Source organism: Gorilla gorilla, chromosome 21 (assembly GCF_029281585.2).
Source record: "Gorilla gorilla gorilla isolate KB3781 chromosome 21, NHGRI_mGorGor1-v2.1_pri, whole genome shotgun sequence".
Lineage (NCBI taxonomy): Eukaryota > Metazoa > Chordata > Mammalia > Primates > Hominidae > Gorilla > Gorilla gorilla.
The window spans coordinates 32,539,279-32,610,875 of record NC_073245.2 but is presented as its reverse complement, the minus strand read 5'-3'; the positions used below and the strand labels follow the sequence as shown (position 1 = coordinate 32,610,875).

At 45.3% G+C, this 71,597-nt stretch overlaps 1 protein-coding gene and 2 long non-coding RNA genes across 5 annotated transcripts; all 3 read left to right on the top strand.

Annotated features, from left to right (window-relative positions):
- The first annotated feature begins 15,921 nt into the window (after positions 1 to 15,921).
- LOC109024349 (uncharacterized) lies at positions 15,922 to 35,898 on the top strand. Its single transcript, XR_002003834.3, has 3 exons — positions 15,922 to 16,091; positions 34,018 to 34,237; positions 35,631 to 35,898. It is a non-coding gene; the product is annotated as an uncharacterized lncRNA (long non-coding RNA).
- A 2,032-nt stretch (positions 35,899 to 37,930) lies between these two features.
- On the top strand, positions 37,931 to 42,264 carry FOXA2 (forkhead box A2). Of its 2 annotated transcripts, XM_004061892.5 has the most exons (3): positions 37,931 to 38,146; positions 39,174 to 39,243; positions 40,281 to 42,264. In XM_004061892.5, exons 2-3 carry the CDS (start codon positions 39,175 to 39,177, stop codon positions 41,583 to 41,585), a joined length of 1,374 nt encoding a protein of 457 aa, XP_004061940.3. In that variant the 5' UTR covers positions 37,931 to 38,146; position 39,174; the 3' UTR covers positions 41,586 to 42,264. The 2 variants fall into 2 exon arrangements, with proteins under 2 accessions (XP_004061940.3, XP_004061939.3); XM_004061891.5 differs by lacking the exon at positions 37,931 to 38,146 and having other exon boundaries at positions 39,039 to 39,243.
- A 13,297-nt stretch (positions 42,265 to 55,561) lies between these two features.
- Positions 55,562 to 62,893, top strand: LOC129529049 (uncharacterized). Of its 2 annotated transcripts, none has more exons than XR_010132272.1 (3): positions 55,562 to 55,686; positions 56,668 to 56,795; positions 62,382 to 62,893. It is a non-coding gene; the product is annotated as an uncharacterized lncRNA (long non-coding RNA). The 2 variants fall into 2 exon arrangements; XR_008674426.2 differs by lacking the exon at positions 62,382 to 62,893 and adding an exon at positions 57,813 to 58,983.
- Positions 62,894 to 71,597: the final 8,704 nt, after the last annotated feature.

Here is a 71,597-nt window from a genome sequence, read left to right as displayed (position 1 = left end):
TGTGGATAGCAGAGGAACAACATGGAAAGAACCCTGGACTCCTGCCACCTAGGCGAGTCACACAGGAACTGTGATGTGAAAGAGAAATGCACTGCAGGTTAGTGCTTATGGTTAGCTAAGCCACTATAACAAACACCGCCATGAAACCCTAAGGTGGACCTTTGAGGGGGATGCTCTGCCCCGATCCCTCTTCAGTAAAGGTTTTGTTGCCTAGCTGCTGGATGTGCTGGCCGCAGGCAGTCTACAGCTGCTGAGCCCTTCAGAGGTGGCTTGCCTCCAGAAAGCTGCCTCATCCAAGGTCAGGGCCATTCCCAGGGAGACTCACATCCCAGGACTGATGGTGGTAGGCATCCTTGATCTGAGCAATGGCCTGGCCTGGCCACCTTGATCTGAGCAATTTAAAAGGTTTTTCTGGTCCCAGCAGTTCCCATACTGGTTAGCTGGCAGCTGCTTCCTCTGCCTACTCCTGCTTCCTTCCTCCCCCCTCTCCACATGGCATTGGCCCTGAAGGTGCTCCTTAATAAACACCATTCTTCAAAAACTCTACCTCATGTCTCTTTCCTGAAGAAGCCAATCTGCAACCATAGAAAGTGCTCAATACAAATGCCTGTCAAATAAATAAACAAAGAAATAAATAAATGAAGTGAGCCCAGGATTTTCATCATGCCAAAGAGAGAGCTGAATATAAAAGAGTAAAATCACAACTCGGGGTTGCTGAGTACTTATTTCAAACAGTAGGAAATACTCTCAGATCTTTAGTGTTTTAGATCTTTTTAGAAGCTTGTGTAAGATGAATAAAAGTTGAAGTTATTAATACTCAACATTAAGTCCCAAATATCCCAAACTGGAGAAGCTAGGTTAATGTTAATGAACATTGAAAACTATTTGCATGTTGGCTTTATTTGGAGAAAACTATTTCCAGGAGCTACTTTTTTTCTTGCCATGTTCTGGTGCCAGATATAGAGGGGAATTCATATGTAGCCAAGCTCTCATGAGATCAGCTGAGGCTCTTATACTGGATGGCCCCAGCCTGGAGCTCACAGCTCCCTCTCCACCCTCCATGGAGTCTTCTACACTCCAAGCTTTCAAATCCAGAGGCACAGAGCTGGAGCACCACCATCTTGGATTAGCCTGTTAGTGAAGGACAGGAAAATAAATGCAGATTCATTAAAATGAGGTCTCGGTATTTTCTATGGATTTCAGTTAATAGTGATCTTTAAATCAAATTCCCTAGGGACCAATATTAAGTGATATTCTAACTTAAAATTTCTTAAACTTTCAGACACCCAGTGAGGCAGAGACTGTAGGTTATTCCTCTAATATTCATCTCTAATATTCATTTACTGGCCTTCATTAGTAACAGAATCTAATTCTTATCTGTACACATTGTCACTTAATCAAAAGTGACATGCTCTGTAGTCCTTAACAGCCAGCAGTGGCCATGGACTAGTTTAAGTTTGTAAAGTGTGAATGGAAATGCCACATGAGCAGTGAGCCCTCCTTCCCCTTCCTGCTGCCTAGAATGAACAAAGAGCATCATCTTGGATGATGAAGGCAAGACGACCCACTGGGGATGGTGGCGTGGAGAGCTAGAAGAACCTGGGTCCTGAAAGAGCTTTGTTTTGTTTCGTTTTGTTTTAAAGGCAGTCTCACTGTCACCCAGGCTGGAGTATGGTGGCTACTCACAGGCTCAATCATAGCTTACTGCAGCCTCAAACTCCTAGTCTCAAGTGATCTTCCCACTTCAGCCTCCTAAGTAGCTGGGACTACAGGTGCACACCACCACACTTGGCTCCAGCAAGATTTTTGACATTCCCATACCACCTAAAACATTGACATTTAGGCTACTTTTGAGGAGTCTTTGTACTTACAGATCATGGAAATTACTAACAGATTAAACTTAGAACACAAAAGTACAATATTCTTTATGTAAAAAACTGGATAGAAAATTGTTTATAAAAGTAACACATAATTTGTTGCTTTTAAAATACAATAAATTTACATTTTGGCATTTCATAATTTTTTGTAAAACTGGATTTTTTTTTCAGCTTGTTACTTGAGGGTCTCTTAAGTAAACACCAGTGTTTCTCAGGGAGCAGTTTTGGAAATCTAACAGGCGTGCTATGCATGGTGTATGTGGGAAAATACAGAAGTTCAAAGGGCACTCTAGAAGGGGACAATTTGCTTCATGTGATGACATGTATGTAAAATAGTCCTATTTTGAATGATGTAGTTTCAGTTACACAAAGAAAAACACAGGACAATGGCTTGAGTGGACATGCATCTCAACGAGAAGTGATGGCACCTGGGGGTGTGTCATTACCAGTGACATTTAATTATTTTTCCTTTTTGCCTAGCTCTATCTTCTAGTTTTTGGGCAATCGGCTTGTACTTCCTGTGTCATTTGAGCATATGTCCCCTCCCCAACCGGGCCCTTGCCTGTCGTCCTGTGTAAGATGCAGGGAATTGAGCAGCTGGGCCAGAGTCCAAGGTATACTCCAACCCGGACGGCAAACAGATTTGGGGAAAGAACCTGTGCTCACCACCGCTCAGAAAACCACCTTCCCTTTTTCTTCAGTTAAAAAAGTTCAGCTAATTTTGTTTGTCAGTCTGCTCTTTCCATTTCTGGGCAATGGTTTGCTTCCTGCTTTTAACTACGTGGGCAGCTTAAGCTGCCTGAACCCTGGCGAGGATGCTTGTGGCTTGTCAGGCACAGACAGAGTCTGCAGAGGAGAAATCTCCAAAAGTTTGTATGTAGAGAGGTTTGCTGCAACCCGAGCTAAATGTGAGTAAATACGAGCTGATGACCGAGGCTCTAGAAGGCTGGGGTGCAGGGCCTCTCGGGGCGAGATTCAGCCCGTGGCCTGCCAGTCTCAAAGGTGTGCTCCGTATGCGGTGAGGTCTGGGCTGGCTGGTGTTTGACGGTGATTTAATACACAGCTCTACACACTAAGAGACTTCAATCAATGTTGTTGACTGACTGCCTGACTGGCTTTGACCTCGCCTGAAAGGGGGTGAGGGTTGCTAAATAAACTGAAGGTATTATCATAATAATACCTGCTGACCAAGAACATTGTCAAGATGAATAAGTTCTTTTTGAAGGGCAAAATGTGCTTCTCTGAAGAATGACACTAGATGAATACTAAATGTAACATCATTTGAATAGAACTTTATATTGCTTCAACCCTGCGCTGATCACAATATCAGCTAGAGGTCTTCTGGAAATGCAAACATTCTTGTTGAGAAAGTTCAGACAAAATGTGACCTATCTTGACACCAGCAGTTTGTTTGGCCTTTATTATCCTGGAATCCTAAGATGGAATGGATCTTGGAAGATTGAACACGTTGTCACATCCCCAAGGCCAAGACTGCCCCGAAATCATCTAGATGTGAGTCCCTCCTTCCCCATTCCCCTCCCGCAACCCACCCCAGGAAGAGAAATTCCCCAACTCTCCTAGGTAACGATCCCCAGTGTCTGCCCCATCAACACTGTCAGGATGACCTCTTTGTGTTTAACCTCAATCCTTTGAGAAATGATTTGTCAATTCCTTATTGTTTTGTCTTTAGTGGAAATAAAGAAAAACCTAATACTTTGTGCTTGTATTGAAATTCAGCTAGACCGACAGACACACACACATACACACACACGTTAATTCACCAACTTGGTGCTTTAAAAATTGATTTTGTCCTTAATTCAAGATAAACTCTAGCTCTTCACTGTGCCCTTATCTTTTTCTTATCTCTCTTGTGCTCCTACTACCTAGATGCTATGTTTAACTCAAGCCAGAACTTGGCACTTGTTGCAAATAACTAACAGGTAAAAAATTACATATGTCAAAGAACTAATGCCTTAGATGCTTCACTCGGGTTTCTTTTCCCTTTTTGGCTTGGGAGGTGGGACAAGCCTGTTGTAGGTGCAGACGTGAAAGATAATTCTCCCGTGAGCCCAGTGATAGGATTATTTGCTGAGTGAGTAATGGCTCCAGGTCTCAGGCATGTGTCACCTTTGCTGACTGTAGCTCTCTACAGAATCCAGGAAAACCATTAAACAGTGAACTGAAGCTAGCCAATTATTTTATATGACTGAGGAACTTATCATTTTTGGCTGAATTTTTAAAAAATTGTTTTGTATCAGAATAGTTGAATTGAATAAAAATGCACCCAAACATCAATGATTTTCCACTAATTGATATGTAGCTATACTTATCCAATCTGTCTCATGCATTTGTGATGTATTATATGAGCACCAGAATTAACCAGCTGGCATTATCTCTTGAAGTGCCTTAAAAATGAAAACTGGAAAGAATAGTGGAACACTTGATCAACAGACGATTGTGATGATGTAATGAGACTTAGGCAAAACTGAATCTGCTCCTTCTTGATCTTCTAATTTTTATTCTTTGGGAATGGCATCTTGGAAGAAGCTTATCTTGAGGTATGTGAACAAGACAACTAAATTATAGGAAGCTAATTTCATTTGTATGTTGGATACGTTTGGGATTACATCAAGGAAAGAGCAATTTTTTTGGATGTACTGATTTATAGCTCTCAACCGTTGACATGTGTAGGTGACAGACAAGAAGACTGTTGTCTTCTCCCAATCCAAGATGCCACCGAGCAAAAGTTCCATGGGAGGTTTTAATGACTAGGTTACAGGACTAAAAACAAAAGCATCAAGGACAACTCCATGGCTTCCCTTACTGGCAAAAGACTTCCACAGACTGTTAAAAGTGGTCATTGATGTGTTGTTTTGCTGAGTTGTCCTGCTAAGCCTTTCTGGATTGTTTCTATTAGTATCCCGTTTTCTGTGTTTTTAATAGTCTTTTCAGAGAAAGGATTTAAAATGTTTCTTCTACAGCCCTTGAAACAATCTGGCTTATATATTCAGGTTATTTATTAAAATGTGTCTTTTCAAACAGTCTAGTTGGTACATTCAGGTTCTTTATCCAAAGGTATCATCTCGATTATCTTCTGAGGTTTCAGAGCTATAAATCTCAGATCTTGTAGTAGCTCCGTGGACATCAGGAATTCATCAGCACAGTGCTGGGACCAGGGAGTCAGCAATCAGGGGATTCACGGTCTCTACAAAAGTTAAAAGCAACAATAACTCGAAGTATCATCCTGCATTGAAAATTCCAGACGTTATTTGTGGTAAAATATGCCTACCTGGGGGAAAGAATTGCTGATCTAAAACAAATTCTAAACAATTACTGTGATTACTGTTGAGTTTTAATAGCATAATACTTAGGTAAATGTCAAATTAGCACATTTTTATTACCCATCCTTTAGTAAAGATTTTATTTACATGAGTCAGTCAATTATACAGTCAGCCATGGACATAACATACATGGACTTAGCTATGTGCACTGATGTCTAGAGTAAGATCATTAGGGTTCAGAATTTTTGAGCTACTTTGTGTGCAGTTGGAGTCTCTGACTTTTGCATTTGAACAGTGGTTTGGAGCCAGGAGAAATGATTACAAACTGATTATAAAGCTGAAAAACCAGAATTTAAATTACTTCAATCTTGTCATTTATGCATAAATCATTGTCTGAAACTTGCAGAATCCATTCTTCTGTATTTTTTCCAAAATATACATTAATTCTATTTAAAAGAATTAATCTATTTCTTGTTTGCTTTTTTGCTCTTTGTTATTATTATTTGTTGGCATGATTAAATATGCAAAGTTCATTAAAAGTGTTCCATGTTCATGTTTCTTTTCTAACCACTATTATTACTTGATTTATTTCATGATTGGTACTGAAAATAATTGTGTCATAAGGTGCGTGGTTAAAAAACAACCAACTTGAGGTGTCAAATCTGCCAAGCATTCCCCTACCTGGGACAGAGAAAGTCCCCAATTCAGTGGTAGCTATGATGATGATGATGAATATTGTTAGTGTGTGGTGCTGCATAACTACATCCAGGAAAGACTTTTGCTCATAGGCGCCCACAGTAGGTATCAGAAATATGTCGCCATCCTTCTCCATATCAATGCCTCACCTCTGGCTCACCCTCCCACAGCAAATATGATTCAGCACACCATGTTTGTCAAGTCCTTTATCACTGGCTAGGAGCTGTGCCAAGAAGCAGCCCTGCAGAGGAAGGCCAACTCAGGGCTGCCCAGTGCAGAGATAAGGAAACAGAACTCCATAGAGGAGGTCAGCATCCTGGTCAGGTATCAGCCAAGTGGCCTGGGAGCAGACTTTAGCTTCCTGGTACAGGTTATTTGTGCACACTTGACAAGTGATATCTACAGAAGACGTCATCATCTTAAGTTTACAACTGGAGAAACAAGGGAACAGAAGAATTAAGAACTCTAACCTGAAGGAAAAGAAACCATACAACAACTAAGAACCAGTCAGTGATATTAATTTTCGGGCTGAAAATTTCCCTTAAGATATTAATAATAGCTAGTGGTTATGTATTGCAGACTTCGAGTAATTGTCTCTTGGCATGTAAGGCACCTTCTGCCACAAGCATTCCGTAAACTCCAAGTGTTTATATTTATTGGTGTTTCTATTCCAACTCGTCTCTGCATCACCTTTCCCACTCAGTGATGTTCCCATGCCTTTTGATAACCCAGGGTTTATCATTTTTGAATCTTATAACATGCATGAAGCATTGTGATGGGTATGAAGATTGCAAAGAGACAAGCTGGCCCCTGCCCTGGATGAGTCATAGACAGATTCTGCCTCAACGACACAGACAGTTAATAGGATGAAATGTCACAGAAGAGAGAAAGAGTGATCTTTGCCTAAACTAGGTCTTGAAAGAAGGGAGGCTAAACAAAGAGGAGAGTGAGACAGGATGAGAAGAGAAGCAATAAGAAGGCATTCCAGGCAGGAACAGGAGGAACAATCACTATTTTGAATGCTGGTTTTATTCACGCTGAAACATGCAACACACAGCAATGTTATTGATCCCATCTCAATCTATGTAAGTTATGTTGTTTTTTAAATCATCTGTTCTTTTACCTTTTTAAAATAATAAAACACACGCTCCCTTGAAAATTTCTGAATTTTTAAAATTCAAAGCAGTATAAAGAAAGCAACAGAAATCGCCCAAAATTATGTAAACTGAAACAACCAGTGTTAGAGGTTGGTAAATACTATCTAAAACATCCATCTTTGCATATAGACAGACAGAAAGATAGATAGGCAGACAAACAGAAAGACAACTAGATAGAGATACACAGATGACCTCAGAAAATAGCATCACTGTATTTATACCGTTTCAATTGAATTAACTAAAGTATTTTTACTTTAACAAAAGAAAAAGATGTTGAAGTAAAACATGATAAATCGCTAGAAATCAGATAATATTTTCCCGCTGCAGGAAGTAATCATTTCTAAACAATTCTTTAAAGTTAAAATAAAATGAGTATAAAAACCTTTATGAGGCTAGGTGCAGTGACTTACACTTCTAATCCCAGCACTTTGGGAAGCCAAGGTGGGTGGATTGCTCGAGCTCAGGAGTTTGAGACAAGCCTGGGCAACATGGCAAAACCTTGTCTCTACAAAAAATACAAAAAATTAGCCAGGCGTGGTGGTGCTGGCTTGTAGTCCCAGCTACCTGGGAGCCTGAGGTGTTGATCACTTGATCCCAGGAGGCAAAGGCCGCACTGAGTGGAGATCACGCCACTGTACCCTAGCCTGTGTGACAGAGCGAGATTCTGTCTCAAAAAGAAAAAAAAAAAAAAACCTTTATGAAAGTTTCGCGTGGTGCAGTGCACCTGTAGTTTCAACTGCTCAGGAGGTTGAGGCAGAAGGATCGCTTGAGGCCAGGAGTTTGAGACTGCAGTGTGCTACGAGCATGTTGGAGAATAGCTCCGCACTCTAGCCTGGGCAACATAGCAAGAACCCATCTCTGAAAAAAGAAAGAGAAGGAAACAAAGAAAGAAAGAAAAGGAAAGAAAAAAACCTTTATAAGATTGTAGTCATTATTACTGAGGATACATTTCAACTTTTGACAATATCTGACTCTGGCTGTGAAAAATGAGGACATAAGCAAACAAAGTGTTTAAACATAAGTTATTTGTCTTCTATATCTATGATGTTTCCATTAATTGTCTAATTATAGTTGATTGTCATTATCTCAGGCTTTTTCTGGGTCACTTACACAGTTTTTAGCCCTGTTAGGTATATTCTTGGTAATTCCTGTTATATGTACAAGTTATGGATAGAAGTAGTTTCTCAATTTATGCTCTTAGCTTAAAAAAACTTATTTCATACAATTTTTTCAATTTCTTGTTTTTGAGATATTTTTATTTTTTAATTTTCACTTTGAAATAATTTCAGACTTATGAAAAAGTTACAAAAATAGTGCGAAGAACTTTCTTTCATATATCTTGCACCCAGCTTCCTCAAAAGTTAATATCTTATATAATCACAGTGCAAGTATCAAAATCAGAAAATTAATAGTAACGCAGCCCTGTGAACCAGCCTTTGGATCTACTCCAATCTTACCACTTGCCTCACCAACGTCCTTTTTCCGTCCAGGAGCCAGTCTAGAATCACACATTGCATTAAGTTATTGAGTGACTCCTTCTTCTTCCTTAGTTCGTGTCCTTCATTAGCGCCTCGATAACACGAAATGAAGCCTTTGCTGGTGGGGAACTTTCTTCTGCTTCCTGCATTATGCCTTTTCCAGTCTGGCTTCTTCCTCTCCCTTTTCTGCACATGGTGCAGCCATTGTGGTTGCCCACTTACTTGGGCAATATTCTCCCCTTTTTTACTTACAGAACCCCAACCTTATTCAGGCCTTGAGGGGAGATCCTTGATCTCAGATAAGATGTGCCAGACCAGTGGGCTGTAGTGATTTGTGACACAGTCCTGGCCAAAGTGACTTAAGGCAAATTCTGAGCTCTGCTGGGAAGATTCTGGGAAGGACTGATTCTCTGCAATGAGAGAATAGGAAGTGAGCAGAGGAGAACAGCCCCTCATTGCCCCTACCCCTTCCAGTGACTGTGCGGTGGGGATGCGATGCACTGAGCTACTGAAGTCATTTAGTGATCAGGAGGCCAGTTCTGAGAGAACCGCACAGCTGCTGACCCAGAGCACTGTGGTCAATCAGCTCCCCACCTCCAGACTTGTTATATGAGGGAAAAAATCCCTGTTTGTCTAAGACATTTCTTGCCAGATGTTCTGATAGTTGCAGCTGGAATCATCCTAATGGACAGAGCACACTATGTCTCTTCTTTTTTGCTGAAGTTTATTTGCATAGTTGCTTTTTCACTTTTCAGCATGCTTATGAGTGAGTGGTTCTAACTGGACTTTCTACCTCTGGCCTACGGTGACTACACTGTCACTGACTTCCTTCCCATTTTATCTGAATCCTAAGCGTCCTCCCCTCTGCAGTATAATTTAGGGGCTGAGGATTGTAGTCAATCTATATTTGTCCAGAGGTTTATTTCTGCAGAGATTTCATTTTGTTCAGTGGGACACTATTGGAGAGCTTTAAGGACGGAAGTGATATGATCGGATTTACATTTTTAAAGATTCCTGTCTGCCGTGGGTTAGGGGCAAAGCATAGAAGAAGAAGAATGTTTACTTAGCAGCTCCAGTGGTCCCAAGAACTACAAAGAGATAATAGATGGTTTGGACCATTAGGGCATCAGTGGAGGGGATGAGAGGTGTTTGAGGTTTGTGTCAACAACTCTTGCTCGTGGATTGGACACTGACTATGTGGGAAAGTAAGAAAGTAAGAATAAAACTTGGGTTTGGGGTCTAAGCCCCTGCATGAGTGGAGATGACATTTAGTAAAAATGAACATTGGGAAAAAAGGAAGATTGGGCAGTGGGTGGGTGGAACGAAAAACAGGAGTTCTCTTAAGCACAAGCGAGGAAGAAGCAGCCAGGAGGGCTCACTATGGGGATTTTCTTCAGTTCCTTCGATGAGGTTTCTCTCTGCATGGGTTCTTCTTCTCTCTTCTGGTGTTGCATGTTGTGGCAGACATGGTGGTTTTCTACACATTGGGCAATGTCCCCATGCCTCTTCCTTGCTGTCAGATTCCCAGCTTTGTACGAGTCCTAGGGAGACACTCGTCTACCTTAGAAATCGGTGGGATATCCTGAGGGTGAGGCTGGAAATACTACAACTTGACTTCTTACCTCCTGTCAAAGAGGGTACTATGTAAGAATTGGTTCATTAAATAGTAAGCCTCCAAAGACCTTGGGAACTTATCACTTCCCTTTACCCTCAATTCATATATAAGGAAATTGGAGTTCAACGAAGTGAAGAAAGTAGCCCAAAGTGACACAATCCAGAAGTGGGACAACCAGATGCAAGCCTGTGTCATCTCTCACTGCAGGTTGTTCTAGCACACAGCACGCGCTGTCTCCAAGACCCCACCAAGCCCATGGGAGTTCTTTGTTCACCAAAAACAGCACCTAATTACCCCCTCTACATAAACATTTGGCACATACCAGTACAGTGGAAAAAATATTCCTGCTGTGAACTTGCCATCCCTGTCTCCCAGCACTATGGGACAATCTGTGTGGTGATGGCGTTGGGCAGTGTTGTCCTCCCCTTCTTTTGAAGGGCTTCTAGCAGACTGTCATCCCCACTCCGACCCTCACTCCCTACCCACAAACAGTGAAGAGGAGATAGCAGGGACACGCTACTGAAAGAAAGCATTGGTTTTCAGAAATAGACTCTAAAAAGAAGGAGGTCAATGAAAATGTACGCTATTTTTTAACGACTTAAAATTTGACAGAAAATGTCCATTCTTATCAATGTGAGAGAAGATATCTGTGACTAAGAGCAAGAAACACTGGCCAGCTCAAAGAAGGCCTGTGAGGTGTGGACCTTCAGAAAGGCCCAAGCACTCTGAAGTGCCTTTGTTTGAACGTGTCTTCTTGTTACAGTAATGGGAAAGGTGTTGCCTTAATGAGCCATATAATGCAAATTTTAATGGTAAAATTAAATTTTGAATAAACACTAAGAAAAATCAAATATTAGAAATCCATTTCTTAAAAGCTTACAATGGTGACTTGTCAATGTGCTAGGTGAGCTTAAGTAAGATCATTTCAGATTATGTATGCAGTGCTGAACTATTTCAATCTAATTATGTTAAAATTGTGTTTTCATTAAGGCTTCTTCCTGATGCAAGAATGCTATTAAAATTATTTTCACTGACATTCGCCTAATAAGCTGGCTTAGAAATTGCATTTACATTTGACCAGGTAGTTGTTTTTAGAATTAGTGATGCCTCACTGGGAACCACCCCCACCTCCCATCCAGGAAGGGCTGGTGTGAGGATTAAGGGAGACACTGCCACAGACGAAGCACAGTGTTCACAGCCTGACACACCCTGAGCACCTTATGAGGCTGATGCATCATTACTGCCATTCTCAATCTCTGTCTATAATTATGCCCTCTGTGGCAACAAATATGCAAGTAAACAGGGGCAGTTGTCAGGCTCCAAATTTTGTAGCTATTTCTTAGTTACAGCCAGACATTTCTAGCCACTGACCAATGCAGAGACAGAAGATGAGAAGCCACTTCCAGGGTCCCATCACACCCCATGGGCTGATTTCCTAGAGTATGTCTTAGTCTAGCCATTGTAATCCTCAATGGTTAGTGAGAAGAGAGGGAGGATAAGGAATGCTTAGATATTAGCAAGACAAAAGTCAGTAACACTAGGATTGCAAGGGGTTTAGGTTCATAGCTATACAGCTACCTAAGAAATAGTTGTGAGAACTGACCCTTAGGACCATGGCAGCAATGGTGCTTCCTCCACCTACTGGATTCACAGGACACATTGAGTACTCAAGGACTAATCCAATTATTTACTTCACACATACTTATTAGATGTTTACCATGTGCTAGGAGCCATTCCAGGTCCTGGAAATATTGCAGTGGACAAAGGAAAAAAAAGACCCCTTCATCTTAACCCTCTAGAGGGAAAGCAGATAAAAACAAGAAAATAAACTTCAGAGGGTGATGGTCTTCCCTGTCATAGTAAAAGCATTCAGTAACGTTCTGTGGAACACCCGTTGAGTTCCAGACCCACCTTCCCAGAGAAGTTCACCAGGGAACTTAAGAGGGTGATTACTCTTATAAGAAAAGAAAAGAAGAAACATAACATAGAGTGAGTAGCAGTGCAGGGGTGCAGTAGGCAAGCTGAGCCTGGGTGGCAGGAAGGTAACACTTGGGCCAGGAACCAGATCCAGAAGGAGCCCACTGGTTGCCATGTAATCCCACCTCTCCTTGCTCCCAAGCCACTTCCCATAACCCTCAGGATACAGGCAAAGGACACAAGGAGGAAAGGCTGGAATTAATCTTTCAACACAGGTTGGCATTATCAGATGAAGCCCAGAAGAAAAGGAGATAGAGGAATGAGCACAGGGTGGGTGAAGAGTGGTCTGGAAAGACCCCAGGGAAGTTCTAAATAAGTGATGAGATGAGGAGACCCTTAGGGAAAATCATTCACGATTATTAGACTTTCCTGATGGCATTCCTTTTAGGCTACCCGAATGTCATACAACTTTCATGACTATGGCTGATTCTAAGGTGACCCCCCAATTATCCCACCTCCTGGTATTTATGCCCTTACATAATCCTCTCCCCTTGAGTGTGGGTGAAACTCGTGACTTGCTTCTAACTGGTAGATGAATCACACAAGATTATATACAATTGGAACATCGGTCTTGCTGGTCAACTCTCTGCTTTGCTGGTGTTGGTAGATTAGCAAGGGATATGTTGGGGGCCATGTTGGTAGGCCCATGTGGAAAGGAACTGAGACAGCCTTGCCCAGCTAGAAACCAGCTAGAGACTGAGGCCCTCAATTCAACAGAAGGCAAGGAACTGAATTCTGCTAACAGCCTCATGAGCTTGGAAGTGGATCCTCCCCTAGCTGAGCCTTACAATGAGATCCCAGCCCCAGACAACACCTTGAATTCGGCCTGTTGTGGGTCCTGAGGTAGAGGGCCTACTAAGCTGTGCCAGGATTCCTGACCACAGAAACCGTGACATAAAAAAAAAAAAAAATGTGTGTGTTTCAAGCCTCTGAGCTTATGGCAATTTGTTATACAGCAATAGAAAACGAATACGATGGCATTCACAAAGGTTGATACAACTGCTAAAGCGTTCAGAGAACCAGGAAAGCATCACTGGGAGGGAAGAGGTCTGGAGCCCAGGGGGTTTCATAGAACATAACGTGATGTTTTTGATATGATAGGAAAGACCTGAGCACAGGAATGCTAAGAATTAAGACTTCTCACTCGTACTTAAGAGATTGTCAGAGAGACTGAGGTGGCCAGGTGGTAAACTCTTGTTTACCACACTAATCCAGTAGTGTGGATTAATTCAGGAAATGTAGAGTCATGGCCACAGATGGATTTTTTTGCTTATTACAAAGAAAAATTAGGCTGGGTGCAGTGGCTCACACCTGTAATCCCAGCACTTTGGGAGGCTGAGGGGGGTGGCCTACTTGAAGTCAGGAGTTCCAGACCAGCCTGCCCAACATGGTGAAACCCCATGTCTACTAAAAATACAAAAATTAGACAGGCATGGTGGAGCACGCCCGTAATCCCAGCTATTTGGGAGGCTGAGGCAAGAGAATCACTTAAACCCAGGAGGGGGAGGTTGCAGTGAGCTGAGATTGTGCCACCACACTCTAGCCTGGGTGATAGAACAAGACTCCATTTTAAATAAATAAATAAATAAACAACCCTGATTATAATAAGATAATATACATATATGATTTTTTAAACAAAGTCATACAAAAGTTTATAAAATTAAAAGCAAATTCTTCCTCCTCTCCCCTCAGGTTGTCAGTTCCACACCTGAAAGATTACCAGTTGTTATAATTTATTCTGTATCCTCCAGGAAATTTTCTGCATGTATCTAAGCATATGTGTGCCTTTGTCTACAAAGAGGAATAAACTCTATCTGCCCTTTGCTTTTCTCGTGACACTGTGTCTTGGAGACCCCTCAGTGCCTGCGCATTCTAATTAGTCATCCTTTTTCACGGCTGCTAAAATTCCTTTGTATGAGTATGCTTTATGTAACTAGTCTCCTGCTGATTAGCATGATGTTTCCATGTTTTCACTATGACAATAAATGTGACATGTAAATCTTTGTTCACTTCTACAGTTGTAGGATGAAGAACTAGAAGCAGAATTGTGGGGACAAAGCATGGGCTACCAATCTGTCCATAAAAGCTGTACTGATTTTATTCCCATACCTCTACAAGGGCATATTTTCTAGTGAAACTTTGGCCAATACTGCATGTTAACAAATTTTAGAATCTTTGCCAATTTAACAGGTAAAACTAGTACCTAGGGTTTTAATTTGCATACATCTGATGTTTTCAAGCTTCTCACAGGTGGAATCTTTTCAAAGGATCCAGAATCCAGGACAGAAGGTAGACATTAAGAATGAAGCCCTTGGTCAGGTGCGGTGGCCCCACACCTGCAATCTCAATACTTTGTGATCAGGTAAGGGTGAAGGGTAACTAAAGACCAGCAGTTTGAGACCAGCCTGGGCAACATAGCAAGACCCTGTCTCTCCGCCACCAGAAAAAAAAAAAAAAATTAGCCTGGCATGGTGGCATGCGCTTGTATTCCCAGCAACTCAGGAGGCTGAGGTGGGAGGATCAATTGATGCCAGGAGTTTGAGGCTGCAGTGAGCTATGATCATACCACTGCACTTCAGCCTGGGCAACAGAGTGATACTCCAACTAAAAAAAATAAATAAATAATGAAACCCTTTGCGATAAATGAAAAGAAGAAACAATGTCATTTCAGAGCATCTTCTCAAGGGTAATGTACCCAGCACCCCACAGGTGGTCATGATCTTGGCAGCCACCTCATGAAAGCTCAGAAACTTTCTTCCTTATCTCAAAATTGCTACATACTTTGCTTAGAGTAAGATTAGTGCATTATAAAAGAAGGAATGTGCATCAGGCACAATTAAAACACATATTTGAGTACTTGATGAATGTCAAAAATGATTTGTAATCCAAATGTCCTTCTACAGAGTCTTCAGGAAAGAACTTATGATTCTCAGGTGATCATCCTCCTAAGTGTGGCCATGCTTGAAGGTTAAAAGAGCCTAGACACTTTTCTTCTACTTTTTGTTCTTTCAAGCTGAAACTGCATCCAGTGAAAATTGCTTAACGGGGTCCCTCCATATAAACCAATAGACGTTATTTAAAAAAAAAAGACTCACAGATTTATACAAAAAAGGAAATGCTTAATTCACATGTATTCAGTTTCTGTTTTGACTGTTTTCAACAGCTTTTGAAGTAGCCTATGAGCTCACAAAGCCCTCAGCTCAGTGCAACACAAACATACAGCGAAAGCAAAGGGGCTACTCAGGTCTCTCCGTCTCGGAGAAAATATGCCAAAGACTGGATTATTTTTTAAATCTATTTTTGCAGTGAAAGGAAGCCACAGGCATCTGAATACTGGCTCTCTAGCTTGACACCTAATTTCTGCCAGGGTATGAAGAGCTCCCTTCTGAAACTGCACCTCTGGAATTTGGGTTGGTTTAAAACGAGATTGGAGCATTTGGGTGGCTTTTGTTTTTGTTTCCCAGTTCTCCTTCAGGCTGGTATTTCTTTCCTCCAAAGGACACTGTGTACTCACCACAGGGACTCCTGATTATCCTAAAACACAAATCCTGATTCATTTTTTAAAGACTCATGATTGAGGGCTCATCCTGTATTTTTGTTTTCCCCCAGCTATAGTCTACCTGAGCCAACAAAATGAGTGTATTCATTTTATTTTTAAAAGCCTCCTACAAATCTTCAGTGACTCTTTGAGTATAAAATATTCATACCTTGACTCCAAATTACAGCTGGGAGCATAACCACTCAACAAGTACTTTTAGTTCAGATTCATTTTAGATTCATACAAGCAGAAGAAGGAAACTTGGGAAACACAAAGTCTCCTTTGAAGGAAAGAAATCCTGAATGAAGAAACGGGGATATACTGCCCTCTTAAACCAACCCAAACGCCTCTGCCGCAGTCGCAGTTATTTAGGGTGGAGAAGCGGGCTCTGGCAACTAGAGAAGGTGGCCGCAGCATGGGGACACCCGAATTGAGGAGCTGTTTGGGCAATAAGCTGATTTAGAGAATTAAGGTAAGTCAATCAAATGTGACTGTGTTCCAGCTACATCGACTTTTATCAAAAGTATTCAGCACTTGTGGAAGCTATTCTGAGAGTTTAGTCACATCTACTGCAGACAGCTAGAAAGGTGATTTTACTACGAATTTGGATGCCAAAAAAATATAATCTCGATATTCAAAACCCATTTTTTGATTTCCGTGAAGTGCTACCTGGCAGGTCTGGTTGCAAATCATTTTGCAAATGCAAATCCCATTCTCAAAAGTTTCAGGAGTTTTTCTTGTTAGTATTCCTCATAATTGTTGCAATCCTGGTATAGATATTTTTAGAATAAAAAAATAAAGAAGCCTCCTGGACTTTCAGAATGGAGACATTATGCTAATTGGAGATGGGAGGTTTTATTTGACAATGGTTTGAAAGAAATTCACCAGCATTTATGAAGTCTGCTGGGCTATGAGGTCTTTGAAAGGTACAAACATAGTAAAAGGCAATTTTTTTTCTGCCAATAAGATTAGACTTTGCTAACATTTTAGCTAACCTAACTAAAGCCTTACTGGGAAAGGCCACACGTGGATGCCTTTCAGGGATCACATAACTGGAAGTCCAGAGGTAGGGAAGCTTTTGAGTTTGTTTGATACTGGGGCCCAGTAAGAACGTCAAGGCCGCTGGATTCTGTTTTTCTCGTCTTCTTTCTGTGTGGTCAGCATCATGCAGGGTTGCAAATGGATCCCAGCAGCTTTCATGATTACAAGTTTCTTCCACCACCTTCAGGAAGGGAGAGCAGAGATGACTTTTCAGAAGAGTACTGCAGCTCTTTTTCTAATACCTGCAGCCTGTGTGGCTTACATGGCATAAAGAGTTCACTCTTGAGTTTATACCTGTGGCCAGGGGATAAAGTTGAACCTATTAGTTCAAGAGTGGGCCCAAGACAATTGCCAGCACCAGAAACTCCAGGCAAAGTCTTCTTCTTTAGCAGAAATCTTCTTCCTCTTTAGGGCTGAGCTAGAAAATCCAAACCAGGACACCCATCCATTCCAGTGCCCAGAGGAAGAGCAGCAATTTGTAGCCACCAAAATCTTCATCAAGAGATCAGAATTTTAGAGTAAATCCAAGACAGCATGCTGGAGGCCCTGTTTGAACAGGCTAATATGGAATAGATGGCTCCATCTCAAGGGGCTAGAACCAGATAGACACCACGTCCAAGGCCTTATCCCAGCCGGTCCTAGAGAGTCTTAGTTCTCGTTCTTCATAAAGGACATTCACCTCACGAGAGCCACATGACCCAAAGCATAATCTCTGTGCAGTGGAACTTCAGCCAGTGGGAGGACAAAGTATTTGAGTGCAAATTAAGTTAGCCCAACACCACATCCCTTTGTGCCAATGCTGAGAGTAACCAGCAAGACAATTGTCACTCACTATTCTAGCTCTTCCACTGGCCCACTGATTTCCCACTAAAAATAACACTCTCTTATCTTGATTCTCAAGTGCTGCTATCTGGAACTGAGTTCTAGTATAAATACGCTAATGATGCTCATTCAGCAGAACCAATGAGGTTTGTCCTGGGCAGCCACAGAAAAGGCAGAGACCTCCAGCTTCTCACTCTCTCAAGCCTGGCAGGTAGCAGCACCATGAAGGGCACCAAACTGTGGGAAAGTATTTAATTTACCTAGAGATGAAAAGGAAGCTGCCAGGTCCCGAGCATCCTCTTTTCTCCGGCTCCTGGACGCCTCCCGTTCCTGCCCTCTTCTCAGTTGTCTTGCATCTGGATTACTGCAAAGTCCACCTATTTTCCTATTTCTAGTGCACCCTCGCTCTACATTCTAGATGTTTCTAGCAGGTTAATCTACCACTTTAACCGTGTGACTTCCCAGCTTTGAAAAATTCTGTTACTCGTCATTCCCTGTTAAAAAAGAAACAAGGATTTAGGGCCTGGCTTTCAAGGTCCAGCACAATATGGCCAGTCCCTGACCTCCCTGGCCATCTCTCACCCTCCCCTTATGATCTGTCCATATTCCCACTCTACTATCCAGTCACTATTTCCAGAACATGTCTACGTCTTTGCTCCATATTATTTCTCATGCATTCCCCCCAAATGGGATGTTCTTCTGTCTCTCCCATCCAAACCCAGCTTAAATGCCACTTCACTGAGCCTCCTCTCTCAAAAGCAATTTGCTTGCCTCTCATCTAGCAACCCAAATCACCATGTGTTGGGTGAATTTATAGGTGTACATGTGAGGGAGCAGATCATGTGTGCCACAGCTCATCCACAGAAGGTCCCCAATAAATATTCATCATATGAGTGGGCAAGAATTTACAATTCTAAGTCATCTCTTATTAAATTACTGCTGAGTTCACCATTTCCTGTAAAGAGAACATTGACATGTATGTCTAATAGGTATATTACTCTCTGTATTCAATTGCTGGGGCTGCCATAACAAAGTACCATAGCCTGGGAGGCTTAAACAACAGAAATGTATTTTCTTACCATTCTGGAGGCCACAAGTCTGTGATCAAAGTGTGAGCAGGGTCCTTTCTCCTGAAGCCTCTCTCCTTGGCTTGCAGATGGACATCTTACATGTTCTTCTCTCTGTGTGTGTCTGCATCCTAATATTAAATAGGCCCCATCCATTAAATGACCTCATTTAAACTTAGTTACCTCTTTGAAGATCCTATCTATCTCCAAATACAGTCACCTTCTTGGGTACTGGGGGTTAGGACTTTAACATATAAATTTTAGGTGGACACAACTAAGCACATAACAGCATATATATTACACACAAAATGTATATACACATTCACACATAAACACGTTTGCCATTTTTCCCACTAAATGTTAACAAGGTTGAATATAACAAAATAAAGAGTAAGAAATCTAGACAATATATGGAAATATGTGTAACACAATGTTCAATCTTAAAAGATGATAAAATATCTCATTTACTGTCATGGTTATTAGGTAAAATGCATAGTATAAAGCATATGAATTAAACAGTTTTATTTTAGTGTGGTAAGATTTAGTTTTGTGTATTGATTAAATGGTACTATAGCAGGACTGACATTCCACACCACTGTTCCCATGTGCCAAGATAAAAATGATTTCTTTATTTCCTATAATTGGACTCAGCTTTGAAGTTCCTCCCACTTTTTTCCCTGTAATGACTGGGGGAAGCTGCGCAAGCTGGCTTGTGGAGAGAAACAGCCTCCTCCGTGCAAGCCGCATCAGTCAGCCTCTTAGGCTATCTATTCTAAAGCCACCTTCCACTATAGCTGTTTATCCTTCTTGTGCCTCTTCAAGGTGCCTCCAGGAAATGCTTATGTCCCTTCAGGTGTTAGGGGAGGCCTGGTCCCTATGCAGAGCTCCTGTATTTGTGGCTCCCAAGTAAAGAGCATCTCCCCTCCCCTGGTCGAGACAATATCCTCTGGTGCCACTGCAGAGTGCCGGTTCTGCCTGGTTCTTTGGGGACAACTATGTGAGTTCCTTTTGCTGAAGTGTCTGTTGAGCATGGGCCTGGATCAGGACTGTTGGGGGGAGAGTCCACACACGGCTCCCTTTCACCTTGGGGGGACTGAGGATCCAACCCACAGCAGGCACGATGGCCTCATCCCTCAGGGACTACACTCACCCCCACAACGCCCATAGCAATGCCCGGCTCTCTTCCTCACCATGGAGGAGGTGAAGAAGACAACACACAGTGTCAAAACCCCGCATCCCAAACCCATGCCCGTCCTTGCCGTTGTAGAGCTGCCGTGTTGGGGGGTCGTGCTGGGGAGGGAAACAGGAGCATGTGTTCAAGTGTCTCTTGAGTCTCACAAAATACCTCCTAGATGTTTCCCCACCCTCCCTCTTCCTGAGATCGGCCCTAAGGAAGGCTAGCCTGGGCCCCAACTACTCCTCTCCTTCTTCCTCTGGCCCTCCTCTAAAAAATCAGGAAGATATTCCTACCTGCTTCTTGTTGCCTGCAGTGCTTTCACGTGGCCTCCTGTAACCTCCCCTTGCCATGGCTCATGGAAAACCTCTAGGGTCTGAGTCTGTCAATCCTCATTCTGGATACGTAAGGGAGGATTTGGGAGTTTAATTTTTTTTTTCTCGTTCCCCAAAACCTGGTTTTAGGATTATTTCTCTGCTGTGGGCTCAAGAAGGAGAAAACTAAACCTCAAAGTAGGTCAAAGGCATTTTGTTCTTAGCCTTAGACTCTCAAAGAGTGGCCCTTGGAATAGGAGATTAGCATCACCTGGGGGCTTGTAAAAAATGCTGACTCTCAGCTCTCCCCTCCTCACTCCAGACCTTCTGATTCAGAATGTGTAATAAGACCTTCGGGTGGCTCCTGGGCACTAACGCATGGATCTAGGAAAAACTCCTCAACCTGTCCCTCACGGATTCCCTTTCACTTTCACAGTGGATGGGTTGAAAGAGAATATGACTGATGAGGCGACAAAGGCACCGGTTCAATATTTTCAATAATAAAAATTTGCTCTCCTATTCATCATCAACAAATGTGTATCTCTGCAAGAACCAAACCCCTGGGAAGAACCAAACCCTTTCCATGCCCAGTAAGGTTTATGGTTTTTGAGATGAATTCTGAGACCTGTTCAGCATGCACTTCCCTATGTCCATGTTCCCCAAGCTGTGGGACAACCAAAGCCTGGCAAAGCTCCTACCCTCCACTGATCTCATGCCACCTTCACAGTCTCTGGACAACCGGATGTGTTCACTCTATTTTAAAAGGTTAAGCTTCTGAGGCTCAGTAAAATTAACCAATTCACTCAGAGTCACCCAGCTCCCAAGAGACAGAGCTGGGGCAAAGCTGGGTCATTTGAGTCTATGTCCAATGTTTTTCCCAAGCTGTTGAGAAGGAGAATGCCTAGAGTAAGCTTGTTTCTCTTTCTTTAGAAATAACCACTTTAAAAAAAAAAAAAAAGTGCTTGCCTTGAGTTAGAACAATTGGTCTTCTGTGTAACTCGGAATTTTCTGTGGCAGAATATGATTGCCCTCTAAGATATCAATTTAAAATGTTAGGATTTTCCATATAATGATGATGCTGATGACATGACAACTAGTTAAGGATCCAGTTTTACTGGAGGAAACATTAACCACCCTCAAAAGAAATACACCCTTGGCACCCTTTTCTCCTCCTGGAGTAGGCACCTGGCTGCACAGGTGAGTGCTTGGGAGTTTAAAGGCAAGGCCTGCAGCTGCCATGGATGACATCTGTTTCATGATCCTCCCTAAGGGAGCTTCTCAGGCACCACACAGCATGTGATGTAAGTCAGACCACTTCCAAATCAAGTGAAGATCCATCCAGCTACTCTACACCCTGCAATAGCCAACATACAGAGAAACCATATTGAGTGTTCTAGGTACTGATTAATATCTACAGCAGGCCCACTCTGAGTCACCATCACGTGCATTCCAGATCTAATCTCCATGATGCCTGGAGGAAGGAGAAAGTATGATCTTGTTTGAGGAAGATGAGGAAACTGAGGCCTAGGGAGGTTAAGTACCTGCCCAATGCTACTCAGCTCATAAGTGACAGAATCGGACTCAAATCAAGGTCTTGAGTCTAAAGGTCATGTTCTTTCCTACTACTATCCATCAATTTCTCTCTTCAACCAGTGAATACCATTGGTTTAGACCACCTGTTAGGCTGGATGAGAAGTCTCAGGGAGGAGCAATTACTAACAGAATCCTGAGGAAAAAGAATGCCTGGCAGGGGGCTGATAAGAGACCCTTGGGGATAGGGAAGCAGAGCTCCCCAGACATCAAAGGTAGTGACTAACAGAGAAGGTCCTGCCCACTGTGTTGACACAGTTGCAAGGAAAAGGTGGTGTTGATGAGTAAGACCAAGCTAAAGCAAAGCTGAGTTTTTTCCCAGCCCAGTCCCAGCTCCTTCTCACACAACCCTTTGAGAAACAGTGCTTTCAACATGCAGGACTGGTGTGCCTTCACCTTTTCTTGTCAAATTTTAAGTAAACTCAACCATAACCCTTCCAGATACTTGGGATGTGCTGCAGTTTTAATAAAGACAGACCTTAGAACATTGTAATGTAGAATTTCCTACCAATCTGGTGGCCAAAGGTTTCCTTCCCAGGCCAGTTGCCTTCACATTTCTTCTCACAAGAAAATGTGGTGATCCATGCAATTGCCAACTTAAAAGCAGGAAATTGGATCCCTCTGGGTTTTGGACTCCTAGGAAAGGGGGTGCTCCATAATACATTGTTTAAGTGAAGGAACCAACCTCACCACCTATCTCTCAACACCTGCACACACCACCTGTCCACCAGCTGGTGCAGCCTGCAAGCCATTCAACCTACTCTCTCTACCCTCCCAAGTCCAAGCAAGATGGAGGCCTCTACCCAGATGCCTTATGACTAGCTGCTGCTGAGCACTGGCATCCACTCAACGTCCCCAGAGAACACAGACCCCGCCACAGACATCAATGGTGGAGATGAATAGCAATTCCTCTGCAAAGACCCTTGAGAATTCATTATATGGGTTGTTCTGAACACTCCTTTAAATATGCAAATCCCTTCAGTACCGCTGTACTCGTGATGGAATAGAATATGAATCAAAGGCTCAGCTCTTTTTATGCTCAGATCATAAAGTCTAAAACATAACAGGTTTATGTGTGGTTTTTTTTTTTTCAACCAGAGGGCATAGTTAAGGCTTTACTTACTCAGTGCTGTCCGAAAGAAGCCTAGGAAAGGGGAAGTAGTATTTCAAATGTTATCTATTTTAAAAATTAAAATGATTAATGACTAGAACATAAAACTCTATTATAGAAAAAGCCATTGAGACTGATTAGAAATACAGAGAAGGTGGAATCTCCAGATAAATTCCAAAGAGTCTTGTGATGGATTTAAGGTCCCATTAGCCTCATGGGGATCAAATCAAAGGCTTTCGGTTAAAAGTAAATCTGAGACTCAGGCGTGAGAGTTCTTACAAGGACAGGAGAAATTCCACCAGTACTTTGTAGCAATGGCCCTGAAAACTGGAGGACTCTTCTCACACATGGTGGGAATTATCACAGTCCTGGTATTTTGCACAAAAGTGCTTCTGGTCAAATTATAAGTGCTTTCCTCTGTAGTCTATTTGAGCCCCCCAGGTATAGTCCCTTTTCTTGCCTCTGGTGTTCAGGGAAGAGCTAGATATCTAGCCTTTCCTTGAAGATTTTCCGTGATGGTAGTATCTTATCAGGAGTTCCTATTCACTGCAAGTGAATCACCACACCAGGAAACTCAAAGCAGGGAAATCATTTACCTTCTATTTAATAGGGAACACAGTTCACCATTACTCAATACTCTAGCTGACTCTTTCACCAATGAGCATTGGAAATGCATAGTTCTAGAAAGTTTCTGTTCAAATTGGGCATTTCCATATGCCTCCTTCAAGTAATGATAATAACAATAAAATTAAATTAAATTTTAAAGAGCCTTGGCTGGGCACAATGGCTCATGCCTATAATCCCAGCACTTTGGGATGACAAGGCGGGCAGATCACCTGAGGTCAAAAGTTCGAGACTATCCTGGCCAACATGGTGAGTGAAACTCCATCTCTACTAAAAATACAAAAATTAGGGGCCAGGTGCGATGGCTCATGCCTGTAATCCCAGCACTTTGGGAGGCCAAGGTGGGCAGATCACCTGAGGTTGGGAGTTCGAGATCAGCCTGACCAACTTGGAGAAACCCTGTCTCTACTAAAAATACAAAAAAAAATTAACCGGGCATGGTGGCACATGTCTGTAATCCCAGCTACTCAGGAGGCTGAGGCAGAAGAATCCCTTGAACCCAGGAGTTGGAGGTTGTGGTGAGCCAAGATCGCGCTATTGTACTCCAGCCTGGGCAACAAGAGCAAAACTCTGTCTCAAAAAATAATAAATAAATAAGTAAATAGATAAATAAATAAATAAATAATTAACCAGGCATTGCGGCACACCTATAATCCCAGCTACACAAGAGGCTGAGGCAGGAGAATCATTTGAACCTGAGAGCTGGAGATTGCAGTATAGCCAAGATTGTGCCACTGCACTTCAGCCTAGGCGACAGAGAAAAACTCCTCCTCAAAAAAAAAAAAAAGAAGTCTTGGGCTCAGTGAGCATCCTGAGGGAGGAAGAAGCATTCTCCATTCTGCATTCAGCTGCTGACCCTCCAGGTGACACTGACCTCACTGTTCCTAAATGTTATCCCTAAAAAATGGGGCAGAAACATTTCTGAATGCTGAGATATCTTTCCAATACCTCATTGAATAGGCCCAGCGGTCATTGGCAGAATATCACTTTTGGTGAACGCAGGTGACTCACCACCCATGACTCTGAAGATTCAACTTTGAAAAGTTGATTCTATATATATATAGATTTTAGACGGAGTCTCACTCTGTCGCCCAGGCTGGAGTGCAGTGGTGTGATCTTGGCTCACTGTAAGCTCCACCTCCCGGGTTCATGCCATTCTCCTGCCTCAGCCTCCCAAGTAGCTGGGACTACAGGCGCCCGCCCCCAAGACAGGCTAATTTTTTGTATTTTTAGTAGAGATGGGGTTTCTCAGTGTTAGCCAGGATGGTCTCGATCTCCTGACCTCGTGATCCACCCACCTTGGCCTCCCAAAGTGCTGGGATTACAGGCATGAGCCACCACACCTGGCCAAGTTGATTCTATCTTAAATGAGTTGAAGGGGACTCATGGCCTCTCCATACTTGAGAATGCAGTTTGGGAGTTCAGGAAATGTGATTAATATTATATGTCTACTGGTCTCTCCCTTCAGCCATTGTTAAAGATATTATTCACATTTAAACCTCACAACAATTAAAACACATGTATCATTATCCTTGTTTGATGACTAAAGAGCTGAAGCTCTGCATGGATGAGGCCTCTAAGCTCTTGCCATTAGGAAATGGGGACACTAAAACTTAGAGAATATCCAAGCCCCAAGTATATCCCACATGCCTACCTTCCACCTGCCACCATGTGCACCTTTGTGCTTCAGGGTAATTTCTAGCAGCAGAACTCTATCCTACCCACAAAGGACTGGAAGTACCTGGAGAATTAAGACACCTGAGCAGCCATTGTCAGTCAGTGACTGACAGGAGTTGGTGCATAAATACCTCAGCTCCCCTACCCTTGCGAGGGACAACTCTGAGGCACATGTTCTACTCCAGCTCCCAGAGGTTCCAGCAGAATTAAGCACCAGTGCCCACAGTAGTAACCTGCCTGATGGCAGGCCCCTGCCTGGCTGCCTTCCCTTTCCTCTCTCACCTCCTCACTCCCCTACCAGCATATCCTGGCCAAATAACCTGTTTGCACTCAAATGTTTGCATCAGAGTGGATTTCTGGGAGAGCCAAAACTAAGACACAGAACTTTTGAGCCCAGGTTTTATGTTTTCATTTTACCTGACACTTTCCTTTCTGTGTGGGTTTGGAGTTTTCTGGAGAAACCATCAGAGGCCTGATCTACCAGAGAGGTAGATCTCTCCTGCCAGAACTGAGCTGTCTCCACTGAGTGTGGAAACTGGAGGGGATGTTCCCACACCCATCCTCTCTATTGGGGTAGTGCTACAGCCTCCTGAGTGGTTGTCTCAGCTGGGCTCCAAAAAGGCAGCCTCTCAATTGGAGTTTAGCATGTGGTGTGTTTACAGTCAGTGGGGCCAATTGGCAGGGGTTGGGGAGACAGAAAGAAGGCAGGAGTGAGCAGAGGGAGAATCTGGTCCCCAAAGCAGCCTTGGCCAACCGTATGGTGAGCCCCAGAGCTGGTATAGTTCTCAGAGTTATCTGAGTTTGGCCGAGATGGCCAGACCCTTGTAGACTCTCATCCAACAGGACTGGATTTGGGCCACCCTAGAAAAGACCATGACCTCAAGGGAAGTGCTCTCTGCAGTTGAGTTGACCCCTGAAAGGGATGACAGCTGAAGGCAGCTTGTGGTCTGTACTCCCAGCAGCAGACCAGCAAGCCCAGTGACACCTCAGTGTCTACTGAGTAGTGATCCTGGTTTCAATCTCACTTCCCTCCACCTTACTGAGAGAGGAGCTGTTGCAAACCCATCCTGGGCTTTTCTCTCCTGCTCAGAACACTCTGTGACTCTCCATTCCCAAGAGAAAAGTCCAAACCCCCTAGCCTGAAAGCTCCTCAGACCACTTCTCTCTTGTCTCCAAGCTGTTCTCGCTGCCCTTCCCAGGAAGCTCCTGCCCTAACACCCGCTGCCCAGTTGCTCTCCTGTCTTTGTGCTGGCATTGCCCCCCCACCCCAACTCCAGGAGCCCTGTGTCACTTTCGGCTTGGCAAACTTTCTTTTCCTCCAGTGTTTGGCTTAAATATCTGCCCCTCAGGCAAGAAGCAACCCTCCCTTCCAGCCAAGGAAGAGTGAATTGCTATTATCTCAGTGGTGCACAGTCTTGCTACTGCAATAATGAATTGTGTTGTGTTCATACCTATTTCTGGTTTACTCCCAGCTGTGTGAACTCCTGGAGGACATTCATGCTGCCCTATGAGCTGCGATGTGAGCTTATGGGGCATACTAGGGATTTGGTGTTTGTCGAATGAATATTGGCTGAGCTTCTCTGGGAAACAAACAAATGTGCCTTTAAATAAGAGCTAAGGTCAACATTAGGTCACACCCCTGTCACAACTGTGGCTGCAATTAAAAAGGAGAGGGCCATCTGCTGTGGGGCTTTCAGCAAGCTTCTGCACCTGCAAGCTCTTCATCATAGACTGCTCTTGGGTGCCCAGAGCCACCTGGTATACTCTCATAGACAGCTTCACGTGCCTGGGATGTGTGAGACCCCTGCCCCCAGGAGGGCCCTTAAACCAATGATGGGTGCAGCGCTGAGCCTCACTCACACACCTGAGTCCCCTTCAGGACCAGTCTGAAGCTCCTCTCTGCTGGGCATAGCCTGAAATGGCCCACACTGGGCTTCCCTGCCTTCCCCACTCCCTTACAGAACTCTCTGGGAAGCACACTGACTTGGTAATTCTCATGCACAGGAGTCCTCTCCTCAGGCTCTGCTTCTGGGGAACTCACCTGAGACACCAATAGTAATAGACTGACTAAAGAACTATGGAATATACACACTGCACTGCAGCTAAAAAGAAAAGGTCATTCTATACATGTGAACCTGGGAAGAACTCAAGTCATACTTTTGTGTGTAAAAGTAAGTTGAAATCTGATAAGTGAGCTAAAGTACTATTTAAGGAAAAGAAAATACTGAGTAATGCTATTGGAAAGTTAAGAAGTGCATTCTCCTTCTCAACACCTACCTCTGTGCACTCCAGCGCTGGGTTCTGCACCCCCTGTCCAGTGACCAACCTGTCTTCTGTGTTTCCCAGCAATGAGCAAACCAGCTGCTGATCATGGGGACCTCTGCTCCCACTCGTCAACTAAGAAAGTCCCTTGGAAAAGGGAGCAATATTTTTTATGAACTATGTAACTATGTTGGTGAGCTTAAAGGGTATGACTTTCTTGGTTACCTGCAATGAATCCAAGTGGCATTTTTTTAGCTGATGGGTGAAACTTGACAATGGTTCCACCCCCAGAGCAGGCCGCTGGGCTGGTCTGAAGCAGCTGGTATGGAAGAGGGTGTCAGACTGGCTCTGGCAACTGAGGGTCCTTCTAAAAAGATGGATGGAGGAGGCTTCTGCCAGATTCAGGTCACCTGGAGAACATCACTTGGAAGAAAGATGGCTTTACAGATGGGAAAGGAGGGGAAGTGCAGAGACTACTAAAGGAACAGAAAAGGAAATCAGAAAGTGGAATGGTGAACAGCATGTTACTGGGGAGGGTAATGGGGAGGTTGCAAAAACATTTGGAAGCTGAGGCTTCTAGGACCAAGCGACCTCAGGAAGAGGGCAGAGAAAAAATGAAGGCAGTGTTAGCATGTAGTAAAGAGTTTAGAAAAAAATGGAAATATGTAAAAGTTGGGAGTTATTAACAGCAGTAAAAGTGAAATGCTGACTTTAACCTTCAAACAAAGGGAAAGCCATGGAATTGAAGACAAGGTCTGGCTCTTGGCTAGGGAGAGTCACAAGTGGGTAGAACATGTTTTCTAATTCTGGAGCAGTCTTTGGCCCAGAGCTCAGCACAGCTACTATATCATGTATAGAGATGAGAAATAATCTTTTCAAATGTGTGGTGTCATTTTGAGCAAATGTGTTTATTTTTTTAAGAGGGTTGTTTTAAGAACGAGTTGAGAGGACAAATTATAAAACATAGTATAATGCATCTCTCTGTGTAAAATGTTGAGAACTTTCTCAGCTGTAATGCTGAGAAGCTGCAGAGGATACAGGAGAGAAAAAAAAAAAAACATTGATTAAATGTTCTCAATATGCCAGACCCCGGGCTAAGCCATCACCATGAGCCTCCACTCATGTCATCCTTACCTAGTCTGAAGAGGTGGCTTCTGCTATTATCCCCCTTTTCCAGATGAGAAAACTGAAGCTTCCTTGCAAGGAGAGCTAATGGACCCTCAGCTCCCAGTGTATACGGTCGCTTAGGCTTTCTAGATGAGAACCCACAGTAAGGAATGCATTTTCCATCCTGATGCAGACACACACATTTATAACAGAAACAGAGGTTTTCCAAGACTCTGTTTACTATGTGAGATGCACTGAGAACTTCTATTCCATTATTTTCTTTTCCAGTACTTGTAATGAAGTAAATTGCTGTCACACACATTAATGGGTCACGAATGGACGTTTGAAAAGCTTCCGTCTAGGATTTGTTATTATCTAATTCTATCTCTTCAAAACCAGTGCTCACAGGTAAACTGGGTTTTTAAATACAAGTAACATAGAATCTGTGCTCTATTCTCCCATCCACCCATCCATCCACTCACACATCTACCCATCCATGCATTCAATAAACATTGATTATCACACAGACTTATAGCCCAGATTCCTCATTAGAGGAACGGATGCTATCTCATCAACTCTCTGCTCTCAAAATGGAAAAACTCAAATCATCAAACCAGGCAAAAAAGTCAGTAAATGGCAGATATACATCCTAAAAACATCCACTGAGAAATTATAGATGCTTCCAAAGCTAACATCTTTGTGCATCCCCCTATCTCTCCACCCCCAGAAAAAGAAACTCTTCCTTCAGACAACCAATCACAAAGACAAAGAAACATGCAAAGCATGATAAGTGAAAACAATCACCATAACGTTGCAAGATGTTGGTATTAGAGGCATCACCAGGCATAAAAAATGAAAACTGAAACCACACATGCCCAAAGTGTGTTTGCATTTCTTGCTTCTGAATTTGTTGTGAGTCCTGCTAACCATGACCACAGGCTGTTTAAAATTACACCATTTGCCTTATTTAATTTTCTTCTGAAGTCATAAATATTAATTAAGTGAAGCCACATAGAGCCTGCATTTCAATCCTTTCACTTCCTGAGGACCATAAGCAATTAAGAGCCACAGCAATTTAAGTACTAGCTGGTTCTTTAGGTCTGCCCCATGACAACCACTTTTTTTTTTTAAATTAAGTCAGATTTATTAAGTCTTAGTGGTTTCTTTTTCCTACCTAACTTCTCCTGGCCTGTGGGTGTTCCAAATTTAATTTTTCCTCTTATAAATAGGAACTATTTTCCTGCAGGGGAGGGGGCCTGGTCATTTTCTCTAAAAGACGATGCAGAAAAGCATCTGTTTTGATTAATAAGAACCAGAAATATTTATGTGCAGCATGTCAGCTAGCTGGTGGCCAAGACCGCACTTATCAGTGTTTGTTTAGAATTATTTTATGACAAAAGCAAAAGAGATTATTGTCCAATGTAAGGAAGATATAAAGTAAAATGTGGAAATCCTCTCACAATCCTCCTAAGTCCCATGCTCTAGGTGTATCATTATTAATAGTTTGATGTGTAAACTTCAATCCTTTTCCATGCAGTGACAGAATCAGGGTTTATTTTTATAAAACTTAAATCAAATTACTCATATCCTGCAACTATTTAGCTCTTCATTATAAAATCATCATACTTTTTATATTATTTCATAGAGATATCACTGCTTATAATAGCTAGACGATACTATGTAATAAAGTTGGGTTATTGTTTATTTAACTATATTTCACCAGCAAGAAGATCTTGGGTATATTGTAGATAAACTGCGCACACACACACACATTAAATACATACACATATATGCATACACACATGTACAAATGCACACTATTCCAATAACCTGGAAACTTTACCTCTGAGTATTTTCTTTTCTCCCAGGTTTCTGATAACTTCTCCATCTAACTAAAGGAATGCCTTTTGGGAAAAAAAGAAAATTATAAAATGAAAACAGGTCAAGATTTGGGTCAGAGGGCCTAGATTGTGATCAGAAGGGTTGGGTGAGCCATTAATGTCCCTCACCCCAGTTTTCCCAAAAACAAAGTGAACTCCCTTGTGTAAAAGGCTTGCATGAATCATCAAGTCTGAAGAAAATATTAGCCTCTACCCTGACTTCTCTCTAGTCTTTGAGAGCTCAGTCATTTGGAGGAGGGTAGGTAAAGGAAACTCTCGGGTAATGTACATGAAGAAAGAATTCTGTATTTCTAAATTTAATATGTTAAGAGGGAGAAAAGAATGAAAGAAACAGGTGAGTAGAGATAAAACAGTCTCTTTTCACTTTCTACTTAACTATGAGAATGGGGGTAGTGAGTGTCAGATCAGAGCTCCCACCCCAAGGGACTCTGACCCATGTTTCTCAACATTAGCATCTACTTAGCAGTTTATTTTGAAGAATTAGGAGAATGAATTTGCCAGATTTCACACTTAAACGGCACATCTAAACTCCTAAACTTTTGAAAGGTATAGACTTATTCATGTAGACTCCTCCAGAGAATATTATGTGTCACTTACATCATAATTTTTCATATAACATAGTATAATTCATTCCCAGGCAGCATCACATATTCCAACCTTCTAGACTAACAGAGGCAACCTATGGGGTGATTTAGTAGCCAGGTGTGAAAGGGACAACTGAAAAATAAGTTTGCGTGTTATATCCGGTTCCATCCAGGAATCTCAAAGCAGCTTAGTATAATTTTTCACCAGTTTTATTATCCCCAAACCACATCGCCTTAAAAGGACACATTGATTAATTCTTGGCCTAAATTTTTTAGTGTTTCTACATTAATTATTTATGTGCCTTTATAAATATGGTAGGAATTTTTTAAATTTGCCCACAGAAAGAAATATTTTCCATCTCTTTTAGCAGTTCATATGTGAAGGAAAGGAACCTTTCCAGAATGAATGCTTCATTTAAATTCCCACAAAGGGAAAAATTATCTTATCACTAATTATGAATGTATATTGCAAATTAAATAAGCATTAAGGGAATGGCCTAATTTGAAAAATTCTTCTCATCTTTGAGACACAAGTCTTAATTTCTGAGCATTTTCTGTTATATATGTTGGGAAAAAATTGAGTGGTGCACTAAGGAGAACAGTTGTATTTCTTAACAAAGGGGGTAATTGTGAAGTCTATGGGTTCAGTTTTAATTTTTCCTAATAATGTTATTTTCTCATGCATGGGTAGGCAATGCCAACTCAATGTCAGTCCAAATTTTGTGGAGGATATTTCCCATTTCCAGTTGCCATCACAAGAGACTCAGGTCTTTTCCAGGAGGACCATGAAAATCTCATTTGAAACTCAATAAGCAGGAATTTCTTCCTCACTTTCCCTTCTTTTTGATCTTTCTATTTTGTTTCTTAAATGCATATTGGGATCAAGGAAGAGGTTCAGGGGATGCTTGGGAGAGGTTGGTCCTATCCCTTTTTTCTTTTGAGTGGGAAGCCCTGCATAGCCTTCAGGGCCAGCCCAGCCCCAGAGGTGGGCAACTGGACACGATCAGTCTGTGTTCTCTGGGGCCTCTTCCTTAAGGAGAAAATTTAAAAGAGTCTTGGTGAGTGTTTGCTGATGCAGTGAGGTTGCAGCTGACACTACTCAGTCTGGCATATATATATATATATATATATATATATATATATATATATATATACACGTATACTTTTAAAATGATGTTTCCACATTGTGAGCTGATAATTGCCACAGGTCCCCTTTCCCACCCTGTCAACCAGGGAGGTCCCTGTCTCCGGAAAACACAGCATAGGAGGGGGAGTGTGGGGTGAGCTAACAATGCACCACAGGGGGCATGGGGGGTGGGCAGCTCTGCTTTGCGTGAGGACCACTACATTGCTTGGGCTGCACAGACAAGTTCTGACTTCTGTGGGCTGGGGACCATGAACTGTGGCTGTGAGAAGAGTTGGTGTGGCTCAGAGCAGCTGAGAGGGGAAGGACGTAGATGCACTAGGGAAACTGCAGAAGCTGAAAAGGAACCTGTACTTCTCATTTTATCAAGTCATATATCACCACCCAGCTAGGGACAGACTACAGGATCCATGAGAGAAACAGGTCTTTAAAGCTGTGCTATTCCACCTGTGGTCAGTGGACCAGACTGACAGCATCAGCATCCCTTGGAAGCTTGTTAGGAATGCAAAACTCAAGCCCCTCCCTGCGGAATCAGAATCTGCATTTTAACAAGATCACCAAGGGATTCCTATGCACATAAGGGTGTGAGGGGCCATCCCAGTCCTAGTTCATTCGCCCAGTCCCAGTGGGTCACTGTTGCTGTCATATGGTACCCCTCCCTGAAGCTCTCCTTTTTGCAGAGAACTCCACAATCCTTCCTCTGGAATTACTCTTGGGAGTAAAATTAACAAAGAGCTAAATAATGCAAACGCGTGCATTACAAAGCATTAGGAGCTATGTTTGACACAGGACGAGGCTCCCAAGCAGCACCCACCACGTGCAGCAGTACCTCTGGCCACCTTCATCCTTCTTTCTCCTGGAAGCTAGAAACCCCCTAGTTATCCCTTTGATAGGAAACTGATATTGTAGAGGAATTGCCAATGGCGACAGGAGAGAATTGGGCTACTGCAGGGCTGCTTGTCTACATGACAGCTGAGCCCTTGTTTTTTCTATTGATTCTGGGTCAAACCAGGCTCTTCGCCTTGGGTTTTAGTCCATCTCTGCCTGCAGCTAGACTATTTTAGAATGGTGAAATGTATAATTTTCCCTTTTGAATAGGATTTTAGCACTTGGAAATTCCAAGGTCATGATTGGAAGAAGGCTTAAAAGTAAAGAGGCTGGGACCTGTGGCAGAAAAAGGGAGAAAAGGTGGAAGTAAAAGAGGAAAACAGACTTAGTTTCTAGAAGCCCATGGCTTTGCTTATTTGTCCACCATCTGGAATATACTAAGTGCTCATTAAATATTTGCTGAATGAATCCAAAACATATAAACTCCCCATCCTTGTCATTGCTTAATATTAGAGCAAGTTATATATAGCTCTTTTTGTTGATTCAGAGCCTGTGTACCATTTGAGATGGAAACGAGAAGCAAACAACTGCTTCCTAAGCATCAGCCAGGAAACCCAGGACTTAGTGGCTTCTTTCTGATCTCCATGTCTCTCGTATGCTTCATTGTTTCATACTTGTTGAAAGTGCATTTGTTTATCCAACTAAGTAATCAGCAGGTCATAGGCCTAATGGTATCCTAAGAAAGAATGCCTGGGGTTGGATTCTCCAGGTAGTCTAAGACTGACGCCCTGTGACTCTTGTCCTTCATGAAGCTTACTGCTTGCCTGTTTGGCAGGAATAACTGAGATTTCTCCCAAGAATAACATCCAAATGTATGAAATAGCTCCCAGGGCCACAAATGCAGATGCATCTAATTTAAGCATCCCTCAAAGAGAAGTTTATTCTCACTCACGTTGGCATGTTGTTATTGCTACTAAAACTTGTCATTTTTTATTTTTATCTCTTCCAATTATTTTAATTACCTGCTATAATAGTCCCACATACCAGAAATGTGCTAAAAACACAAGAATGGTGAACAGGATGTCAAATATATACCAGAAATATTTGTCAAACCCTGGCCCAGAATGGGCAGAGCACTGGCTTTCTTCACAGACCTACACAGATGGGAGCGGAATCCGCAACTGCTCAATCCATCCACTGAGAAATCCCATAAAAGATGGACTATCCATAACTGAAACCCAACCTTCGGCACAACGATCAAATTCTACATGCATAAAGCAAGAGATCTGTGTGCCAGATCCATCTTAAAGGCACCCCACCCAGAGGAAAGAGTCTGTCTCCTTCCCCTAAACAATATGCAGAAACCACCCTGGTAAGTCAATACCTGTGGTTGACATGAATATTTCTTCTCTTCCTCTCTCAACTCAGGGAAAATCACAGTTCATCCCCTGATACCAGTAAGACAAAATAATAATGGCTTGTTTTTCAGAACTCAAACCTGTCGTCAGTTTGTATGGTGGGTTCTCTGATCTCCTTTCAAGGATGAGAACTGAATGAATATTTGCACAAGTTATTTTGCCAAAGTTTCCTTAACATCAGATCCAATATCCTTATTACATATTTCACCATAAAATAGTAAAAGAGAATGTAATAATAAAGTAGTGATATAAAATGATACCACCCATACTTCTAAAAACAAAAATTGAAGATATAATTCTACCACCCAAACATAATCAAGGTTACTAACATCGTATTTATTTAATTCGTTTTATTTTCTCATTTTAAAAATGTATGTTTCATCTTTTCCTGTGGATCTTGCGGTGGAGAGATAAATTGCACGCAGGTGCACACAGTATTAAACTTAAAATATTGCATCTTGCCTCCCCCTTTATCAGCATTTTCCTGAGCCTTTGCTGAAGGCTGCAACATGCTGAATTTTTTTATTCTCTTACATAAATACCCTCTGATAAGGTGTTCTTAGCTAATGACCTTTTCAATTGCCCTCTCCGTAAACAACTGGTCTTTTGACCATCCAAGAATTTTGAAAGCCAACATAAGTGTTTGAAGGTGTGCTCAGTGCCAAGTAGACAAATTTTGATGGTCTAATTTTTTTTTTTTTGAGATGGAGTTTTGCTCTTGTTGCCCAGGCTGGAGTGCAATGGTGCGATCTCAGCTTACTGCAACCTCCGCCTCCGGGTTCAAGCGATTCTCCTGCCTCAGCCCCCGAAGTAGCTGGGATTATAGGCATGGGCCACCACATCCTGTTAATTTCATATTTTTAATAAAGATGGGTTTTCACCATGTTGGTCAGGCTGGTCTTGAACTCCTGACCTAAGGTGATCCGCCCGCCCCGGCCTCCCAAAGTGCTGGGATTACAGGCATGAGCCACTGCGCCTGGCTGATTTTTCAGTACATTTCAGAAATAATAACTCACCCAAAGAAAGTGAAATGTTGATTATAATCTTTGACACACGATATGCCTTTTCTTCATTGAGACTTGAGATTCATCCAGAGAATGAATAAGGGGTGTTTGGACATCTGCCTTTTTACCAATTAAAAAGTTTATAAGAAAGTAAAAATGCATACTTTCCCAAGACTGTGCTGTCACTTTTCCATCCCCTCTGCCTTCATCTTGCCTACATATCTGCCTTATGTTGCCCTAAACACGTTGGGGAACTTTGAGCAAGGCCTTGCCTGGGTATTTATTCTCTGAAAGGTTTTAGGAATTGGAGTATTAATGGGACTTTTATTGTTTTTCTCCTTAGGTATTTCATGGGTTCTCACTTAAGAAAATTGAGTTCTGTTCAATGATGCCCCTTCTGCACTGGTTGGTTTCATGTGACAAAGAGACCTCTAGGGAGGACTTTTGCTAGGGGAACGCAGGATTGTTCCAGCAAGATGAAGGCCTAGGAGACCTGGATGGCCTGGGTGTTTTCTTCCCAGGGAGAGCAGAGGAGGCCCGGATTTGAACTCGAGTCTCATGACTTTGCCATTGAGGCAACATCCAAAATAAAAATAGCATGCTAACCCCAAGCACAGTCCTCAGTTATAAAGCAGCTTTATTATAGAAGCCGGCGGTGACCTAACAAAATGGGAAGGGAAGGGCTCTGTAGGTCTCGGCCCTACATGAGGGTAGACTAAAGAGGGATTGGGAGAAACATCTGCAGCCCGAGGTCCCCGCGAACTTTTTCCTGGAGAGAAACTCCGGGAGCAATCTTCAGCATTCAAGCCTGAGCCAGAACTCTGGATAACCCTTCAGAAATCGGAGCTCCGGGAAGGAGGAGCTCCAAAGACCGCTGAGCTGGAAGGGAACGCGAACCCCAGGCTGTCTGAACGTCCCTGCTTCCTTCGCAGCCCGTTGGTGTTCCGCTCCCAGCTACCTAAAGCTAACCGTAGACCCCGCTCTCATTCCCATGGGGCAGGCGTGCCAGGAGGGTGCGAGAGCGGCTGCTCCGAGATTCTAGGCGGCGTCATCCAGCCCTACCCTACCGGAGCTCCCAGAACCTCGCCAGGGTGCAGGAGGCCGTTTTGGGTTCGCGCAGAACTTAGGGGTTGGGGCTCCAAACAGGCCGAGTCCCCCCGAAGGCGTTTTCGGAGAGACTGGGAGAGCGGGGGAGAAGGTGCTCAGGTGCCGGAGCTGCGGGGTTGGGATCGCGGGGGTAAATGAGGACTCGGGTCGGTCCCGCGGGCCTGGCGGCCGACAGGGGGCGCCCTGTCACTGTGGAAGCCCCCGCCGAGCGCTCTCTGGTGTCCCTGACCCCGGCCACCAATAGTGCTGGGGTGGAGGTGGGGGCTTGCAAAGTCCGCTCCTTGGAAGTGCAGCGCCCCCTCCTCCTGCGGCCCTCCAGCTCGCTCCTTCTGTTCCTGGAATAATTTCTGGGGCCAAATTTCCAACCAGGAGCAAAATAGAAAGAGAAGTGGGCACCCACATAAGCTCACAAACACTCTCATACAGCACACGCACCGACTAGGTCAACCATAACATTCTTTTGAGTTTTGGGGGTGGGGTGGGTGTATGTGTGCGTGTGTGTCTGCCCTGGCCTGCGGAGAAAGCTTTGAAAAATTGCTCATTCTTTGAGCTCCAATGCGTGCTCCTCTCTCCCTGCCCTCGGTGGAGTGATGAAGTTGCTCCCATCCACGCGCTAGGTGGGACTCCGTGGGAAATGCTGGGGATCTAGGCCCTCTGACTCCGCTGCGCACACCTCCACGTTCACTACGTAGCCGTACACACCGTCAAGCCCCTTCCCTGGCGCACCGGGCTGGCCTGCCCCTCGTGGGAGCCTTCAGCACTCTGGGGACCGATGGGCACGGCTTCCGCGGAGATACAGACCTTGAATTTGTGGGAGAATCCCGCCCTGGCGCTCACTCGGCGGGCTTATTAATGCCCTCTTTGTGAAGTGTCCAAACCATCTGCATTTCAGCAGCAAAAGATGCTGCCGGCGGCTTCCTTCTGTGTCCCAAACCGTGCAGACCTGAGAGTCCTGGGGTTAGGGAAGTGGTTCCCCTGTGCCTACTGCTCCCTCCTCGCTTGCCTTCCAGCCTCACCCTTACTCAAGCTTCAATGCGAAGCTCCGTGTCTGCCATCTCGCCTGTCTTCTGCCACCATCGCCCCCAATTTTGGACAGGTGGGCTGGATGCCCGCTAGTTCCTATGCATTCTCTGTGTCTGAGGGGGTGGATACAGGGCTGGATCCCCAAGGTCCAGCCAGGTTTTCAGAACCAAGAAAGAGCCTCCACATCCAAACACCTGCAATATCCCCCCACTCCAAATCTGGGCTCACAGGCTAACCCAGAACAGAAGACAATTTTTGAACCCAAGAGCTGCTGGGGAAATAAAAGTATACGATTGCTGGAGTTTCTAATTTCTATTAAGCAGTCCCTCTGGAAGACAGAGAGGACAGAGACGCTCCTGAAGTCAACTCCATATGCCCCATCATTGATTCCTGGATTCTTCTCTCCTCACCCCTCCCTCCCCACCTCCTGCCCTGTTTGTTTTAGTTACGAAATGCTGTGGGCACCTCGGTTGTGACTGAAAAGTAACCTTGAAACACGCCGGCCTGAATATCAGAGACAAATCTCAGCCTCCCAACCGTCGGCCGCTGCTAGAGGGGCTGCTTGCGCCAGGCGCCGGCCGCCCCACTGCGGGTCCCTGGCGGCCGGTGTCTGAGGAGTCGGAGAGCCGAGGCGGCCAGACCGTGCGCCCCGCGCGTCTCCCGAGGCCGCTCCGGGTCTGAACTGTAACAGGGAGGGGCCTCGCAGGAGCAGCAGCGGGCGAGTTAAAGGTGTGTACGTAGTTTTTCTAAATAGGACAGCGTTTTGCAAGTTGGCTGTCATGGACTTGCTGTTTTGACAGAGAATGAGCACTGAGAGCGAAGAAAGCCTGCATAAATAAATCCGGCTTTCATAGGGATCTGCCGGGCACTGAGGCCGGACGCGCCCTCCGACAGGCGCACCGGGCGCCCGGCGCGATGGGACGGGGCGGGGGCTGGAGGCCGGAGCCGCCCCCGAGGGTGGTTTCCTCCCAGGTCCCTCCTTCCTCAGGGGACTCGCCGTGGACCCGGGAGGAAAGGGGGCTCGACCAGGGATCCCGCGTGCCCGATCGCCCGCCCAACCCGCTCCCCTGGACCGCCCAGGAGTGCGGGGCGCCGCGGCGGTGGGGCGGACGGCAGGCGCTGAGGGGCAGGTGCGGAGCGCCGGCTGCGGCTACCTCTCACCTAGGTGTGAGCTGATTATTCAAATGGGCTGCCCCGGGTCTGGGGATTGGAGGCCCGCGCCAGCGCGCCGCGCTATATCACCAGCCTCCCACGTCACTGCGGCACTTGTCCGCTCCGCGGTCCACACCTCCTCCTCCTCCTCCTCCTCCTCCTCCTCCTCCTCCTCTTCCTCCTCCTCCTCCACCACCACCGCCTCCTCCTCCTCCTTCCTCCTCCTCCTCCTCCCCACCCCCCCACCAGCCCCCGCGCCGCGCGCTTCCCGCCGCCTCGGGGCAGCTCGGCACTGCCAACCTCAGCCGCCACCCGGCAGCCCGTGAGCGCGGCGGCGGCGGGCGCTCCCTACCGTGGGGCGCTGGCCTGGGCCTCCTCCGCTCCTCGCCCCCCCCCCCCCACCTCCCGCCCACTTCCAACTACCGCCTCCGGCCTGCCCAGGGAGAGAGAGGGAGTGGAGCCCAGGGAGAGGGAGCGCGAGAGAGGGAGGGAGGAGGGGACGGTGCTTTGGCTGACTTTTTTTAAAAGAGGGTGGGGGTGGGGGTGATTGCTGGTCGTTTGTTGTGGCTGTTAAATTTTAAACTGCCATGCACTCGGCTTCCAGTATGCTGGGAGCGGTGAAGATGGAAGGGCACGAGCCGTCCGACTGGAGCAGCTACTATGCAGAGCCCGAGGTAAGCGCTCGTCTTTTCCAGGGGGAAGTGGAGCGGCGGCGCTCGCTCCTTCCCCAACCTCAGGACCGCTTCCCTCGCTGGCACCCCCCCACCCCGCCCCACAACCCCAGCCTTTCTGGGCAGCCGCCTTTTCCGCCCTCCTTGGAATCAAATGGGTCTCTTTTTTATACGACACACTGTTAGCCTTGAGATAATATTAACTTTGTGATCAAATATTGACTTGCGGCGCCTCCAAATCCTCTTCGTGGCCGAGCCACGCACTATCCTAACAGAGTTATGTTTGGCAGCGCGCGGCTGGGGAGGGGTGGGAGGTCGGCCGGCGAGGGGGTGGGGAGCTGAGGAGGAGAAGATGGGTAGGAGTTGGGGGCTGAAGTGGAGACAGACTTCAAAGACTAGTGGACAAAGAGAAAGAAAGTTTGTGCCTGCAAAGCTCAGCCGCGTGTGGTTCAGGTCTCGGTTCTTTCCCTATTGCCCCTTTCAGTGCCTCCACCGCCCCCGCACTCCGCACAGGCACTGCCTTGCAGTTTCCCTGGGACAAGGGAGGGGGTCCCTGGAGGGAGACGGGACAGAGGGGGCCCGGGACAGTCTTCGCTGGAGGCAGCCCGAGGCGCCCCGCGCGGTGTCCCGCAGGTTGCTTGCTGCGACCGGAGGTGGCGTCCGGGGACTTCGGGCCTCGGCGCCAGCTCAGTATGCTGGTAGGAGAGTTTGGGGAGACTCTGGGGTAGGGGAATGTATTTGGGGTGCTGGCTTGGGAGTACTCCATGGGACCCCTGTTCTAGAATCTGGGCGAGATGGAGAAGGGCTAGGAACGGGCCACATGCCCAAGCAGCAATCCGCTCGCCACCTTCCCAAGGGCGATCGATCATGACTCTCCCTGGATGAAACAGACTCGGAGTCGGGAGACTGGGCCACCGGGGACGAAAGGGCTCCCCGGAGGCCTCCCCGGACGCGGAGGCCTGGGCGGTGGATGGGAGGTCTGGGCACCCTCCAGCCGCGGTGCTAACGCTGTCGCCTCCCTCCCGGGGCTCTGTCCGCAGGGCTACTCCTCCGTGAGCAACATGAACGCCGGCCTGGGGATGAACGGCATGAACACGTACATGAGCATGTCGGCGGCCGCCATGGGCAGCGGCTCGGGCAACATGAGCGCGGGCTCCATGAACATGTCGTCGTACGTGGGCGCTGGCATGAGCCCGTCCCTGGCGGGGATGTCCCCCGGCGCGGGCGCCATGGCGGGCATGGGCGGCTCGGCCGGGGCGGCCGGCGTGGCGGGCATGGGGCCGCACTTGAGTCCCAGCCTGAGCCCGCTCGGGGGGCAGGCGGCCGGGGCCATGGGCGGCCTGGCCCCCTACGCCAACATGAACTCCATGAGCCCCATGTACGGGCAGGCGGGCCTGAGCCGCGCGCGCGACCCCAAGACCTACCGGCGCAGCTATACGCACGCAAAGCCGCCCTACTCGTACATCTCGCTCATCACCATGGCCATCCAGCAGAGCCCCAACAAGATGCTGACGCTGAGCGAGATCTACCAGTGGATCATGGACCTCTTCCCCTTCTACCGGCAGAACCAGCAGCGCTGGCAGAACTCCATCCGCCACTCGCTCTCCTTCAACGACTGCTTCCTGAAGGTGCCCCGCTCGCCCGACAAGCCCGGCAAGGGCTCCTTCTGGACCCTGCACCCTGACTCGGGCAACATGTTCGAGAACGGCTGCTACCTGCGCCGCCAGAAGCGCTTCAAGTGCGAGAAGCAGCTGGCGCTGAAGGAGGCCGCAGGCGCCGCGGGCAGCGGCAAGAAAGCGGCCGCCGGGGCCCAGGCCTCACAGGCTCAACTCGGGGAGGCCGCCGGGCCGGCCCCCGAGACTCCGGCGGGCACCGAGTCGCCTCACTCGAGCGCCTCCCCGTGCCAGGAGCACAAGCGAGGGGGCCTGGGAGAGCTGAAGGGGACGCCGGCTGCGGCGCTGAGCCCCCCAGAGCCGGCGCCCTCTCCCGGGCAGCAGCAGCAGGCCGCGGCCCACCTGCTGGGCCCGCCCCACCACCCGGGCCTGCCGCCTGAGGCCCACCTGAAGCCGGAACACCACTACGCCTTCAACCACCCGTTCTCCATCAACAACCTCATGTCCTCGGAGCAGCAGCACCACCACAGCCACCACCACCACCAGCCCCACAAAATGGACCTCAAGGCCTACGAACAGGTGATGCACTACCCCGGCTACGGTTCCCCCATGCCTGGCAGCTTGGCCATGGGCCCGGTCACGAACAAAACGGGCCTGGACGCCTCGCCCCTGGCCGCAGATACCTCCTACTACCAGGGGGTGTACTCCCGGCCCATTATGAACTCCTCTTAAGAAGAAGACGACTTCAGGCCGGGCTAACTCTGGCACCCCGGATCGAGGATAAGTGAGAGAGCAAGTGGGGGTCGAGACTTTGGGGAGACGGTGTTGCAGAGACGCAAGGAAGAAGAAATCCATAACACCCCCACCCCAACACCCCCAAGACAGCAGTCTCCCTTCACCCGCTGCAGCCCTTCCGTCCCAAACAGAGGGCCACACAGATACCCCACGTTCTATATAAGGAGGAAAACGGGAAAGAATATAAAGTTAAACAAAAAAAAGCCTCCGGTTTCCACTACTGTGTAGACTCCTGCTTCTTCAAGCACCTGCAGATTCTGATTTTTTTGTTGTTGTTGTTCTCCTCCATTGCTGTTGTTGCAGGGAAGTCTTACTTAAAAAAAGAAAAAAAAACTTTTGTGAGTGACTCGGTGTAAAACCATGTAGTTTTAACAGAACCAGAGGGTTGTACTATTGTTTAAAAACAGGAAAAAAATAATGTAAGGGTCTGTTGTAAATGACCAAGAAAAAGAAAAAAAAAAAAAAAGCATTCCCAATCTTGACACGGTGAAATCCAGGTCTCGGGTCTGATTAATTTATGGTTTCTGCGTGCTTTATTTATGGCTTATAAATGTGTATTCTGGCTGCAAGGGCCAGAGTTCCACAAATCTATATTAAAGTGTTATACCCGGTTTTATCCCTTGAATCTTTTCTTCCAGATTTTTCTTTTCTTTACTTGGCTTACAAAATATACAGGCTTGGAAATTATTTCAAGAAGGAGGGAGGGATACCCTGTCTGGTTGCAGGTTGTATTTTATTTTGGCCCAGGGAGTGTTGCTGTTTTCCCAACATTTTATTAATAAAATTTTCAGACATACCAAAATTGAATGAATTTTACAGTAGGCACACAGGGACCTGCTCCCGAGATTCTGCAATTAACATTTCATTATATTTGCTTTATCACATACTTGTCCATCTATCTTCACCTCCACTGGTCAATCCATCTTATTTCTCTAAATCCACTTCAAATTTGCAGATATCAGTACACATCCCCCTAAACACTAAAGCAAGCACATTATTAAATGGAACTCATATGGTTTATGGTTACTTTTTGAATTTGGGGGTTAACTTTACACACAATGAAATACACAGATCCCGGGAAGACCATTCCAGCAGGTTTATTTTTAAAGCCAGTAGAAGATCACTCTCCACATATCACAATTTTCCACCTTGGCTGTTTGAATGTGCCCTGTTGTTGTGGTCTCTTGGGCCCCACAGCTTGCTTCTCTTGGGGGAAGCCTCGATTTCACATGTTTTTGCTGTACTTCTGATCTTGGGCCTCCCTTCAGGTCAATGAGCTTGGATCAAACTTGCAAATTTGTGGTGCAGCACTTTGCCTGTTCACCACTGTGAACAGTGGTGGAATTGGGACTCTGCCTGGATCTTCCAGCCTCCTCTGTACACAGGGTGCCACCCTTTCCCACCCTTCTCCCTGGAGCAGATATTGTGCACAACCATGGCAGACCTTGCTAACCCAGAAAGACCTTGCTAACCCAGAAATGGCGAGACACTTGGTGTAGGGAAACATTTAGAAGATCTTCTCCTGGAATTGGTTTGAAAGGATAAGTCAGGGTAATAATCCAAGTCTGTTTTTTAAAAATAGGGTATATTTGGGAGTGAGGAGGAGGTAAGGGGTGTCTGGCCAATGGACCATGACAGTAGTGAAGATGCCACTGTCGGCAAATTTGCTCCCCATCTCCCTCCAAAACTCAAGGCCCTTGTAAATCTTTTGTAAGTTAGGTGAGGTTGGCAATCCAGGTTTGCAGGGCCCAGGGGTTATGCAGGTATTTTGTGAGCCTTCAAGGACTCTAAAAGTATAACGAAAAATCCCAGAGTGAATTCTTATACACCATGCTGCCTCTCCCCCCAGACGACCTTGCTGGCCTAAAAGGACGGCCAACGGCAGTGAAAACCAAGGCCGAGAGCGCAAAGGGGAGTCTGGTGTTGGTTTTGCCCAGGACATCTGCTGGCTGGGCGAAGGCAGGATCAGTGTCGTCGCGGGTCAGGCGGACTTGGGAGCCACTCCCGCGCGCAGTGGCTTGCGGTGGGTAAAAACACTCCGAAAGCCTGGAGGCTAGGACTTTTTGCCTCAGGTTTCTAAGCTCAGGCTCCTTTTTTCAAGATTAGATGTTTGGGCTTCTTGACCATCCTAACCTGGAGTGTTCCAGCTACGCCCCAGACCTGGAGACTGTCTTTGAGTGCTACCTTGCTGGGGTCTCTGCCACCCCATCCCCCACCCCGCCGCCTTCTCCAACAAGCCTGGCCTTCTCACGCGCTTGAGGGGGGTTTGGCATCGCCTCCGCCTCCCCCCCGCCACTGCCCCCCTCCCGCCTCCAAATCCCTTTCTTAACATGCCACATTGTCCCGAAGAACACAAGGAAGAGAAATTGGGGAGGGGGGGATCCGGAGGCCACAGCCAGCAATCAGGCCGTCTCTCCTCCTAGCAAGGACACACACGTCGTGAGCCCGGCCTGAAATGTGTTTCATTATCACATAAAAGGCTCCCGTGGCGAAGGAGCCGAGAGGCAGGGCCGGGGGCCGAGTGGGGGACAATGGAGGCTGAAAGCGCTGCCCTAACCTGCTATGTTTCGTATGGCACTCCCATTGTGCGAGGGTCGTTTTAAACTACTTAGCGCGCCCCCCTTCACTGATCCCGACCGATAAGATATAGTTCTGTCCGAATACATAAAAAGGATGTCGGGGAGCAGGCGCTTTCCGAGGCTTTTCTGTGCTTCTTGTGTCTTTCAGGCCCCCCTCCCGCTTAAATCCCTCCCCTAGCCCGGGTTCCGAGCTTACGAGCTCACAAATCGCCTCTGCGCGCTTTCCCCAACTCTACTCATTGTGGGGTGCAGAGACTCTCCCGCCTCCTTTTTTTCCTTTTTTCCCCACGCCTTCCGCGCGCCGGTTTAAGCAACCATGATCTGTGAATAAACAAAGTCTGTAAACAACCGAAAAAAACATTCTAGATCCGAATTCCAGGAGGGTAAACTTTCCATGCCACGTCACACTTCAGCAAATTTGCACAGATATTATATTGCCTCCCCCCTCCTTTATTCTTCTTTTTTTTTTTTTTTTTTTTTGCCAGGATCCCATTGTACTTAACTGAATTTTATAACGCTGATCGATATCTTGGTAAAATATTCATTTTTAAACTAGCGGGCAGTGAAATCTTTGCTTTGTGTGCTAAAGTCAACAGTCGCTTGGTTTGAGCTCAAATAAATGCGGGGATGCCTCGGCTCGGAGCAGTCGGCCTCCTCCCTCCGCGAGCTGGACGCTCCGCAGCCCGCCCGCCCGCCGGCCCGCCGGCCGCCGCAGGTAGGGAGCGCGCCCACCCGGGGGCCGCGCCCGGCTCCCCTCCTCAGCGTCCGCACCCCGCTCCTGTCCGCGCACCGCCCCTCCCCCAGCCAGTCCTTCTCACTTCCAGGGCTCGGACGCCCGGGCGGGCTTGGCTGGTGGTAAGCTCAGCCAACTGAGACTCAAGGCGTTGGGTTTTTTTGCAGGGGGTTCGGAAAGTGCATGACTTGGAAGGATGAGGGGTCGTAGAGTTGCAAACTCAGACCGCTTAGGCTCTGAGCTCAGTTAGAGGAGTTTGGTAGGGCCCCGATGAAGCCACACAGGCCCCTCGAGCGGCTCGGGTCTGGGGATTCGATCTGAGAGCAGCATGTTTCCAGAGAACAGTGGAGGGTGGGGTGTGGGGAACCCCCTTGGCCCTAGAATCTAGTGTTGGGGTCAGCAGAAAATGATGTGCGTGGTGCATGGGAGTTTGAAGAGGCTGAGTCCCGAGCATGGTGACGCCCTCCCCTTGGCGCGCAGGGGTTCGAGTCCAGTCTCAACTCTTTCTCGGACACAGGCAGGCCGAGGAGACGATGGGGATCCGCATCAAGCAGCAGCAGGGGCGGGGCCGCGCCTTTCTAAGAGGCGAGTGAACCTTAGCTCTGGCTGCAGGAAGCGGCTGGTGGCCTTTGCGCACAGCCGTGCTTGGCGGCAGGCAGGTTGGGGAGCCTCTGGGGTTACGAGCTGGGTCCAGGAGAGAAAGTCAGAAAGCAGACGCAGGGCCATTTATCATCGCATTCTCCCTGCAACCCAGTCGCCGATTTCCCCCCTTCCACGGGCAGGAACACGCTCGCGCGTGCCGGGCTTGCCCTCGGGAATTCCGGAGTACGCGAGTTTGTAGGACCCAACAGAACCAGCCGCGTCTTTCCGCCGCCTGAGGAAAGGCGTGGACCTCGGAAAAATAGTGGTTCTGCTGCTGCCCCTTGAAACCTCAGGACTCTCGGTTTTCGAGAGCAGGGTATAATAAAGTTGTATTTCCCCAGGTGTCTACCAGCGCCCGCCCCCCATCCCTGCCCCCACGCCAGATCCACATTCTCTCTGGGGTCTTTACTTTAAACTCCTGGGTAACAGGCACTGTGAGAGGCCCGTGCCTGGCTCGGTTACTTTGGGTCTTTGGTCTGACGCGACAGGGAACTGGCACATGGAAATTGCCCACCACCCCCGACCGGAAAGCTTTTCCCATCTGCGCCGCAGTCACCAGACTTCGAACCCAAGTGGGCAGAAATCTGTTTCGTTGTTCAGCAGGGTCAGTGTTATGTAGTCACCTTCCTGTGTGGGGACCCTTGGTGGCCCCTCCTCTCCTTCCCTGGTGCCTTGGGCTGTGCGCCCGTGTCCACCGCACCCGAAGCCTGCTGAGGAGCGCGCCCGCCGCCCTCTGAGCCCCGGCTCGCCTCGCGTGGCTAGTTATCTTCGCTGAACATGATGAGACGCCTGCAGGACACACGGCAAGGCTAATCGTTTTTAAATAATTAATGCCTCCCGTTCCGCTGGTAATGCGCGGCGTCGAATCCGTCAATTACTTGTCATTAGACGGGTGTCGCCCCACGGCCTTCCCTCGGGCCTTTGATGGCCCCGGGTCCCCTCGCCCAGGCCACTCCACGACCTAATTCAAAGGTGCCGTGCCTTTGAGAGCCGGGTACGGAGTAGCCATGACCCTTAATTCAGTGCGAGTTTTGAAAGAAAGACCCTCGCTGAAGAGATGTAATCTTCCAAATGGCCAATTTAAACGCCCAATCTTTATCGCCCGCCTTCTCCCCAGCTTCATAAAGAGAAGCCGCTCCTCAATGCTGTGGGGGCCTTTTAATGTGGGAGGGGGGCGGGAAGAAGCAAGAGATAAGGCTCAATAGGGCATAGAAGGAGGCGTTAGCCCTAGGAGGTACCTGAAGTTACCTGGGGGCAACGCGTTTTCTTCGGGGCAGTGCATGCTTCTACACATCCGGGGGTCTGGAGGTGGCCCTGGCTTGGAGGGAGGGGTGGCCGAGATGAGATCTGGAATGTGCAGACACCAGTTATGTTTCAAAAGAGCAGCAAGGCCTTTTCTGACTATGCACCTTCACCCTGCAAGAGAGGGCAGGAAAGGAAACATTTTCCTCCCAAACACCATGAACCTGGAGTTGCAAGCAGCCCGTTCTGGCTTATATCTGCAAAGTCGTAGGCTGATGCCTACGATGCCTAAGTCCTGCCATACAGAATAGACCATCTCCACCCCCACGCACACCCTAGTGCCATTAGCTCCAGTTTGCTGTCCCTGCTGTAGCAAAAGAACAAGATTTCAGACCTGAAATCCTACTGGGTGGGGGACAGCATGGACACCAGCCCTGGAGGCAGCACCATGGCAACCAGGCCAGCCAGGGGTTGTGGAGTAAAATGTAAAACTTTGAAATATACAAACAGAAAAAAATAATCAATCCCCAAAATTTGCAACTTGACTTAATTACACTTCTTGCTCTTTCCTTCCCAGTCAAATGTTCTTTTTACAGTAAATACAGACTCAAGGGTCTAGGGATCTTGTCTTTATCTTTCCCCTTCTGAGCAAAAACAATGCACTGTATCTTCAACCTTCCTCAAATGCGAAGACATCTCCACTCTAGGCTTTATAGTTAACTTTAGGTCAGAAATTTACTGTAGCCGCTATCCCCAGCTTTCCTCTGAGAAGAGGTAAAAGGAGATGGGGGATGGAGAGACAAGACAGTGAGAATCTATTTTAACAATGGATGGAAAAAGGATGAAGGCCTGTGACCCACACCCTACCCCCACCAGGGTCCTGGGCTGTTCTTTAGGTCTTCAGCTCCACACACGTGGCCTTTCTAGAGCAAATCACCCTGACTGGGATTTTTTGAAAAATTCTTTTTTGATGAGAGGCACCGGATGTGGGCAGGATGTTACAGGCACCCCCAGAGACAAGCAAACAAAAATAGCGTTGAATGGATGAATGTCCTCAGCGGAGCTCAGCAGGGTCCCCAGCTCCCGGCAGGCCTCTTCTCCCTTTAACAAAACTCCCAGGGAGTTCCCTACCCTGGAGCACTCCAGGGGGTGCCTCGGAAGCCTAAATCCTGGACCATCTTCCCCATTCTGTTCACAGCCTTCCTGCCCACTCTCTTATCCCTTTTCTCCTTTCTTCTCTAAAACAATCATGTGTGTCCCCAGTTGCCCCCTCCCGCTATTGTATTTGTTGATGACCTAACACGCTCACACCAAAAGCCACACACAGAAAACCAACAACGTGGGATGGGAGGAGAGACCAATTATGACTGAGGCTAACAAGCAGGGAACACCCAAGTTGAGGCCGGCTGTCTCCTGGGAGACTGATGGAGGCTTATTTTACAAGCTGTAATTCCGTCACAGTCCCTCTTGCTAGACTGGAGGTGATGCCTATTCTCCCCTCCCCCTCAGTCCCTGCACCCTTGGGGCCTAGTCCAGATCGTTTGTATCCTCTGCAGAAGAAGCTGCCACCTTGTGCTAAAGTACCACTCATGAAAAGGTAGAGAGGACAGGGAGTTTTTACAAGCATACCTTCACACCAGTGTGTGCTTATTTTTTACGTTAGTTGCTGTTTGTCAGAGCTCTGAGCTCACTGCCAACATTCACATGGACTGGTCAGATGTCATTGTCACCACTCCCCCCGCCCCCCGCAGGTTCACATTAAAAAGCATTGACTTACTTGTCCTCAATCTCTCTCTAAAGAAGGGGTGATATTTCACTGTTAGATAACACAACTGATAGCTGGGAGTGCTAAAAGAAGCAACAAATTAAGTTACATTCATTCATGCAAAGCTAGAGGTCTCACTTCCCACCAGGGCAAGTGCCTGGGGTTTAACCCTCTCTTGTTAATCAGAGGCAGCAATATTCCCAGCAGTGTCAGGAGATGATGCTGGCAATACTATACTTTTTTGACTTAAACATCATTAAATTTATTGAGAGAGAATATTTCAGCCTCACAAACATATGTGTAAGGGAAAAATACTGGCGTGTAATGCAGCATTACAACTTTGTGACGAGAATTATTTACTGTTTTTTAGTTCTACTTGCTTATGTGGTTCAATCTCTGCTTCTTTAAATGGTTGGGTCCTAGTTTATTTTTTAATGAGTAAATCAGCTTTCCCATTGTTTCAATGATTTGAAAATAATAAGACACAGGTCCAAAAATAAGCAGGGATGTTTTTGAACTAGGGTTGGTAATGGTCTGAGCAAATAAAAATAAGAATCCATGCATGTGAATTTTGACTTGGTATTTAATGAAAAATATAATCTCAATTTATTATTCCTTCTATTTTTATAAAGCAGAAGTAATTATATATTGATTTTTGTTGGGAAATTGTTGCTTACTGAAAGGAAAGCATATATATAATTCCTAACTTGAATTCATGAATGTTAAAAGTGCTTTATTTGAAAACATAAAACAATCTTTGGAAGTATTTGGAGGAGAGGGCTTGGAAGGTACTAAGGCCTGAGGTAGATAGCTGGATAATCGAAAAGGACAGATGATGATTAGATGACGTTTTTTGTGAAGGAATAGGGTGAGGTTCCAGGGCAGGAGCTGGGTTATAGAGAGCTTCATATGGAAATCAGAAGCATCTTTAGCAAAAAAGTCAAGTTGTCAACATGTGCACCCTTCAGTATAAAATATAAAGCTCTGCTCAAGCTTTTTGCCTGCTTTACCTCCACAAACCCATTTTAAGCTTCAAATAAAGGAGATCAATTTCACTATATATTTTTCATTTGTTCTGTGATTCTGAGCTACATTAATCAGGGCAGTTCACACACAGAAAGAAGTTGTAACTTCAACAAATCTATCCCCTGCTAGTTGAGAAAATCCTCTCTAGAAAAGAGAGACTTTTCCTTCAGAAAAGTTAGTCAATTTATAGGCAGAAACTTTATTTTACCATTTTAGTGTTTTCAGTGGCCTTCATGCTCCCATCCACACGTCCTGCCCTCTCTTATTTTGAATGGAAACTCTAGTCAATCCAATCACAATTGAGTGGGGTTCTCCTAGGTGCCAGGAACCATGCAAGGTATCTTCCTGAACAGGATCTCTTTTAAGCTTCCCCACTTCCTGCTGGTAGAAATCATAATTTACAGGTAATGGTCTTGGGGCTGAGAGAAGTTGGGTAACTTGCTCCAATTTCACAGCGCAGCTTTGAGCTGGAGTCTTTCAACTCATATTCCCTCAACTTATTCTGGCTTCCCAGGACTCTGGGGCACAGACAATTCCTATTTCAATGAATTAGGAGGCCGGCCTTCACCAGAACTCCAGAATCTGGAAAATGAGTAGGGACATCTGAAGTGTTAGGGGGAGGCTGGAAAGAAACTGGAAGATCTCAGAAGAGCCAGGCTTTGGTACCCCCTGGAAGGATGGCACAAACCCCGTGGACTGTCCTAGAAGAGACGAGGATGGGTGATGTCTGGGATCAGGCTGGATTCTCATGCTGTCTTCTGGGGTAACACAGTCAGAATTCTTATGTGGCCATGGTCCCTCGAAGTTGGGCAGAAGTTCATTCAGTCCTGGACCACACTTTTCTTCCCACTGATGCTCCCAGGGCCAGCTAGCCAGTGCTGGAAAGTAGGAGGCAGCAAGCAGGCTCTTACATTGTGATTAGAAGGAGAAAATGCCGGAGAAGAGAGAAAATGTCAGGGGCAGAGACTAAGGGCTGACATATAAGTTTAAAACAATCCACATAGCCAAATCATTTCTGAGCTACAGCCTGTCTGCCTTATTCCCTACCGAGGGATTCTGGGAGCAAGGGCTAGGAATGTCCTAAGAGGCTCTTGCCTCTGACCTCCCCCTGACCTGCACCTGGTGGCCTGACAACCCAGGTGACAGCATAGCTGGAATGCATACACCGCCCACAGCTGGTCCCCAGCACGCCCTGGCCCCAGCCCCCACGGCAAGCCTCCCCCTCCCACCCCTCACATATATACCAATGCAGATCTCCATAAACACCTGCCTCTGGGGTTTGCTCCTGAATAGGATGCTGGCCTAGGCACATCAACCTGCAGCCCTCAGGGAGGGAGGATGCTGCCCAGCACCCAGTAGGCCCGTCGCATACAAGAGCACCACTCCAGCAGAGTGCATCTGAGTGTGCATGTGAACAGTTGCCAAGCTTGTGCCAGGCTCCGGGGACACAGAGTGGAAATGAGCACTAGCCCTCCTCAAATCAGGGCTCAGGCTTGGCTTGGAGGTCTCCTTTACTTTTCAATATCCGGGAAGCTAAGTTCCCTGGCCTGTCCATTTTTAGTGGTGTGAGATTCCCTGCAGACTTAGCATCTTCCATTTCGGCATTTCAGAGACAGGCAGACAATTGGATTCTAAGGCCAGCTCCTCACGTGTTGGCATGTGTACGGCCAACTCTTGGAAGTGAACAGAGTTCTAGATAAAATTGTATTCTCACTCCAAACTGGACAACTGAGTGTTAGACTAAGGTTGGGACTCAAGAATGACACAATTACCCACAAGCAGATTGTGTGCTGAGCCTTGTAAAGATGGCCAGAGGGGAGGAGAATACCAATTTTGGGGGCTGTTTATGGGGGCGAGACAGCGGGGGAAGCAGTAGCCAGTCTGTATTTTGTCCTCTTTCCATTTTAATTACCACCTCCCCCAATCAGCAAAGTTTACCAATTAAAGGCCAATCTCTCTTGATTTCTTTGCTTTAAAGGACATTTCGATTCACCCAGGCAGACAATTAAATCCCCCTCTTGCCTCTCCCTTCCCAGAGCTCAGGAACAAATGCATCCCTATCTCTTCCTAGCATCGAGCAGTGGGAAGGAGTTGATCTCAGGTGCTCACCTGCAGTTATCAGAATGCCAGACTCATTTAGGGAGCTCAACTCTGGAAGCTGAGGCGATCCTTTCATTGATTGTGGCAAGCGCGGTTTAGATTTTGCCCTTGCTCAGTAAACAACTAAAAGTAACTGCATGATTTCTCCCTTGCATTCCACAATCTCTCTCCTCCTTCCCTGCCTCCTCTCTCTCACACACCACATCACACACACACACACACACACACACACACACACACACCCCTTCCCTACCTCAGGCTCAGGCCTCTGGGCTCTTGGTCATCATGAAAGAACAGGCAGATCACTATCCCTGTGTAACACCCTTAGCTAAGTGCCTCCCCACTCCCAGCTGCTGGACGTTTTGCAGGGGTTGGGGTGGGTTCTGTGACTTCTTCCTAGGACTCATGACTCTCCCAAGGTGCATACCCTCCCAAGTTCCCAAGCCCCCAACCATGCCACATCTGGAAATCCTCACCTGTCTAGAATGCTTTCCAGAGACTTTCCCAACCATTCCTCCCTTGCCTCCCTTCCCCCACCCCAGCCCTTCTCCCTGTTTCCTGCTGCAGCTCAGACCCAGTTCAATGAAGTTGAGGGTGGAGGACAGATTCTGTCTGAGGTGCAGCAGCTCTGCTTCTGGCTGGGTAGCCATGTCTCAGTACAGATCTGTTTTGGGGATGAAAGCAAATTAAAATGGCAAACTCACTCAGTGACGATCAAACTTCTAAGATCCTTAACAAGATCTCCATTTACTCCTCAATTACTAATAGAAAAAGGGAAAGATGTACTCTATTGTCCACCATTTGCATTCTCTGAATAGATTGTGTGTTACAATTAGCCCCCTTCATTAGCTCCATCTCTAAGAATGGGTTTGCTGTGAAGCAATTGTGAGGAGCGCGCGTACTCTGCCATCTATTTGTGTAAAATAAAGTAGGCATAATTGCCAGTCTTCCAAAACAATGGAAAACCTTAGTACAAATCCTAACAGTTATAATTTAAAATTTAATAATTCTTTTTTTAAAAGCCAAATGGTGAAGAATAGTTTTCTTGCAGACATTGGACAGTCAGCCTGCCACAAGTGTGTTTTTTAAAAAAATTAAGCGACTTTCTCTTTCAAAGTCTGTTGTCTTTCAAATGGAATTTTTTCTTGTTTGCCTAAATGCCTTTCATGTGATAAAAGATATTTTTCAAATTAGATCACCTCAATTTAAAATACAGTTACCTATTATCAGCCAGCCTGGAGCATAAAGCATTTTAAGAAGTCTCACAGATCTATATTATTTTTTAGGATTTAGAATTTTCACAGATCCTTTTCATTTTTAAGGATTTTTAAAATAAAACAAACATTGTAAATTCTTAAGATTTGAGATAGAAATATTGCTCACAGTATTGAATATTCCACATTAGTCAATAGCAAGCAGATAAACATATATTTCTAAATGAAGGGTAGCTCTGGAAATTAGACAGCCATTTTATTACATAAGGTATTCTTGGACAAACCAAAAAAGTGTGTCCTCACTTTTTCCAGCACAGTTTCGTAAATGGAGTATAAAATGTATTTGGAGTTTTGATAAATTTATTAGGTGCCAAACATTTCTTTGCACAATGTCTGTCTAGTTTGTGTCCTGAGGGCAAAACAATGTGTGATATTCTTGCCTTACAGTTTTGTGGTAGCTGCTCACAGGCAGGTCACACCATCCTACTTTCATTGTCATTGGCAGTGCTATTTTGTTGAATATCAGTTTTGATATGACTAACGCTTATTTCTCAATTTCACCTTGCATTTTCTTCTAAATTTTATGTTTGATAAAATAGCTCAATAGTGGTAATTAAACCTCTCCTTATAAAGGTATATCTATATATTTCTCAATGCTTGTCTTTCTAGCAATGAAATCCACATTAAAAACATTTCTGGGAGAAGATAATTTCTTTGTTTTTTGGATTGTTTAAAACTATTAATACAATATGGAAAAATAATGCCGGGTAAAAATAGAATTGATTCTATATCAAATAGGAATTTGTTTCCTTTACTGCCTTCCTTTTTGCAATGTCTGTGCAGGTCTTCCCACACCTTGGCTAGTTCAGTAGATATATTCAGTTTAGATATATTTTAGTTCATCTCTGAAGCTCAGACAAATTTCCGGGCCAAGTTTTGAAAAATAATTTAGGAGAAACTTGCAGATATTTTGATGACGCGGCGTGTAACCTCCCATGGCACCGAGACAAGCGACATTCTGTTTGGTGCAAGGGGCGAAAAACACGACCTAACGGTGTTTACATGTGTATTCAGCCATGAAATTGAGTATTATCAACGCTGAAAAAATGCAAATCAAATTAAAACCAGAGAAAATTGTCTTTGGAATTACAGCGGCCTGGAGCCCCCAAGTGTTTGCTTAAATTGAATCATTTAGAAAAGAAAAAACATCTAAACTGCCCCTTCACTATTCTCTTCCGCCCCCACCCCAGGCACGAACCTTGTTCTTTAATTCTACCATGAAATGTATCAAATTTGAGGCACAAATAACTCTACCTAGGACAAATCACGTTGCAATATATATATATGTGCATATAAAAATTAAATGCCTCCCTCTATCTAGGTGTTCATAGAGTCGAACCTGCTTCCGAAATAAAGCAGCACTCCCTTTCCTCATTCCTGGGTGAGACCCTAGCCGCTGGCTGGCGGGCTGGCTCGGGCTCCCCGCGAGTGGCCCGGGGACCTTCAGAGCAGCCTTCCTCGGGCTCAGGCTGCGAGAGCCGGAGCGGGTGCTCGGGCTCCGGGAAGGCGGCTTGTGCCCGGGTACCCGGGGCCAGGCAGCCGGGGCCGATCGGGCGCGCCGGGGTCGTCAGAGCAACCGGCCGAGCCCCCAGTCCCCGCGGGTCCGTGGGGCTGTCCCGGTTTGGCGAGCTCCGGCTGCCGAGATGCGCCAAACGCGGAACCCGGGTTAGCCCTCCGGGGGGTTCTCCTCGCCCCCTCCCAACGCTCACTTCGCTGACATAGGACTTCCAAGGGTCTTAGTGGAGGAGGCCACGAAAGGAAAATGCCTGCTAAATGTCACTGGGGGTCGGGGGAGAGATCGAAAAGAGCACGAGGCAGAGGGACGGTCATTCTGGCTTTCCCCCCACAAATTCTAGAAAGCGCAGGGAACCGACCCTAGGCAGCCAGTTCACACCGGACCCGGCCTATCCCACCCCAGTCGCCATGGGCTCTGTCAGCTGTATTCCTCTCCCGCCCTCCCCATCGCTCTCCGGTCTCCGGTAACGCTGGCGAGTCCGAGGTTTCTCCTGCAGGCGCCAAGGTCGGCCCCGTCCGGGTGAGCCCGCTGGGCACCGCGCAGAGGAGGGCCGGGCGAACAGGCAGACGGCCTTGGGTCAAGACTGGGAGCGCGACCCCGCTGCGGTGGGAGCCGGACCCAGGCAGCCACGCCCACCAGTCTTAGTGGGGGACACCAGAGGGGGCTAGAATGGGGGGCGGGATGCTGGTGACACCAGCGGTGGCTAGGATGTGCTGGCACGGCCCTGGAGACACTTTCATCTCATTTAGTGACCTCAGGATTTTCGTTTCGCTCCCTCAGCCTGCACTTTCTCCTCTTCGAGCACTCGTCCACCCTGCTCCAGCCCGAGCTGCACCTTCTCCGACCCGGTATCTCAAAAGGAGCTCGAACTCCTTTTCTTCTGGGGAGGAGAAAGAATGGGTGGCCTCCGCGTCACTCTGTTTCTCCTCCTCAGTCCTGATAGAATCGAAGGGCTGCCCTTGTTCCAGAAACATAATAACTGCTTTCCAGCTGACTCCGATGGGGGCGGGGGGCGGAGTAGTGGAAGCCCATTTTTATTTGAAACCTGTCCCTATATTTTCCTTCCCAGGAACCCCTGGATAAAGACCAGCTCAACCATTGCTGAGAAAACAGACCTAGGCTTCCCAGGGCGGTTAACCCGCCGGCCTCTGGGCAGAGACTGTAAGTTGGGGTCGTGTTTGGGAGACTCGGGACCCTATTTCCAAGGAGAACTGTGGGGGACATGTTTATGTTTGTTGTTTTCAAAATCAAGCAAAGGAAACAACAGCCAATTAAAATGAAATATTTTTATTCCCCTCGCACGTCGTCAGTGATTTGCCCCCAGGGATTCACAATTTTCCCAAGCCTGTTAAAGGGTGACAATGAGTGAGTGCCTCCTGTAATTTAATTTTCCTGTCACACTAAATAGAGCTACATTGTAAACCTTAGATCTACTCTTACTGATAGGATCGCCTTGTTTTGCCATTTGCACCATAAAGACCCCCAAAAGGGACACTGTATTGTGACCTCTACTCTTGAATTATTCAAGAACTTAATGACATTTTCCATTTTAAAAAGGGAACTAATTGCCATTGATGCAAAGCATGTGACCTTCTGCGGGTACCCAGTATGAGAATGTAACCATCTGTATGTGCATAGAAGGCTGAAGAAGGCGGGCACAAACAGGAAAAACACGTGCAATCCTAACGAGCTCAAAATGGACACTGGAATCAAGCGTAGGGTTTAATTTCACCCCAAACCGTGACACATAGCTCCACAAAATTCCCTTCACCAGACCTAAAGTCTGCATAAAACCTCGCATCAATTCAGGCTTGTTTTGGGGGACATGACATGACTTTTTAGCTAGGACTGGAACATTAAAAATTTTGAAAGCCAGTATGCCTTTATAAATGTAAAATCACTTTGATGTCAAGCAAAATATCTAATAATTTGCCGCTCTTCTTTTGTGGCTCTTTAAAATTATTTATTTACTCAAAAAGGAAAAGAAAACCCCATAAATTGGGATGGAACCGCATACCAGTATTTGCTGTTTGAATCAGTCTTGAGTTTCTAGGAAAGCCGTTATTGAAATTCTTCGCTAACTAGAATTATCTCACTTCAAATTACTTGGAAATGGATGCTTATCTTTTTTTTTTTTCAAAGAAAAGACAAAACAAAATAAAACAACAACAAAAAACTCCCAGTGTGTTTCCTACTCTTCTTTTTCTTGGAGAAAAGCAAAGGGAGAGAAATGGACTTCACCAGTGGTCTTTGGCTTCATCAGTTCACAGGTCAGTGTGCAGAGATTCTGGGATGCTGTTCCTGGTTTATCTGAGTCAGTCCACAGCAGGTATTAACCACTTTTAAAGTGCAAGTGGCATCAGGATGTTGGTAGCAAAGCACTTTCTTGTGCTGGGCTGCAGATGCTTCTTTTGAACTTTGAGTGATGCTTGGGACAAGGAATGGTCATTTCTTCAGGGAACAGACAGCTCCTTTTAGAAGGAAGCTCTCATAAACTACCCCCTCCCCACTGGCTTCATTGAGAACTAAGTATCCTTTCTGTGTTTGACTGTGAATCCACATCTCTGTCTTGTAGAATTTCTGGAAAAGGAAAATAAAGTACATTTGAACACCTAACTCAACTTTTATAAACACCATGTTATATCAACATGTTTGACACAACTGGTGCTGGTGCAGCCGGAAGTTGTACAAAACAGAATGCCTGACACTCCCTCTGTTGAAGTGTATCAAATGCTATTTTAAAGGGAATTGCCATAATACTGTTATTACCCCAGTTATGTAACAGAGCAACTGTTTTCATATTTCTCTAAAACGAACCTGTTTCCCTCCCTGGTATCATGTGCTTTTGAGTTCTGTGACATGGTAGGAGAAATGCAGAAAAGATACATAGTTCTCATTGTTAAATAATGAAGACATATTTAATAAATATATTTGAGACATTTTCAAGTCAAGAAAAACAGGGATATGTATGAGAGGAGTGTCCAGCCACCTTCTTGCATGTCCCCTGTGATAAAAGCAATGCTTTATGAGTCAAATGTTAATTTAGGTTTAGAGATTTTTCACTTAGTTTTCTGCATTTAAAACATTTTATAACAATTTGAGATAGACTGTAAGACAGAATAAATGATAAACGTCTCTTATAGCATTCTGTAGTGTTATAATCCAGGAATTTCATCACAGTGACAGTATACTTTCAAAATGAAATTTTAATTCACTGTTCAAGTTGTCATCATGGATAAATGACAGTCATGTTTCTTTTCATTTTAAAAAACAACTATCTTGATCAGGGAGCACTTGAAGGACTAAGTACTGTGGAGATCTTGGTGTCTTTAGGGTAGAGCAAAGTCCTCTTCTGGCCCCATTCCGAGATCTCATCCTCTTCTGAATGGATATCTGTGTTGGTAATCTGGAACACCACGGGGAGGGATTTTATCGTCACTGAGTTCCAGTGAATGCTTCTAGAAGACTTGCAGGAGATTCTGATTGAGTACTATGTTTCACCCAATTCCTGTTCGCCCTCTTTACCTCCAATATAAAAACAACTTTGGAAAGCATTCCCATTTGGCCTTTGTAAAAGGGTAAGTGAAATACCTATCTCATTTTAGTTCACCTGTAAAATGGGTTTCTCATTTCTCGATCAAGCCTAGTGTGAAGGGACGCATTGGACTTTAAATTGTTTTATACCCTTCATCTATTTTTTTTAAAGATCTGAACTGTTGATGTACAGTTTTTAAAATGCTAGAGCTAGCAAAAGTTGACAACTTTCCATCTGATTGTATTTATTGAAACGTGCATCTACATATATTTACTGGACTTCTTAGTGTACATTTTTCTTCCTCTAGGAAATGGCATCAAGATGGTTCAACTAAGACATGATCACTAAAAACATTATAATAATACCTTTTTGAAAACCTCAGTTTCTCCTGTTTACTAAATATTTATTTCATCAACATGGGCTGCGTTCCACTGTGTCAGGATTCTGCATGTGGGTGGAGCACTGTTCCAGCCTGAGAAGATGGTTCTGAGGCCACTTAGCAAGACATTTTCCAGCATGAGCAGGTTTCTCTGTGGAAATAGTGACACCTGTTCTGGTGTGTTGTCTTTCCTCAGGGAACTTAAGGGGTACAAAGCTCCTGAAAATGTTCTTTATGCTGGTTGAAGCTCTTATGTCGCTGTACTGATTCCCTACGATGCAGATTTGAATCACAGAGCAATTAAAATATGGATCAAATAAGGCTGGGGTTCACCAAGGCTGAAAGCTGTAGCCATTCAAGGCATCATTTCTGTCATGAAAATATAGGACCTTTTCAAAACATGCCTTCAGGAAGGTGTTCCCTTTTCAAACAAAAGTCTAATGACTGCATAACTCTTCTTGACCACATCTTACACTTTCTCTAGACTTGCTTGTTTACAGCTACTGGAACAAAAAGATGAAATGAATAAAGCACACTGATTGTCCTAAGAGTCTTCTGTGACTAAAAGCACATGAGCTTCTCCCCAGGCTGAGCTTTGACCCTCCCAAACATTTCCCCAAAGGCCATGACACTGCATCAGATTGCTCCTGGACACTTTCCTCAGAGTTTTCAACAAATATAAACTGAGGAATGGAGCACAGCACCAGATTTGCTAATCAAGAGGCAATGGTCCCAGTCCAAATGGGTGCTGTGTGTGAATACAGAGCCCAGGAGAAGGGAAGGAGGTGTGTGAACATCAGGAATTGCAAAATCTTGCTGAACCAATAGGCCAACAGCCATTAACATTTGTCAATGCAAATATCCTAAAATATACAAGTGTGGAGTTGTCCTGCCCTAAGAGCTGAAGCTGTGACAATCACGCTGCCATGGTAGATATTTAAGCTCCCCTGAGGTTACTGAATCTAACAATGAATAAGCAAGGAAGAGTAGCTAATTTTTGGAAATCTCTTTCTATGACCGGAAAATATTCACAAACTCAGAGTGATTGTTTGGGGTGAAAGATGGTCCCATGCCTTGTGGGCCTCTCTTTGCTATCTATACAACGTTGGAAATGAACCCCTCCCTTACAGGAAGGTGAATAGCAACCAAAGTGAGCCCACCCTGGGAGGGCAGAGTGGGTGTACTTTCCTCAAAGAGCCCTGAACACAACAGGGCACACAAACAGCCACAGCACCCTCAACAATGCCCCACCATCTGCCCACCAGGGCACACAGATTCACGCAGATTCAGTGACACATTCCAAAAAAAGGGAATTAGGGAGGACCCATGGCATGGCCAATGGGGAGAGAGCTTTACTACTTTTAGCGCCATTGCTAATTATTGGAGCAAAGAAAAGCATACAAGGAATGGAACCCAACCTGTTTAAAGTAATAAATGTCAACCCTAAAGTGCGTGGAACCATCTCTCCTTCCCTTTTGAGGACTGTGTGCTTCACAAGCTGGGCATTTGCTGCATGGGGTTTTCTAATGTAATGTGAATTTTCAATGTGCTTTGTCTCTGTAGAGTGGCTTTAAAAAGCTCTTGAAGTCCTCAGCTTTAAATCCATGCTAATAGGGGAAGTCTTTTTTTTTTTTTTTTGGAGGTGAGGAGCTTTGGTTGGGAGAAACATTGACCCAGACTGCACTCTGGGTAAACTAGGGCAAAAGACCTGATATCGTCTGCAGGGTACTTATTAACCACTGTTCATTTGCAGGATCAATATTTCCAGCAAAGGAGTCAACACTCAAGATACACTGCTACGTCTCACTTTTTCCTTGACACAACAATTTATTTTATAAATGCATCTGCTGGAGAAGAAAAGGCAGTACCAAGGATTGTGTCTTTTATCTCCAGGATATGCAAAGCGCATTTATTTTCAGCTTTTATCTCTGGAATTGTATGTTGATCCCATACATATAGATTGATTTTGTTCAGGTAGATAATGAAAAGTCAAGTGGAAAATTACACAATGGCATTCACGATCCTAGTCTTATATCGGTATATAAATTGGTTTATTATTTCATTCTATTAAAGAGGCTTTTTTTTGGTACCAGAAAAACTTCAAAATGCATTGTGTTGTCAGCCTCACTGAATTTTCTTTTGGAGGAGGAGGTGGGGAGGGGAAGCCAAAGCCCTGATTTCTCCTGCTCCTTTTGCTAATTGTATTGGCTAAATGAGCTTTCACAGAGGGGGGTCCTGGCTGCTTTTTGCTCTCCCCCAGCCCGCTTGTAGGTTGCACACAGGGCTTCTATAACTCTTTCTGACTCAGGACAAAGATATCCGCCGTGCACACCCTGTGACATAGGTGGATATTTATTTCATCCCAGGCAATTCTAAATTTTGTCATGATGACTGAAAGAGGCAATCCCCTCCTGAGCATTAAGAGGCCAGGGGTGAGAAGGTGGCAGCATAGAAAAGCCACCACCCAGAGACAGCTTGGAGACATGATCCTGGAGGAAATGTTATTAATAAACATCTTTTGGACATTTGGTAGCCCGTGGAGCTTGCTCCAGCTTAAAGCAATTAATTCAGGACACTGACATAAACTCTCCAGATCTTTGACAGCTTGGAGCCGAAATAAAAATGCTAGTTCTCCGGGGAAGAGAAGAGGATGGCTAGCCCTTTTCTGGACTGTTTGCTTATAGGCCCAGAGAGCAACGTTCCTTGCAGAATGAAATGCAAGGGCACAAACAATGTACCAGGGAGAGAATAGAAGATGGGAATGAACAGTTTGAACTATTTGCTCAGCAGAAGGGCACCACAATGCTGGGGTAGTGGTTTTCCCATGCGTCCACTGTCCCTTCTTTGGGATCTTTTGTTGTCCCCTGTCTCCTTTGGCCAGATAAGAGCACAGCTGCAGCATTGCAGCTAACAAGTAGGCCGTACTTATCCCCCTAAATCTCGGGGTGCCTTTACTGTAACAAGTTATGCTCGGCTCTCTTATTTTACAAGACGATGGTGAGGGAGAGAATGGAAGAACAGAGGGGGCGGGCGTGTAGGACACTGACACTGCCTATGTCTGATTTCTCTTTCTTTCTTTCTTTCTTTCTTTCTTTCTTTCTTTCTTTCTTTCTTTTTTCTTTCTTGCAAACTGTGATAGGATGCAATCTTTGTGGGGCATTGAAATGGAAGGGTTCATTGATGTGTATTGCTTGCCAAGCCAAAATGTTGCCTTTTGGGGAAAAGGGAGAGAGGTGTTCATGGAGTGCAGGGAAAGGAGGTTTTGGGGCAGAGATTTTGATTTAAAATAACCAGACTTCTTCTGGCTGCTGAAAAGAAGCAGTTTTAAATTGTCAATTTTAAAACTGTGTTCAGTTATGATTTGCCACTTCTGAATATTATTTTGGATTTCCCCTTTCATGCTTACTTTGTTCAGAATCCTAATGAATAGAGGTTGCTGGACTCAGGGTAAAAGCAGGATGAACTAGAGATGGGACATACAAGGTACTTTTGTAATTGCCATAGATTACACCTATAATCAGAGTAAATGTCATCAACAAATAATCAAAATATTTTTTACATTTGTTCTTCTAAAATCAGAGCCTATTTTAAATATAAAAGAAAGTAGATGTGATAATAATATAAACTACAATTACATTAAGTTGATATTAAAGTCAAAATCTAACATAGATTTGCACTGTTGGGTGTGTGTTCCGAATCAGTGGGTTTTTCCACTGATGTTGATTTCGGGAGCCAGGCTTCAATGTTTAATTCTATTGTAATGTGGTTATTTAGCCTGAATGGTTTTATAAGGTGAAAAGGCAAAAAATTTAATTCCGAAGAAAACTAGTGTTTTACTATGACTGTGTTAAACATTTCCGAAGCCCACCTGTGGGAAATGCAAAGTTTTAATGCCGTGTGTTTTTTTGTTTTTGTATTTTGTCTCATCGACGAAACTGGCAGAAAACAACGCTTTCGTATATTTTTCCTGCTGGGTGGTCAGAAGGAAAGGCCGTGAAGCTAAAGGTCTCCCACTGAGAGGCTGTTCTGCAAACAGCCGACCTCACGTGCCGCCGCCAGAGAAGAGAGCACCTGTTCATCTCGGCTCACTGTGAGGCTGAGCTCAGCGCTGGCAGGCGAGGGGCCGCAAGCATCCCCCACAGCCACCGAGAGGGCATCCCTGCAGGGAAATCATATCCGACATGCCTGTGCCCACACCAGACTTAAGACTGCCTCTAAAATGTCCATGAAGCCATTGTCCAGTAGAGCTGTTAGTTTTAACACCAGTGAGTATTACCTTTGGTTAAAAGGATGCATGTGTATAGGTGTATGTGTGTGCGTGTGTGTTTGTGTTTTTGGACTTGTGTGGAGAATGAAGAAAGGGTTCCATTTAGGCATTTGCAAATATTCGATGGCATCGTGAAAAGACAAAAAAAAATCCTATAAAATATATCATATTTTGCTATGATTTTGTGTGTACATGTAATAAAATTATTAAGTATAAATTGTTCTGTATTTCTTTGCAAGCATAAATTCTAAAATTTTGTATTTAGTACAGAATAATTCGTATCACATAATAAGGGAAAAATACATTTTTTTTTTCCTGATTAGGTGCTTAGACTAAATGTATCTGGTTTTTTGGGGAACTGAGGCCAAGATGGAAATTGTAGTCTGCCTGGGTGAACATAATTCCTTTCTCTAATTCTTGACATAGAGAAAAACTTGCCCAGGGAAATTTTTCCATTATGGCATTTTAGCATTAATCTGAAAATCATGGGGAATCACTGTGGATAACTCAGGGAAATAAGTGGAACTCTTCTTCCATTAAAAGAATTTCCTGACTTTGAGGCTATGCATTTCCACAACATGGGAAATGGGTTTTTATTTCCAATTTCTGCAAAGAGTACACATGCCACTGGTATCCATACAAAGCCCCACGTGTTGGGAGGCCACTGAGGGAGGAGCAGAGCTCCAGCGAGGGCAAATGCACGAATAACAAATCAAGTTTAAAGACCGTGGTCAAATGCAAGGAGCAAATGATACTGATCTTATATGTTAGGGGCTTGGACATCACACCAGCTGCCACGGAGTTTGATTAATGAGGCATTAAGGAGATGGAGTGACACTTACAGCTAGTTACTTATGGTGCTAATTTCAAAACACTTTGCAATAGACAAAGAGACTCGGCTCATAATGCAAAGTAATTTGTAGTGTGTTCCTGGTGAATGCATTTAGCGAAGCAAATATAGTTATGCGGAATTTAAATTAAGGTTGACACTAATGTAAACAGAGCCCATGAACCACTGTCCAATAATTTGATGAGGACACAGGTTTTAATCAAGCCTCTTCCACTAAAATAGCAATTTAACTCCCTATCATTTAAACTGGATAAAACGCTTAAGCCGTAAAGGTTGGGGGGAAAAATAGAAATTTACTTGAAAAGGAAAATGAAACAGAGTATCTCTGGGGGAAACCTTGACTATGTTTTGACGCAACTGGGATATACATGTCGATTTAAATGCCAGGTCGATTTCAAGGCCAGATTCCAGGTATTGGAAGGCATTTGCTATGTATCTTTTCTGTTGTTGTAAAGTTATGGTTGAACACATTCTGGTTGTATTGATCTCAGAGTAAAAATGCTCCTAGTAATAAGAAAGTGGGGATTCTGATCCCGAGGACCCAGAATCATTTATGTATTAAAGGAAGAAATCTACCTGCTTCCCCCTGCAACCAATTTCTATTTGAACTAAAAAAATTCAAAATTGGGGGAATATGAGGAAGGAGTGTGGGCCTGGTTAGAGACCCTGGCCAGCCATCGGAGAGGTCAGCTTTTCTAGAGGGTACCACATCCGCACATGGCTTTGTTCGGGTTTGCTTGTTTATTTCCCTTACTCAGATTCAATGGGGAGGGGGTCATCCCAGTCATTAACATTAATTAAAATGCCAGTAGCCTAGGTTCCAGGGCCTGGGAGGCCTTGTATATGGGAAACAAAACCAAACAAAATAGCAATTTATTCTGCCCTGCTCTTGGAGGGAAAACAAGGGGTAGTTTGGCGGCACTTCCTGGGGCTCCGGACTTTACAGCAAAAGAGCAGGAAGGTAAGGGAAATCAACCCTGAATTCTCCGAATTATGACCCTGCCTTCTCCAACCATATTCATGATGTATCTTCTAAGGAAAGGAATTTGTCCAATGAGGTGTTTTTAATACCTATTCCGAAGAAAGGACCGAGAACAATTTGGGAAGGAAAAAACGCTGTAAATGTAAAGTGCTCTGAAAATGCTCTTAGCAGTAATATTAATGGTCACCCAATTTAAGGACTTAGAGTCAGGAATGGAAGGGAAAGGGGAAGCTGGAGACTTTGACATTGGGGGGATGAAGGGGGGCCACCATGAACTGACAACTGATTATGAACTAGGCACCACGGGCACAATTAGGAAGAGGGTCTCAAACAAAAGCAAATGGAGCCCATGGAGGTTAAATTACGTTCCTAAGGCCACACAGACTTTGCAGGCTGGGCCAGACTGCTCAGATTGGCTCGGTCCGTCTTAGAAAAGACGCCCTGTTCTCTCAGTCCCCGTTACCATGTGGCACTTCCATCATGCTGCTTTGGGAAGCCTCCACTCCACGTCTGGCAGGAAAACAACATCTGAAACTCCCATCCTGCAAACATGCAAAAGAGGGGAAGGGGCATTTGCTACTCCAGCCCTTCGGAAGTTAGAGGAAATGATTGGAAAGTCATCGACTTTCATCACAGCTGCAAGGACAGCAATCCCAAAAACAGTGATTCTGCATGGCTCTTTGTTTCTATAAAAAGACAGACCCTTGACATCTGAACATCGGGCCTTACAGGCAGAGGGGAGAGAAGCCCAGCCAGGGCTGCCTTAGGAGACACAGCTGGCAGGTAGGCTCCTGCTCCCTTCTGCTAGACAAGAAGGAGCAAAGAGGATGGAGGGTAGTAGGGATGGCAGGGCCGGTGTGAGAACAGAGTGTGCAGGCCAAACTTGGAATGTCAGGGCATCTTCCAGAATGATGAGTATATGTGTTTTTAAGAAGAAAGAAAAGATTTGTTGGGTGATGACTTTGGGGACCCGACTTTGGGGACCCCCCAGGCTTAGGTTCCTCTAGTCTCACCTGGCATCCCTGCTGTGGCCATGGGGAACGGTACCCTTGGCCAAGAAGCACTTGTCATTGACATAGAATTTTGATTTCTGCTCTTGGGAGGCACCATGTGCCTCGCCTGTGTGTGTGCAGGCCAGAGTGACACAAAGTCAACGCTCAGGGCAAGCCCCAAGCCCTGGGGGTGGGGTACGTGCTTCCCTCACCTGTGCTCCCCTGGGGATGCTTCTGGCCGGCATTCCACTTGGCTCCTCACAGGGTGCTGGCTGGCTGGAGCCCCTGCTGCTTGTGGCCGTGACCAGCCTAATGATGCTTCCCAGAGTTGACTTTTCCTTCTTGCCAGCCTCAACTTCCCCAAGGCCTCACTCCTGCTTTCCGAGGTCACCTGTCTGAGGCTGCACACACACACACACACAGCCTTCCAGTTTCCAGCAGAGAGAATTGTCTTGTGAGCATCTGTCTCCCCAAGGCTGTAGTGCTGTCCAGGCAGTCAATACTGGAAGAGCAGCATAGGAGAGGCCTTTGGCTATTTCCTTCATTTTACTGTTCGAATCAGGGTTCTGGAGACCTCGTGACTCAGATCACTTGCCACACACTCTCAAAAGCATCTTATTCTTTTTTGTGCTGAAACACTGATACAGCATTTACTTGAGGTGTGGGTGCATTTTCATTCCCATGGCCTCAGACATGGGTGAAAGGCTTGGAAATGCCAACTTGTCTATTGGACTCAGTTTCTCTCCTCCATCGGAGGATAAACAAAACAAACAATTTCACAGACCATTGTGAAAAAGTTTGTTATGGAGAGCATTTTGGAAGTGAATGATGCTGGAGATGCATTTTGGCCTAATTTCCTGCTATAGAAATGTGGGGCAGAATAGATGTGACCAGAGCAGGCAGTGCCGGGCTCTTGACTTTGACCAGGAGTCCTTACATTCTTTCACCTGCTGTGTGAAAGAAATCCGAACCTGTTTCGCTTGCCCAGCCTCTTGATTTGGAATCTCAGTGCAAACCCCAACATCAACAAAGTTGCTATGGATTTTTATGATTATCTTAAGAATTTGTCTCAAGTGAGGCTCGAGTACTCTCAGGAGAAGGGGTGGGGATCCAGATCTGCTCCCCTGCTGCTCTCTATGGAGCACACGTCACCCTCTTTTCTCCTTTCCGGTCTCTGCATTGCAAATGCCTCCTTCTGTGGTGCAAAGCCTACTTTCTTACAAGAACCGATATCTTTTTCCATGTAACTCTGGGCCCAAGGACTTACACCGACTTCCTCTTAAATAGGGAAGAGATGGCTGAGTTCTTATCACCCTTAAAACACTCCTTCTTTATAGGAAATATTGACCCCTTCCACACCAGACCACAATACCCTCCTGGACAGAACCTGAGGTCTCAAGACAGTGGCCTGGCCACTACAAGGGCCCTGGGATGTCCAGGAAGTCTCTTTCCAGGCCCCAGCTCTTCTGCTCAGTTATTCCAATGAAGACCTAATTCTGCATGCCCATGTGGGCCGTCTCTGATCAAATGCCAGCATTTGTGGTTGAAATTCCTCTTAGAGAGGCAGCTGGCAGCGGTAAGCCCCTTGTCCTGCTGGATGGGTAACAACAAGTTGGCAGGGACTGGGTGAGGGTGGGGGAATTCTCCACTGAAATATTAGACCAAAATGATGAGATGTAGATCTTTTGTTCAATGTGGGTCTTCTAGCAAGCATTTTTGGGGCTAGCTCCAAGATTGGGTTGTTTCTCCCAGATCTTTATTTCTAGGTTTCGCCTCCTCCCTCCCTTTGCCTTCTTTCTCACCTCCAAGGTTAGAGGGGTTTTCTGGTGTGCCTCCTGCCTCTTTGTCAGGCCTCAGGCTCCCAGCCTATTAGGCTCTGCTGGTGTTGATCAAAATTTTTACTTTCTCCTACAAAATTCTCTGTATGTGCAGGGGTATTGGCAGCTCTCCCAACCGCAGAGTATTTATATAACCAATTTGTTACGCAGGGTCTGATTTGTTTTTTTTTTTTTGTTTCCTGATAAATTGAAAACTTTTTGTTTTGCTTCAAAATGCCATTTGCCCCATGCCTCTGCTTTATAGACTACCTCCAAGCAATGGCTCTACTTTTTATTTATGAGCAGTGTTATAAAAAATATTTAGAGATGAGGGGTGGATTCTGATGGCTTAGGGAAATTTCTGGGGTTATATAACAGACCATGCTAGTTATCCACAAGGTAGAGGAATACAAGGTGGGGTGTCCGTTGGCCTAAATCTGCAGGATATTTTTCATATTTTTATGAAACTCCCAATTCACATTCTTTTGTTACTTAAGAGTTACTTGGTCAAGGTATTGGTGATATCTCCACTCTCTTTAAAATTATTTACCAAATCCTTTCAGTTCTTCCTTCAATTTTTCAAAAATGAAAGCAATGTTCAGAATGTGGTCTGTCAATGTAATGGAAATAATAGGTATGGAATATCTAAAAAAAATACACCTAGTTTTCCATTCTCTCTGCCAGCATCTACTGCAGGCCCTTTATGATAAGGAAAATCTCCACATTAGTTACTGTCAGCAACCTCCAGCATCAGCTTCTAGGACCTCCTGTGTTGTTAGAAATAGTTTGTGTCTACAGGGATCTGCTAATATCCTCCTAGATGGATAGTTTGTGCAAGCTGCTCCCCCCACAACAATCATTCATCCTTTTTTTTTTTTTTCCAGAGATAGCGTTTCTCTCTGTCACCCAGGCTGAAGTACAGTCGTGTGATCATAGCTCACTGCAGCCTCCAATTCTGAGACTCAAGCCATCCTCCAGCTTGGGCCCCCTGAATAGCTGGGACTACAGGCACTTGCCGCCATGCCTGGCTGAATATCTGTTTTTTTGTTTGTTTGTTTGTTTGAGATATTCCATACTTATTATTTCCATTTCATTGACAGACCACATTCTGAACATTGCTTTCATTTTTGAAAAATTGACCATAGTTCATCATGGAAATTATACAATTTTTATATTTAAGACATTGGTATTTTATATGTCTTGATCTACTTAATGTAGAGTCTTGAATTTTCTGCTGGTCAAAATGGATTAGATGGTTTGTAAGATAGTAAGAACTTAAAGTTTCTTGACAACATAGTAAAAGTATTGGGAGTTTACAGTGGATTGATTGAATAGATGGTCTCTGAACCCACACATCCATCTGAACATCACAAAAAAAAGAGACCATGAGAAACTTGTACATACTTATGTGATGCATTAGAAAATACACAACATTTTTTGACAAAAATCAAATATGGACTGCAGCAATCCTCTGGTCTAACTTCCAGCTGACAGAACATACAGGGAACAGAGGAACCTATTAAATGGCACCATGTGGATGGCACCAGTGAGATTCACATGGTGGGAAACTCTACAGGACATATTACCTTGTTTCTTCAACAAATAAGCATCAAGAAGAAAGACACAGAGAGAGAAAACTTACAGATGTAAAAGAGAGAAACACATGTTAGCCAAAGGTCATGTGTGGATCATGTGTAGACCTTTGGATCTTGATTTTAATAAAGCAACTCTGCCTTACCCTCAAATAGTGTGAGAGAAAGGGGGAACTTTGAACACTTATGTGCTATTCAGAAATTCCTGTTAACTTTTTAGATGTAGTAATGCTATGTGGCTATACTTTTTTTTTTTTTTTTTTTGATATGGAGTCTCATTCTGTCACCAGGCTGGAGTGCAGTGGCATGATCTCTGTTCACTGCAATCTCTGCCTCCCGGGTTCAAGCTATTTTCCTGCCTCAGCCTCCCAAGTGGCTGGGATTACAGGTACACACCACCACACCCAGCTAATTTTTGTATTTTTAATAGAGATGGGGTTTCACCATGTTGGCCAGGGTGGTCTCAATCTCCTGACCTCGTGATCCACCCACCTCAGCCTCCCAAATTATACTTTTAAATGACTGTATCTGCTGGAGAAAAATTCAAAAGATTATTTAAGGAAGAAATGATTTCATATCTGGAATGAACTTGCAAATAAACCAGTGGGAGGACAAAGCGTGTTGAGTAGTGATGAATCAAGATTGGCGTGGGCTGGTATTGTGGGAACTGTGTGATGTGATATACTATTCTCTTTAATTTTTCCAAAATAAACAAATGAGAAAATAGAGGCTCACCTTCATGAAGATATTTGCCCCAAATCTCTCAGGAGTTTAATGTTAAGAGATAGACTGGAGTCTGGAGTGGCCATCTTCCGATCCATTGGGGCCACATGCTCTTCTTCTAGACTCTCCTCAATCTCCCTCCTCTTGGTGACTGCTGACCTGGTTGAAGAAGTCCTCTGTACAGGATGCTTCTACTCCCTTGATACTATCCAGAGTCCTTTCTCAAATCTCTACCATTTTGTTTGCCAAAAGGCACTGAAAAAGGTTGACCTCTGAATGACAAACCCAGTGGCCATCTCTCTAGTGACATTATCTGTGACTGTGGCAGTAGTGGATATGGTTGATCAGCCTCTCCTTGAAGCTCTCTTGCCCCCAAACTTCCATGATGCTGCGGTTGCTGGTTTTCTTCTGAAGCTGCAGTCACATCCTTAATGAACTGCCCAGCCTCCTTCCATCCATGCATGGGGAGCAGCTCTGGGCTCAGATTAAGCCCCATGCTCTTCTTTCTCTTGACTTCTCCATCTTGAGCAGACAAACTTCCTCTGCTCTCTCTGCAGTCCTCAGCTCTGTGTAGGAGGCACTCCACATTTCCTGCCTTCCTCCCCTCTTCTGCTGCTCGCCAGACCTCCCTACCTGGAGGCCCCATCATCCCCTCAGACACAGTATCTCTAAAGAATGAATCCTTCCCTCACCCACCCCTTTCTATCTCCTAAGGTTCCGTATGTACTGTCAGCTCTCCTTTTGTAATATTTGCTCTGTCACGTCGGTCTCCTTAACCATCTTTACCTAAAACGTTCATGTTCAGCACCTTGATTGACCTGCATAAGAGGTTTCCCCAGCAAGAAGTTCTAAACTTCAGCCTGGGAAACATGGAGAGACATTGTCTTAAAAAAAAAAAATAGCCAAGCATGGTGGCAAGTGTCTGTAGTCCCAGCTCCTCAGGAGGCTGAGGCTACAGTAAGCTGTGATCGTGTCCCTGCACTCCAGCCTAGGTGGCACATCAGGATCCTGTCAAAAAAGAAGAAAAGGAAAGAAAGAAAAAGAAATTCTAAACTTACTTCTCCACCATCCTCCATTTGATCTCAAACTACTGTTTTAGTCTCATTCCTCACCACACAAATCCCATGCCAACCTCCTCACTGACAACACCTTCCCTGAAGGTTCAGCATCTTCCCACTTCCATCCTCCTGGCTGGCTAGCAGAGCCCTGCTTAGGTTACAAGACCTAGATCACCGGAAGTCATAGATTGGGATTCTACTGTCACTCTAGCTTATTTGACTTAGCTTGGCATGCAGTGAAAAGATGTCTGTGAACCAGCCAGTCCTCTAAGATATGTGGCCTCAAACCAGCATTCAACCTCTCTTATCTTATTTTATTTTATTTTAACTATTTATTTATTCATTTTTTGAGATAGGGTCTCTCTTTATTGCCCAGGCTGGAGTGCAGTGGCGCAACCTCAGCTCACTGCAACCTCTGTCTCCGGGGCTCAAGTGATTCTCCCACCTTAGCCTCCTGCGTAGCCAGGACAAGAGCCCTAGGCCACCTTGCTGGGCTAATTTTTGTATTTTTTGTGGAGACAGGGTTTCACCATGTTGCCCAGGCTTCTTGTCCATTTTTAAATGAAAATAAACCCAACTCAATGCCCACTATGCTGGATAAAGCTGGCACTGTGCCTGGACCACTGGGGCTTATGTCATTTTTAGGGATCCACTTCAACTCATAACACAAAAGAGAGAAAAAAAAACTAATTTCAAGTTCTGTACTATGCTATGTGACCTTGAGCATCTCCTTAACATCTCTGGACCTATTTCACAAAGTATAAAATCAGGACATCAACATCCTCTTGCAGCTTGTTGGGATGACCAATTTAGTTAAAAAGATGGTGCCCTTAGCATCTTTCCTGGCACACAGTACGTTTTCAATAAATATTAGCTG

Coding starts and splice junctions, on each gene's coding strand:
- FOXA2 (XM_004061891.5), top strand. CDS start 39,157: ATGCACTCGGCTTCCAGTATGCTGGGAGCGGTGAAGATGGAAGGGCAC. Junction 39,244..40,280: donor GCTACTATGCAGAGCCCGAG/GTAAGCGCTCGT, acceptor CTCTGTCCGCAG/GGCTACTCCTCCGTGAGCAA.